The sequence below is a fragment of the Felis catus genome, chromosome B2, assembly GCF_018350175.1.
Source record: "Felis catus isolate Fca126 chromosome B2, F.catus_Fca126_mat1.0, whole genome shotgun sequence".
Taxonomy (NCBI): domain Eukaryota; kingdom Metazoa; phylum Chordata; class Mammalia; order Carnivora; family Felidae; genus Felis; species Felis catus.
In genome coordinates, this window is record NC_058372.1 from 119,482,828 (window position 1) to 119,554,664 (window position 71,837).

Below are 71,837 nucleotides of genomic sequence, written 5' to 3' on the forward strand. Positions count from 1 at the left end.
CAGGATTGGATAAATTTTAGGATAGAATATTTCCAGAAGGAAACAGAGTGTGGTCTGAAGGAGATCATTTTTTCTTTTTTATTTCTGTCCTAAGGATCTGATTTCCGTACAATTAGAACTTAAGAGTATAATAAACAGATAATAGAAGATTTTTTTTTAAATTTTTTTAACATTTATTTATTTTTGAGACAGAGAGAGACAGAGCATGAACGGGGGAGGGTCAGAGAGAGAGGGAGACACAGAATCCGAAACAAGCTCCAGGCTCTGAGCCATCAGCCCAGAGCCCGACACGGGGCTCGAACTCACAGACCGCAAGATCGTGACCTGGCTGAAGTCGGACGCTTAACCGACTGCGCCACCCACGCGCCCCTTTTTTTTTTTTAAATTTTTTTTAACATTTATTTATTTTTGTATAATAGAAGAATTTTAATCAGTTAACAAGTTACTCAAAAAGTTTTGAAAAGTTGCTCATAATTACTTTAGGAGATGCCCTTGTTTTTTTTACTTCCTATATCGTAATCAAAGAGGATCAAAAGCCCTCTGCATACTTAAGGTGCCCCCTGTGTATTTACAAATGATAGACAAACATTCACATATATCAGAGTAGTTAACACAAAAGGAGTTTTCTAAGTCCCCCTCCATTTAACTGCATGTTCTGCTACACACACATATACTCACATATACTTACATCGCACCTACACGGTTCCCACATGCAGCTCCCATAAATGAGTTGGTGCTATTATATCAAATGCGGAAAATGGAAAACATATAAAACCCATCCACTGCTTTTCACGTTTTAAGTTTGTTGTTCCGGCCAATTTGCGACATCTCTTCTACACAGACATGCAGCTTTTTTTTTTTTTTCCCCCTCTCCCTTTCTTTGCCAGGGTAATCCTGAAAGTGTGCCAGTGGAAAGGGATCATTCAAATCTCCGGGGTCCTTGCCCCAAGCGCGGAGGGTCTTTGTCAAACACTCTTCCGTACAGGGCCAAAACTAAGACAGGCAGAGGGGTTCTGCTTCGGCTCCTCAGACGTCCGTCTCTCAAGACCTAATCAAAGAGAGCAAAGGATTAACTCCAATGCAGAGCCTTGGTTTCCAGCCCAGAGGCCTTCTCTGACAGCATCATTCTAAAATAGTAACAGACAGGCACACGGGACTTGGTGTCAGAAGACCCGTGTGTCAGATCTAAAGGTCGAAGGGTAGAGAGATTTGGGTGAAAGTGCAGCAAATAAACTACCGCCCAGGTGGTTAAAAAAGATGTATAAAAAAAATTCTTTTAACTCATGAAGCACCGCCATTATTACTCTCATTATTGCTATCATTAGAACAACTTCTCAAAATAACATACCCATGAAATAAGCTGTAGGTGCATTGTTTAATGTGTTTAACTTGGGCCTTCCACACCATTAAAAAAAATTTATTTATTTATGCAAATAAAGAGAACATTAGCTGCCGTCGTCCATAACCCTACTGTTGCCTTGGATCTCAGCATCACATTCATGTAGAAAAAGTGAACCCCAAATTCTCTGTCACAGCCTAAAGACATCTAGAACCACAATTTCTCTTCCATATTAAAGCTTCCCGTGCCTTTAAAGCTCTACCTGTATAATGTGAACCACAGCACTGCAACACTGTGTCACAATCTCAAAGATTTCCAAGGTGCTAGTCTACCCCATCTGTTCAAAGAAATTGATCATCCTGAATTCCTCCTACCTCATAATGCCTTTCAGGAGCAAGCTGACTTCCACTGAGAATGATCTGTGGGAAAACATAACGTGTTGCAAATGTGCCGCTGAGGGAGAATTCTTCCAACTTGGTGAAAGCTGACCCCACGGGCTCCCCACAAGTTCTCAGGTCACTGATTTGACACTTCAGTAATGTGCATATCTGTGTAGGCAAAGGAGAGAGAAGTAGTCAGAGATCTTGGACATAGTTTCTCCATGAAAGACACAATCTCAAGGAATAGAGGAAGATTTGTTAAGTCGCATCTGTCAGGGAGGAAGAATTTCCTGTCCCCGTCAAGGTCCTTCTGGCCAGACTAAGAATTGAATGGACTCGAGACAGATTAACAGGAGAACGTCAAATTGAATTTTGTACATTTGGGAATCCACACAGACATGGCAATTCCCAAGACAGGCAAAATGAAGTGCGCATGTCGTTCTGGAATAAGGAGGAGGGCGTAGGGGTCTGGGACTTCAAAGGGAAGGAATGCAATTTACAGTAAGATGAGAAAGAATAAACATTTGGTACACAAATATTTGCCGGGCCTCTTAGAAACGCTGGAATGTGGAGGCCTTTGATCCAACAGGCCTTGTGAGGCTCCTCCCTGTTCGCCACACCTGGTTCCTGTCCTCACATCCTTACCCTGATAGCTCCCTTTCTGAAGCAGATCCTCTACCTAAATTCTTGTAGGCAGTTGTGAGGGAGGTAAAGAGCTTTTTCTGAATCTTCTGCCTTTTAATTGCTTTTTTAATTCACAATAATCTTCATGCCCAAATGGCTCCTCTTGGGATGGCCTGCCTTTATCCCCTACACCTCTTAAGCAGTCTTTTCAAACTGGAGGTCAGAGGCTATTAGTGAATCCGAAAATCAATTCAACAGGTCAGGACTAACTCCCTCCCTCTCTCTCTCCCTCTCTCTCTCTCTCTGTCTCTTTTAAATAAAGTGAAATGCAATAAATTGGATTTTAAAAGTCAGACTGCTATTGCTCATAATTATGGCTACTTCTAACTCTAATTGAAGTAATAAATAAAATATTTGTTTCAATTACCATCACGCATCTTGACCGCACAGCATCGTAACATGAAACGGACTTGTGATTCTGGACTCCTGTTGAAGACAGTTCGAAAAGCACTGTTCTAAAGTAACCTGACACAAAACGAGAAGGCATGGAGGTTGCAGCCTTTCAACTTGAATCCAGCTGGCTGAGAGCTCATCAACTCGCTTTATGTTTTACCTTGCAGCCAAGAGAAGACATTCTGTTCTTGCTAAGACTAAACAAAGTGTTCTGGGGGAAAACTTCAGTGATGACTGTAACGGGCTACCAAGTAACTGAATCCAGCACGATTTTTAAAGAAATGCAGCGATGATCCAGAAGAAAAACTAATAAACAATCCATTCTAACTTACGTCACTATTGTTTACCTGTAGGTAATATTGACCTTCTACTGTGTGCAGTCCATCAAAAGCACCTAGTGCGTAAACCTCATCTGTTCGTTTCTCCGACATCTTGTAAGTTAAGTGACAGCACAGGTCTTTCTGGCAAACGGTGTAATTTCCTGTGTTTCTCTTAAGCTCAATGAAGGTGAGCTCATCAAAATAAATCATCCCCGGAAAATTTGACTGTTCAGACAAGAATGGCTTGACACTTCTGGCGTAAGCACTCCAGTCAACAGCTGCAGGATAGGTGGGTTCACTTCGCGGCCGGGACTTCAGTTCGGACAGCATCAGCTGGCCACTCTCTGTTTCCATGTCATAGTGATACACTTTGACTGCTTCCGGTGCATAGATTCCACTCCCTATGGCGACACAAGGCAACGCAAATATTGGTTCCAAATTTTGCATGGTTACAAACTCATAAAATCATCCCCCAGAGAAATTCGATATGGCTTTATGAAAGCATAAACACTTTCAGGATAGTTAAGGAGATAGCTTGTTAGCCTGGCATAGTTCCCATTTGCCTCTGTGTCCTCCATTAGGTTCTGCTTGCACTGAAATGATCAATTGACTTGGGTCAATTGACTTTTTTACTTAAACTACCTCTTATTTAACCAACTTAACAAACAACTAGAAAATTCCCCAACACGAAGAATAATTTTAGCTCTCTGCTGACCTGTCTAATTTATTTGTGTTTAAGTTTCTTCATCTGGATCAGTGAATAACCCAAGCAGTCAAGAGGGGAGCTTGTATTACCTCGAACATGGATGCAATGAAGGATAAACTCTGGTTAAGTCTAAAATGATTTTATCACCTTAACCACAAAGATTTATTTCACTATTACTGATGGATGCTGGCAGCAAAGTTCTTTAGATCTGGCTTTGTTTTTCTTTTTTTGCTTGTTTTTGTTTGTTTGTTGGTTCATGTGACTTGACTTCTCTTTAACTCCAATGTTCCCTCATGTGAAATTGAGATAATAGCGTTTACCTCCTTCCGTACTCATAGGGATAATGGTCCTTAAAACATATTGGCACTGAAAGCCAGGCTATTATTAATTTTGTGACATTAGAATTAATGAAAGAATTATGAAAGACAAGTGTGGCTTGGAAATCAATGAAGACTGTCTAAGGCTATCATGGCCAGTCGGTGCAGGACACGTGTGAGTTACCTGTCATGTGCATGCTGGTGTTGTGGGTATTCGCAGCAAGCAAGTTGACTCTCATGGCTCTGGCCCATGCAGAGTGGAAGGGAACAGCCGACAGAAGGGGCAGCGTGTTGTACCACGCCACCGGGTAGAGAACACTGTCCACTTGAAACTCATCCACCACCACCACAGCTGGGGTGTGAGAAAAAATGTCAAAGCAAGTGAAAATGCCAAACTTCCCAAAAGGAGTCTCAAAAGTCACAGATTCTGAATCCTTGGGGAAATCAAATTGAATTTCAGGCGCAAAAAGATTGTACTGTTAACAAAAAGCAAAGAAGGGGGAAATTCATGAGAAAACTACCAAGGAGAGGTGTTTCATACCCATCACATTTTTTTCCCCAGCCATGTTGACATGCATATTTAAAACTATTGCACATAAATTTGCATAAACCACACCCAGTATACCACTGTCTAGGAGTTTTATTACGACAGTGCTGGTCAGAAAACTCCACCTTTCCACAACTAACGAACGAAATCATATCTAAAAACGATATTTGAAAGGTGACTATTTCTCTTAACATCACAGGTTGAAAGTCTGAATCTTATAAACTTCAGAGTTTTTGTTACTGTATTCTTTAAATACCAACAACACTGCCAGTGTGAAACCTAGCACGTAGTAATAAAATTAACTTTGTCATATCTCCCTTTGATACTGCTGGGTTTACAGAAGTGAAATACATTTAAAGTAAAGTTAGGCTGGGGCGCCTGGGTGGCTTGGTCAGTTAAGCGTCCGACTTCGGCTCAAGTCGTGATCTCACAGTCCGTGAGTTCAAGCCCCGTGTTGGGCTCTGTGCTGACAGCTCAGAGCCTGGAGCCTGTTTCAGATTCTGTCTCCCTCTCTCTCTGCTCCTCCCCTGTTCATGCTCTGTCTCTCTCTGTCTCAAAAATAAATAAACGTTGAAAAAAATTAAAAAAAAAAATAAAGTAAAGTTAGGCAAGGTAATAGCTCACACTTGTTAATCAGTGAGCCATTGGTAATTTTTTTCCAGCTTGATTATTGCTCCCCAACTCCACTTTGCCCTGGGTCAAGAGTACTTGCTCAGATACTATGTACCATGAGGCTTGATGTGTACATATTTGTGCTCTGGCAATACCCCCTCCCCTTCAGTGAGGGTCACTTGCTCCTCTACCCTACACGCAGGTGGAAGCTTGTCCTTCGTCCCGCAGGGATCGGCTCAAGGAAGGCATGTAGCCTAACTGGAGTCAAGGCGCGATGACGAGGTCTACAAGGCAGGACAAAAATACACTCTTCCTCTGGATTTTGCTCCTACAGAATGTGAGCTTTATGTTGAGCACCATGGGGTCTCTAAAAGCACAGCTCGAGTAAAAGCTGTAACACAGGTTAAGAGAGCTAGAGGAATAGCTGACGTCTTTTGAGCCTCTGAGGGACAGACTACATCTGATAAAACTTAGTCATGCTATGAGTGTCAATGAATTGAGCCAAAACACTAACCAGGGTATAACAACATTTTTCCTTCTTTCTCAGAGACTATTAACATCTTTGTGAGGCTATGATCACATTCAATATTCTGCCAAATTCTACTTCATGCTTAATTCAAACTCAGAACCCTTATATGAGACCAGAGTAAATGAAACCCCCTTTTCAACTAAAGCGTAATAATCAAGAGACGCGTTCGTTCTTTCGGCCATGTTCAACAAATGAATGTACATATATACCACAAACAAACACAAGAAGATATTCTTACCTTATGGTAGCGTGCCACCAGCCTACCCTCAGAATCAAACACCACATCAGTGTTGTACTGGTAACGGCCATCGGGGGGACACTGAGGGTCACTGGCATTGCATGGCTTCTTGTCCCCAATATTTGCCACAACGTAGATGGAGTTGTCCTTGGCCAGGCAGCTGAGCCTTTGTTGCACTGGGGTGTAGCCAAACCTGATTTAATAGATATGGCCTTAAACTTACTGTACTTGAGTGATTTCTAATCTTCCAGAACATACTTTATTTGCCTGTTACTTAGAACACAAGCTCTAGGTTAAGAATCAAATCAGAAAAGATCTAAAATTCCACATGCAATATAGTCTTCATATTTATGAAAGCTAACCTAGTTTACCTTGCTTATTTTTTATTGAAGTATAGTTGACACATTGTTACATTAGTTCTAGGCGTACAGCCTAATGATTCGACAGTCCTCGACGTCGTGCTATGCTCACTACCAGTGTAGCTATCATCTGTCACCACACAACACTATGACAATACCATGGACTACATTTGCTATACTGTGCCTTTTAGTCCATGACTAATTCATTCCATAACGGGAACCCCATATCTCCCACTCCCCTTTGCCCATCTTGCCCATCCCCCCGCCCCCCCCCCCCCCGAAGGCTAACCTATTTTAATGTGTCAGACTCTCAGTTGCAGTGTGAGACTGAAACACTGGAAAGATGGTGGAGGAAGAGGAGAAAGAAGAGAAGGAAAGCTTTCTCTTATAAAGTGCTTCTAGGCAGGCAAATGAAGGGCTTGAAATTTAACACACTCTTTTAGTGGGGAGGAGCTTTTCTATAATTCTAGCCATACTCTTACTGGGAAGCAGTAAATAGTTGTTCCTATGTCAATCGTCTTCTATAGAGAACAAATGCATCATTATGTACTTGAAATATTTCAGGAAGGAAGGGAGGGAAGGAGGGAGGAAGGGAGGGAGGAAGGAAGGAAGGGAGGGAGGAAAGAGAAAGAAAAGAAAGGAAGAAAGAAAGAAAAGGAAAAAAGAGAGAGAGAAAGAAAGAAAGAAAGAAAGAAAGAAAGAAAGAAAGAAAGAAAGAAAGAAAGGAGGGAGAGAGGGAGGGAGGGAGGAAAGAAGGGACTTCACTGTGTTGCCTCAGTTTCCTTATCTGTCAGTAAAACATAATTACTTCCTGCCTGCCTGCGAGGGTGTTCATGAGAAACCCTGAGATAAATACAGACTATGAAATTGCTTCTCAAAGTATTGCCAAATCCATCTACATTGGGGACATTAACCAAGAAATAAGAAGAGATTGAGGTGACAAAATAGGTGAAATGATAGGTGGCTTCCTCTAATCTGAAGGAGGTGAGTCATATATATATACAATGATAACATATAAAGTAATAAAGGCAGTACAAAGACTAACGTTATAGAGAGACAGATATGCAGAAAAGAAAAAAAATTTGCAACCAGAACATTCTGTCAAAGGAGTGGGTTCACTGGTCACTGGTGATTTCAAATATAATATGGTGCATCCAGGTGCTCCAAGACTACCTACCAGTTATCAGGGCTCAGATGGAAATGGCTGGGTTTGATTTCCTGCCATGTTAATTACCAATATGAGACCGTAAGCCTCCTGTTTTCCCTGATATGAACAATGGAAATAGTTATACCTGTCACATAAAGTGAATGAGACAATATGTCTAGTGTACCAGGTACAATTCCTGGAACCACGTAGATGCTCCATGAAGAAATAATGGCCATTATGGACTTTGTAACTACAGGGGGACAACCCAGGAAACTGATGGATTTACTGCTTCTAGAAGCCATTTGGGTTCTCTCCATCATCTCTCAGCCTCTCTACAGTTGATGTGGAGCTAATCTTTGAAGAGAAAGGGCAAATTTATGACAGTGATTGATTTATGATTTATGACTACTGTTTCAGATCATTTCTTTTTTTTTTTTCCCTCAGGAAAAACAGGGCAACATTGTTAACATTGATACTCTTTAAAACTTTCAATAAAATTATCACCTATTTTCTTTTTTCTTTCTTTCTTTCTCTCTTTCTTTTTTTTCTTTCTTTCTGTTTCTTTCTCTCTCTCTCTTTTTCTTTCTTTCTTTCTTTCTTTCTTTCTTTCTTTCTTTCTTTCTGCTAAATAATTAGGGCATTTTAATATCTTCTATTACTCCTCATGGGTAATGTTCAAGGAAGCATGGGACAGGTCAGTATTGTAAATGATGGTATTTAAATACACAAGGATAACTAGGTGGCCCTCTATTATCCCCTTTAAGTATAAATATTACTAGGGAAGAAATGGTGGCTTTTTTTAAAACCAATATTACCGTCTTATTAAATATCGGACTTCTGTTTTTGTAAGTCAGGCTGAAAGCTTACATTTGAGTAAATGTCTGCAACCCTCAATAATGTTGAAGTTTCATCAGTCATCTACCTTCCCAACTTAAAATAATTCATCTGAGATTAATTATCAGGATTCAGGACCTCTTTCCCCTAGGAAAGTCAGTATTATCAGCCCAGGCAAATAAAGTGAATTTTAGAATCAGCCTCTTGGATTATTGCAGATAATGAGTCCTTCCTGCTCTGGGGGAAAAAAAACAAACCTCATGATCAAGTAAACATTGAGTTATAGTTAACATAGAGGATGCAACACTTAGATTATTTTTTCAAAGGTGAAACTCCTGGGCGAAACTAACCCACACAGTAGAAATCCTATGTTGCAACGTTGGACTTGACCCCCCCCCCCAGTCAATTTCAAATGTTAAAATTACTGAAGACATTCTTTTTCTTGTACAATAGATATAGTTCGGAACAGATGCCTGCAAGTTTAAAATTAGCAAATTAAAATTTTTTTAATGCATAGATTTTGCCTTTTAAAGGAATTACATATAAACTATTTTAAAAAGTAAATACATCTAAAATAATTTCATAAATCTGTCTTATGTTTTATACAGATGTTCCCTAAGAAAGTTATGCTTAAACAAAGTGCCTGGGTGGCTCAGTTGATTGAGTGTCTGACTTTAGCTCAGGTCACGATCTTGCAGTTTGTGAGGTCAAGCCCTGCATCAGGCTCTGTGCTGACAGCTCGGAGCCTGGAGCCTGCTTTGGATTCTGTGTCTCCCTCTCTCTCTGCCCCACCCCCCTCATGCTCTGTCTCTCTGTCTCTCAAAAATAAAATAAACATTGAAAAGTTATGCTTAAACTATAGCTATTAATAATTGCTTACATTTCTCAAAGACAAGAAAACAAAGAAGTTCAGATCCAATTATCCTTTATTTTTATTTTTTTTTAATCGTTATTTATTTTTGAGAGAGAGAGAGAGAGAGAGAGAGAGAGAGTGGGGGAGGAACAGAGAGAGGGAGACAGAATCCGAAGCAGGTTCCAGGCTCTGAGCTGTCAGCACAGAGCCTGATGTGGAGCTCGAACTCACAAACCGTGAGATCATGACCTGAGCCGAAGCAGGACGCTTAACCGACTGAGCCACCCAGGGGCCCCCAGATCCAATTATTTTTGTGAAAAAAAAAAAAAAGGAATCGTGACAGCTAACATTGGAGGCGGCACAACTGTGTTTAGATTCTACGTGTATCACTTCAGTTGACACTCTTGTCTACTCTGTAAAGGAAGTAGGACAGGAAATTTTATGATCTCTGTTTCGTGGATAAAGAAACGGAGATGAGAAGTATTTAGGTGATCTGCCGCCCATCACACAGCTAGGAGGTGGTATTGTCTTGGAAACGATGCTTCCTCTTTCAAGTCCTGTGCAGTTTCCACCTGCCATACTCATCACACGGCAAATGCGAGTGCTATCAGAGCTCTTTGGAAACATAAGTTCATTTATCTTTTTACCATTCCTGCAAAGGAGGCAGGTATTCATGGGTGAGCTTACTTTATTTGGGGACAGAAGTCCTAGCTAGTACAACTTTTTCACTTTGTTGAAACCCCATGGAGTGTATTTATTATAAAAACTATGTACACACAGGCCATTCATTAAAGAAAGCCACAATAAATAACCAACCAAGAATCATCATCTCAAGCCATGCCAGACGGCACACAGTATGAAGAGGCTTGTGGGTCCAGAGCCATAAATTGATTGCCAGAAAAGAGAACGAGTCAAGTTTAATGGATTTGTTATTTGTATTTTTGCAATATCACAATTTTTTTTTGTTTAAAAATCAAAGGGTAATGACATTACCTCTGGGGATCTGTACATGGAATCCAGTTCACCTCTGGGTCTGGGATATCTTCCAGATAGGGGTAAATGGTCTCTCTTGTGAAAACCCAGCCATAAATTCCATCTTCTGGGGTAACAATGATATGTGCACCCTGCTCAAAACAAGTACGAGCAAAACAGTCTTTCACAAATTCCAAATACCCACGCTCTTTCCAAGTTTCGAATTTCCTCTGCAATATCCCAGCCAGCGTAAGAAAGGACAATACCTGCCTGGCTGCCAGTTGAACTGCGTTCTCCAAAACATCTATGTTCTTGTTCATCAGGAGCAAAGCTTCTTCTTTGGAAACTGGGGTCTCTGTTCTGTTTGGTAATAGGACAGCGTGTTCATACACTGCAGCAATGAAAGTGTCCAATGCACCCACACATAGGACACAGATGGCCAATAGCGCCACACATTTGGGAAAATATGATGTAATCATAGCTAGAAGTTGGTGATCTTCGATAAACTCAGATTCTCGTATTTGGTATCACTGGAGAAAGTTTTAGGGTAAAACCCGGCTCGCTTCCGGGTATTTATATTTTCACAGAAATAACGTTACACAACACATTAAGAAAGAATGTGGCGCAAGAAAACTGACAGCCAGAAGTACAAAATCACATTGACTCAAGTGTGCAGTGTTCTTGTTGACAGTGGTTCAGAGGTTTATTCAGCTCTAGAAGTGAAATTAGTGAGTGAATCAGATGAGTTCGAGCCAATCCCCAAACCACTGGCTGTTGAACTCCTTTTTTTAAGTTTATTGATTAATTCTGGGATACAGAGAGCACATGCATGAGTGGGGGAAGGGAGAGAGACAGAGAGAGAGAGAGTCAGCACAGAGCCCAACGCAGGGCTCGAGCTCATGAGCCGTGAGATCATGACCTGAGTAGAAGTCTGATGCTTGGCCAACTGAGCTGCCCAGGCACCCCTGTTGAACTCTTTTTTTAAATAAAATGTATTTTCCTGGTAGCTCAATGGTTCCATTAATAAGGCCAATACTCAACTCTTCTAGAAGGCACCCAGCATAACAACAATGTGCTAAGAACTTACACGTGTGGCTGTAGCAGAAAAACAGAGCGTAAGACGAGCTCCAGTTTCAACAGAGCTCATAAAATGCCAAAGGAGAACAGATATACCTGCTTATGATTGGGTTCAGAACCCGTGGCCCTCAATGTTTGCATTATAAAAGGATTTCAGCAGGAACCACAGTTGCTGGCTTCCCTCCGAAAGACTGTAAAATAGTCTGAAATGTCGGAAGTTTCTCTGACCACTTTGCAAAACACAGATTATAACCTGGTCAATAAGTAAATGAGCGCCCGCCGAGTTGAGTCTCTGGGCGTCTCCAGAATCTGGCTACTGCTGTAGAGCTCATGTGCTGAAAACCAAGAAGTTAGGCTTCAGATCGTACAATTTCTTCATCTTTATAGAATTGGCCCATTTAAAACACAATTTTTTAATGTTTATTTATTTTTGAGAGCGACAGCGTGTGAGTGGGGGAGGGTCAGAGAGAGAGGCAGACACATATTCGAAGCAGGCTCCCGGCTCTGAGCTGTCAGCACAGAGCCCGACACGGGGCTTGAACTCATGAACCGCGAGATCATGACCTGAGCTGCAGTCAGACGCCCGACTGACCGAGGCACCCAGGCGCCCCAAATCTGCCCATTTTTTTTAAGTGAAGTCCTTTTCCCCAAATACTTGTACTATTACATCATCCAAAATCTCATTTTCAGGAAATGATTTCCTTGTGCCTCTAAAGAGCTGAACGTCTTTAAAATATTAGATATAGGTGTCATCCATTTAACTGGACTCTCAGACATTTTCCTCTCCCTTTGCTCCCACGTCTAATTCATTGTAAAGTTTCTTTTAAACATCTCTTCCTGTCCTGGGGCACCTGAGTGGCCCAGTCAATTGAGAATCCAACTTCGGCTCAGGTCATAATCTTGTGGTTTGTGGATTGGAGCCCTGCGTTGGGCCCTGTGCTGACAGCTCAGAGCCTGGAGCCTGCTTCAGATTCTGTGTCTCCCTCTCTCTCTGCCCCTCCCACACTCATGCTCTCTCTCTCTCTCAAATATAGACATTAAATAAATAAATAAATAAATAAATAAATAAATAAATAAAAAAAATATCTCTTCCTGTCCTGATTGTTTATGCTAAAGCAGGTTCTACTTTTTAATTGATCTTCCTACCTCCCACAATGGCCAAAGTTGTTCATTCGACACATAGCCACCAGATGAATTTTCTCCGAAATCCAGCTCCTGTTATGTCACTTAAATTCCATTATTTAAAGCGTGATTTTCCATTATTTAAAACGTTAATTCTCCAAACGTGGTCCATGCTCCGTGAGGGGAAAGCAGGTTGATTTTGCAAGATATACAGATAAATACTTTTAATAGTTACAGATTAACTATCATGTTTATTAGATAATTTAAGACTCATAAACCCATGGATAGTAGAGTTTAGGATGAGGCAACACAAAAGATGTCCATCCGTCTTAAAAGATTACCAAGTAAGTAAAATGGTATATGGCTAATACAAAAATCATAAAGATAATGGCATAATGACATGATTTCCTGAAATTTGGGAAAAGCTGACGTTGTTCAAGTTCTCCTACAACCTGGATTTATCTCTACAGCTGCCTTTATGAACACTTTATTCAGTGAAGTTGAATCATTCCCTGATCTCTGAACAAACACGCCATGCACTACTCCACCTAGATGATTCTCTGCCCAATTCTCCCTGAAATGTCCTGGCTCGCTGTCTAAACTCTAACTCCATGTACAGTTCTCTCAAACCTACCCCTAGTCCTAAGCAATATTTCTGAGCCATCAGAGCACATTTTTCTTGTCCTGGTGAATGCCACTCACCGCTTGCTGTTGTCTTGACCTTCAATTTAAATCCGATTCCGATATTTTGTTCTGTATATGTATGTCTTGTCTTCTTAAAAGATATTCAAAAAGAATCTTGTTGTATCTTTCCAGAACATCCATGTCAAATAATTATCTATAGATGATGCGTCCCAAGGTTGTGACTCCTGGAGGATAAGAAAGCGTCTTGCTGACTGATGAACCTCATCACTCCAGCCCACATGTGTAATGGGTGAGGAAGCCCGATACATGAATCATTGTTGAATGAAATCCGCTACCTGAAACTTCAGTCTGTTTCATGTTTGAACACTGCGAATTTTTAGAACACCCTTTCTTGCACTGAGATGCCAATTTACATCATGTACCTTCTACGGTTTAGAACAATAAATCCAATCCTGCTTCTTGCTTCCTACTTCCAGACTATTAGATAATTCAAAGAGAGTTCTAAATTGTCTCTTAATTCTTTCATTTTTCTGATGCATTATCCTTATAAATTCCTTAAGAATGGGGCCACATTTTGATTCTCTCTGCTGCTTCTGTGGAGGTTTGTACTGTGCTAAGCTCTGTAAATGTTTTCTGATTTGTTAAACTCAATTTCCTGTCCTAGTTTTGGAATGAATCCCCTTTTTTGAAAGTGAGTCCATGTAAAGGAATTTTTTTTAAGATTTACATCTCTGATTCTAGAATCATTAATACTGGTACTTGCTCTCTCTCCGGGATTCTTTGTAATCATCTGACATAGAGAAACCCATAGGTTTTGGAGATTAATGCCTCTCATTTGTTTGTTGGGTTGGTTCTAGAGTTCAAAATCTTTCCATTCCAGTAACCGTTTTCCATTATCTGAATACTCCTTTCTTCTCCCAGTTTCCCCAGTGAGTTTCCATGTGTCCTTATACGCTAAAATGATGTTCATTAGATGCAAATTTTCATTTTGCCAAAAAAAAAAATTGAAAGTGACATAGAAATTCTGTAAAACTAATGGATTGCTTTGTAATGAGAAAAAGGAAACTATTTTCATATTTCAAACTGAAATTCTATTGTCTTGGTTCACCTGACTGTGCGAATAGAACCAAAAGAAAACATACGAGAATTTCCCTTTACTCTCCAGTACCCAATTCCAGGAAATGTGCCAACTTTTATTATATTGAAATCAACAGAAACCCGGATTAAATGTTATCAAATGTGGTTAGCAATGGCTTTGCCTCATATGTGTATAAAGAATAGGGATTGTGGGTGTAAGTTATTTAAACAAGGTGTTTCTATGTAACCTGAATGACAGTTTGAAATTCTTGCAGGATTAGGGAGAGTTTTGTATTAAAATAAATATAATTCTGCTTTAAAATATGTAAAGCACAAATTTTAAAGGGGAAAAGCACCCTAGAATAAAATCTCTAAGAATTTGTTTGCCCTCCCCAAGTCTTTATTTCTAATATCCATTGTTAATCTTCCTCCCCATTCCCATTATCAGAGTCCTAACTCTGTGGCCAAGCATTCCTCTTACTTACAGGGTTGATCCCACCCCTGACACGTTAATCTTCAATCAGTATTGCAAACCATTTAAGTTCCCTTAACCATTGCTCCCACTAACTAAAATTCTTCCTATATGTATAGCAAATCAAGGCAGACAACCAGAACTTTCTCCCACTTGGTGCCATTTTCTCTCTCCTGTTCTTAGCTCAGACCACTCTTCTTATTATGCTTTTTTTTTTAATTTATTTTTCAACATTTATTTATTTTTGGGACAGAGAGAGACAGAGCATGAACGGGGGAGGGGCAGAGAGAGAGGGAGACACAGAATCGGAAACAGGCTCCAGGCTCTGAGCCATCAGCCCAGAGCCCGACGCGGGGCTCGAACTCACGGACCGCGAGATCGTGACCTGAGCTGAAGTCGGACACTTAACTGACTGCGCCACCCAGGCGCCCCTCATTATGCTTTTTAATACACTCGCTACTGCTCTGATCCTGGAATGATGTCTCGCTAAATCCTGCCCCTTTGACTCAAGTCTTGTCATTCTTTGTTGCTCATTTCTTCTCTGAACTTTTAATGTGCTTATGGTCAGAAGCCACATTTTGTTAATTGGTGTTTTCATGCCATATTCGACTGTCTCTTCCCCATAGCAGATCTTTTCTATTGCCTCCCTTCGACAACCTGTTATGCTGTCTCTACCTTTAGCTCAAACTTTTCTCCTGAACTCCAGACTTGTTTATCCAACTAGACAGAGACTTCCCTAAGTTCCTAGCAAGCATCAGCCCACTTGCCAGCATCTTAGGCTATCAACTCTGCCTCCCCTCCTGTCACTGTAAATGACTGCCCATGCCCCTTTCCGTCCGTGTGCAGCGGATCCCAAAGATATATCTTTAGGAATCCTTCTCGCTTACTCAGCATCAATTTCTGCCTATTGGGTGATTATAATCAGCATACAAATACCCCATTATATCACCTATCTTAAAAAGGAACTCTCCTGATCTGACATTCCCTTACGGTTCCTGCCCCATTTCCCCGCTCCATTTTACAACGAAACCCCTTTACGGGCTTGTGCCCATTCTGTTTTAATTCCTTTCCTCCCACCGAGATTTTGCCCCCCTGTTTCCACCATCTTATCAAGCTCATCGTTGATCATCACGTGACTAAAGCCATCGGTCAGTTTTCGGTCCCATCTGACTTGACTTATTAGCACACTTGCCATTACCTCATTCTCAATCTGCTTTCTCTCCCCACGCTCTTCTGGGTTTCCTTTTCCTTCCTCCTTCTCAGTTGCTGCACTTGTTTACTTTGGATGTTTTTGTGGATCTAGGTGCCTTTTTCTGGTTGCTTCTTACCGCCTCAGACCTCTTAACATTAGTGCGTCCTGATCCCAATTTTTGGAAATCTTCTGTTCCTATCTGCACTCGCTGCCTGGGTGATTACCTTTATTTCATGGCTTTCAACACCATAAATATATTTCAGTGATTCACGGATTTATAACTTTTTGCTCAGACTTCTCCCCTGGACTCCAGATGCCCATGGCCCGCAATGTCTGCTCAAAACCTGCATTTGGCTGCAGAGACACATCAAATCAACACAAACAAAATTGAGCTTTTGTTTGTCGGATCCTACAGTCTTTCGGATCTCAGTTAATGGCTTTTCGTCCTCTAGTTTTTCAGGCCAAAGCCTTTGGGGTTCTCCTTACTTCTCTCTTGGTCTCTCACTCTACACATGTTGCATCAGGAGACCTTTTGCTATTGCAACCCGGGTCCGAGCCGCCATCATCTCTGGCCTGGATTACCCCAATAACTTCCTACCTGGTTTTGGTGCCTCTGCTTCTACCTCTGCTCGATAGCAATCCTATTAAAATGTAAAAACAACTGTGTCGGTCCTCTGCTCAAAATGGCATCTCACTTCGCTCAGAGCAAAAAGCCAAGCTCTTGCCATGCTTACAAGCCCCACTACGATCCGGGCTCCTGTTACTCCTAACATCAACTCCTACTAACTTCCCCCAGGTTCCTGTGGCTCCAATTGTATTGGTCCCCTTGCTGCTCCTCAAGCATGTCACGATGGGCTGTTCTGCCGCCACTACCCTGAGAATTGTCTCCTACACGGCCACGCTGCATTTAGAATTTCTCTCTACTCCTTTCTACTCCACCCTGCAAACCACTATCAATGATTTAAAGACTCTTTAGCTCACCATAATATTAGACTCTAAAATCTTTCAATGGGTTTCCTCTTAGCCTCAGCATACAGTCTGCATTTTATTTGTGCTTCAGTGATGTGGTTCTTGGCTCATGTTCTTATTGTTTCCCCTCCCTCTTCCTCCTTTACCTGCCCACCCCACCCCTCCAAATCTATTGGACTCTTTTTGCAACATGCTATTCTCCCATGTCTTTGTATGCATGACTAAGTCTACCTGAATGCCCTTACTGACTTGCCCAGCTGGTCTCAGTCACCTTTCTTGTCTTCCAAGGTAAAACGGACTCCTTCCTGGCCCTGATATTGGTCACAGCATTATCATATTCTATGGCTTTTATTATAGCATTAAACGAGATGCTTGAAAACGCTTTAGCCCAGTGTGAAGCGTTTTCTAAGTGTTCAAATTTGATTATTACTCTGCTAAAGAAAGACAGTAATGATAGTGATGTTCTGTTTCCTCTTCCCGACTGTGATCCTTAAGAAAAGAACTTTTGTTCTATTCATTATCACCATCCAGCACAAGGCCTCCCTGACAGATAGTAGGCATCCAAAAAGCTCTTTGACTTAAGATCAAAGAGACACATACAAGGATGTTCAGAGAAACTACTTAAAATAGGAATTAATAGTGGTAATAACTATAATAAATAAATTAAAAAAATTTGAAAACCGAAGCATCTGTTGAACAAGCTAAACCACAGAAACAAGTTCAGGGACAAAGACTGTTGAAAAATGATGACTCAGGGGCGTCTGGGTGGTGCAGTCGGTTAAGCGTCCGACTTCAGCCAGGTCACGATCTCGCGGTCCGTGAGTTCAAGCCCCGAGTCAGGCTCTGGGCTGATGGCTCAGAGCCTGGAGCCTGTTTCCGATTCTGTGTCTCCCTCTCTCTCTGCCCCTCCCCCGTTCATGCTCTGTCTCTCTCTGTCCCAAAAATAAATAAACGTTGAAAACAAAGAAAAGAAAAATGATGACTCAGAGTGAGCTAAGGTTGCTTCTTGGTTCAGCTTGTTACTAAGAAATCACATAATCACTTGCTTGCATGTGGCCGCAAAGCCTGTGTTCTCACAGATGTGCACCCAAAGTTCATGGCTTCCACAGACCTTGTGAAGTGAAGAACACAGCAGATCAGAGGAAGCCAGACAATGGGCCTATTGCTTTTTTACTGGTGGCTGGGGGAGCGGTCCTGACAGCGTGCGTGGAACCACCACTGCCCCACTTCTGCACATTTTGTTTGTTGCTACATCATGGAGTTTACCCAAGATGTTAGTGCAGTCAGCCGGGCCGTGCTTGCCCTATTTATCAATAAGAGAAAGGACACATGAAGATTGTTTTCATCCAGGTACCAGACAAGGTGCAACTAGGGAAACAGAATCCACACCAGTTATTTTCGGAGAACATAAGGATTCGGTTAAAGAGGTATTTGATGATTGAAGCACATGAAAGGAACACCTAGGTAACAAAGCAACTGCAAAAAGCAGCTACCACTCGTGGTGTTGGGGGACAGAGGGAAGAGAAGGTGCCAGGGGCGGGAAGCTTTCCGGAGGAGCCTGTGTTGCCGAGGCTCCAACCCCTGAGAAGAGTGTGCTGTCTAGCTGGAGCAGAGGAACAGATCCTGAGAGGACTGTCCCCAGGGAGCTAGAACTCACCTCTCTTGAGGGGACAATGGCTGGTGCTGGTAGTTTGGAAGAAAGGCAATGACACTGGTTCGGAAAGAATGGGAACGAATTGAAAACTGGAAGCACCTGCTATCGGAACAAACTGCTGGTCTGCTGCCAGGCGGATGGGACAACACTGATTGGTGAGCAAACAGAAGGAGGTCCCATCGCCCCTCCTCCAACCTTCCGTATTCCTTTAGCGCCCCCTCTGGGCAGAATCTAATAGAGAGCCAGGCGGCCAAGGAGAAACATACTTGCCTAGTCCTAGCCCAGCATCACAAAGAAGAATACTGAAGGGTAGGTTTGGAGCTGAAAGACAACAGCTTAATAACGAACACATTCATATAACTGTACACCATACAGCAGTGAAAATGGGTGAAATTAGACTGATGCTTATTTACATGGATTAAGCTCACAATTTCTTATATAGAAATCAGAAATACGCAATATATTTGCATGCAATAAATCTGCATATGTACAAAGTTCAAAAAGATACAAAAAGTACCAAGTAGGAATAAGTACGTGTGTAATAAACAACCAGGATGTCCTGGGAATGATCTAGAAAAATCTTAAGGTAGTTATTTCCCAAGAAAGGACCAGAATGTGATTGGAAGGGAATACAAGGGGTGCCTTCTTCATGACACAAACTGAACAGCAGGTCCACAGGTGATTGCTATGCAATCCTTTATATACCTCTGTGTGTCACATTGTCGTAATACGTTCTTAAATAACTTGCAATATGCGTTTTTTTTTTTTTTAATAAGTGAATGTGTCCAGGGGCGCCTGGGTGGCTCAGTCAGTTAAGCTTCCGACTTCAGCTCAGGTCATGGTCTCACGGTTTGTGAGTTTGAGCCCCACGTCAGGTTCTGTGCTGACAGCTCAGAGCCTGGAGCCTGCTCAGATTCTGTGTCTCCCTCTCTCTCTGACCCTCCCCTGCTGGCGCGCATGCTCTCTCTCTCTCCCAAGAATAAATAAACATTAAAAATTTTTTTAAAAAGCTATGGCTTCCAAAAGGAAGATCTTTCCCAACTCTGCTCCCATATCATAATGGTAAACTGTGGGAGAGGATGGTGCATAGATACCACCGACTGTGAATAGAAATCTTCTAAAAACAAAAATGAAACCAACGTTGCCAGATTCCCCATCAGAACTGAGCATGTGATCACGTCACCATATTAGTTACATTGAGATAGCACACAGGCTTCTAGTGCTGAATACTCAAGCACTTTCCCTATGCTCTATTGGAGAAAATTACAAAGGTCTCATTTCAAGTGAACTTTGAATATAATGGAATTATTTGTTACCATTATGAATAATTAAACCAAATATAAAAATCTTTGTATTTGGTAGTTTCTGGAAGGTAGGCTGACATGACTTGTGTTGGTCACAAGAAAATGAATCCCCATCCCCACAGCCTAAGCCACATGGAATTCAATAGCTGTCCAATGGGACAAGACATTCATCCAAACTATGGGAAACAGTATGGTATCCGCATGAAAATCTTCCACCAGGGTCGCATCAGAATCATGGAAAACTATATTAAAGCATATGAAAATACCACCCTTCAAAGATGGTGTTGAAAGTCACTATCTCTGACATTTTAGGGGCACCAAACAGGCTCAGAATAGAGGTGGTACTGTTACAAAGGTAAAGGACAAAGTCAGAAAAACCTTGTTTCTTGAAGACATAATTCACAGAAACCCTCCAAAGTTAGTAATAAGTTTGGCTATAGTCAATGGTAGGTACCCTATAGGAAGTGTATGAATCTGGTGATTGGAAGTAAATTTCCAAGGAATACAGGGGAAAATGTAGTTTCTCTCTTTCTCTGTTTCTGTCCCATGCCCCCCACCTTATCCTTACTCCTTCCTCCCAGTTAGGAGACAAATACCTTCCTATGAATCCTGAAGATTATGAGTTTCTTGAAACCTGAAGAACCTCTTTTATGTTTCCAGGTATCAGGGATTCAAAGAAGAATAGTGCATGTTGTTGTCCTGAACAGTAAGTATCTGCTAATCAGATGAGGGATAACACCTCCCTCTTTACCTTATGTTCCATCCAAAGTAATTTTAGAGACTCTTATCCAGCTTTCAAAATTGCTGTTGAAACTAAACATTTTATTCAACTCTCTTTGATTCCTTCCAGGTAAACTTTAAAAACTAACCTAGTTTCACACAGTAGTCAGGGTCAACAGTTTAATAAAATGGTCTGCAACATAGGGAATGCCAAAGGTTAGGAATGAGACTATTAAAATGTCTCCCTACATTTATTTTCTATATAAAAAATATAAAAAGAAAGTGAAATTTACTAGCATTTTAAGAATTGATGGACAAAGGTACTCTTAATAGGTCCATGTGTCAGAGGTCATGGGTCACAAATGGTCTCCAAGGTACCCAGAGGGGAGAACGATCCTTAATTTACACAGGATGACTGCAGATTCCTCACTAGCTCGTCCACGTTCACTGCACTGTGCCATCCTGCAGTTTACATGGGCCTGGTTAAATGGCTTAACCAACTAGGCTACCATTTTAACTAAATCAACATTTACAGAATAGAAGAATAGCTTAAAATGATTCTTGCAAAGAAAGTGCGTTAAAAAAATGATACTAATAATGCGAACAGTCTCAAAAAAAGAACAGCTGACATTTCTATTCCTGGTATGAGACACATTTTTGAGGAGAATATGAAAGTTTACTTGCATATGAAAAGAAATTGTCAAAACCCACAAAGCTATGAGGAAAGGTTTTGGAAGTTTTGTGTTCTACGTATAAATGCAAAAATAAATAAATATGTACATACCGAGGACTCATTAAAATTTTTTTTCCAATAGGGATATATGATCAAAACATTTGAAAATCATTGGCTCAATATCATTCCTTTTGGCTGATATCTACATTTTAACTGGAACTTCCAGGAGACAATTTCTCTACTCAAAAGATTCTGAGGCTACAATTTAAGATGCTTAGAAAAAACATAGGGAGGAAGAAGGCCATTCACACTGATATGTACATCACATCGCCACTGAAGTATAAAATTTAGTATACTTCCCTACCCCCATTTAGTATGAAATTATGGCATAAGGTTATTTTAGTCTTGAAACTCAGACTTTAATGTAGAAATTTTAGGATTTGACCTTAAACCTGTAAAAGGGTAATTAAATGAACTGGTATAGAAAATAAAGAGAAAGATGATTTTTGTGATTTGAAAGATAATAAGGAATTTAACTTCTATGAAACTGATTCATACAGTTTGGAAACATCATTGTATCCTTTTGATATTAAGTTGTATCCAGATTATAGTCAACTTACTGTCTTTTGTATCAATATTAAAATGATTTGTTTTCTTATATGCCAAAAAATCTCAATCCTGGAATATTACACCTTTCTAACAGGTCTTTGCCTACATTTTGTCCCAGAGTACTTTTTTTCTAAAATGCTATTTTCTTTAATTGCTCGCTTAAAAAAAAAAATCTCTAGCATTGTCGTATTATAGAGGTAATGAAGATCAAACTTTTTTTAATGTTTATTTATTTTTGAGAGGAAGATTGAGAATGAGCAGGGGAGGGGCAGAGAGAGAGGGAGACATAGAATCCAAAGCAGGCTCCAGGCTCTGAGCTGTCAGCACAACGCCCGATGCAGGGTTCGAACTCAAGAACCACGAGATCATGACCTCAGTCGAAGTCAGATGCTTAACCGACTGAGCCACCCAGGTGCCCCAAGATCAAACTCAAACACAGCATTGACCACTCTCACAGCAGGGCTCCATTTTACGTATCCCCTCCCTATTACTTACGGTAATGTGCCACCAGGTCCCCCCTCAGGAGGACATGTGGAGTCATAGGAACTACATGACTTTTTGTTCCCAATATTTGCCAAGACATAGAATTGTTCTTGGCCAGGTCGATGAGTCTTGCTTGTATTGGTGTGTGACCAAGTCTAAATGAAATTTTAATTGAAACATTTCAATAAGTTAGACAGAGAGAGATAAATACTGTATGATAGCACTTATATGTGGAATCTAGAAAAGCTGAACTCATAAAAGAAGAATAAGAATAGTGATTACCGGGGGCTTGGGAGAAGGAGGAATTGGGGATATCATTTAAGGGTGCAGAGTTGCAGCTAGCAGATAAATATGTCCTGGAGATTCAACGCACTGCATAGTGATTAGAGTTAACAACATAACCTAAAAGCGCATTTTATTCAGTTCATCCAGAAACAAACAGTAGTGAGAATCTAAGTGTGAGTCAATTTACAAGCCAATGTAAAAACTATTCATGAAAAAGATCATCATTAAAAGCCATAAGTTAAACTTCATGTTTTTTTTTTTTTTTTTCACATCGGAGCTACTGCTCTGGTAATTCCATATTCACTCTCCCGGGTCATTGGCTGTCTCCTCTCTACTGGATCATTCCACTGGCATGCAAATGTGCTCTAGTACTTAAAAAAAAAATAATTAAAAACCTCTCCTGAATCCATATGTCCCTCTAAATACTGCTCCATTCCTCAGCTCCCTCTTCTAGCAAAGCTCATAGAAAGAGTTGTCCATCTGGCTGTTTCCAGCTTGTTCTCTCTCATTCTTTCTTGAGGCATTCAAATCAGCTTCCGTTTCTATCATCCCACCTGACAACTCTTTTTTTTTTTTTTAATTTTTTTTTTCAACATTTATTTATTTTGGGGACAGAGAGAGACAGAGCATGAACGGGGGAGGGGCAGAGAGAGAGGGAGACACAGAATCGGAAACAGGCTCCAGGCTCTGAGCCATCAGCCCAGAGCCCGACGCGGGGCTCGAACTCCCGGACCGCGAGATCGTGACCTGGCTGAAGTCGGACGCTCAACCGACTGCGCCACCCAGGCGCCCCCCCACCTGACAGCTCTTACCGATGCCAACGATGACCTCCACATCTTACTTGATGTCATCCTACTTGTCTGCAGCATTTGACACAGTTAATGACACCGTCTTCCCAGAAACACTTCACCCTGCTGATTGGACCCCGCTCTCTCCTTCGGCTCAATGGCTGCTCTTCTCATACTCCTTTGCTCGTTCCTCCTCACCCCTTCTGAGTCTATACATCGGAGTTTCCTGGATCTCAAGCCTTAGGTCTCTTCTCTTCTGGAACTCACTCCATAGGTGAACCATCATGGTGCTAAAAATCATCTGTGTGCTGACCCTGGGTTTTCTATCTCAGTCCTGACTTTGTCCTTCCATGCCAGACTTGTATATGCAACCGGCAGGCTTACATCTCCGCCTGGATGTTGAAAGGGCAGCTTGCACGTAAGGTGCACAAAATTGGCTTCCTAACTGGCATCCCAGACTTGCTGTTCCTTCAGTGCTCTGAATATCTGTAAAAGGCAATCCCGTGTCTCCATTTGCTCAGGCCGAAAATGGGAGTCACTCCTGACGCTTGTCTTTCTCTCATACCCCCACAGCAAATCCGGCAACAAATCCTGTCCCCTTGACATCTAAAATATATCTATTCTGATCACCACACAACATTCTAAATAATAATGAGTCTGTTTGCCTCTACCTTCTCTCACTAAATATTCATAAGTCATGGGGGGGGGGGCGCATAACCTTCATTTACTAAGCGCTGTATCTCCTATTTCTAGAATAATATCGGGCACATCGTAGATGCTCGATAAATAATGGCTGAATGAGTGAAAATTAAGTGAATTCAATGTGACTATTCTGGATGACGATGCAAACCCATTTTCTGTCAAAATTCATTCCTTCTACTGTAGGGCTGTGACAGAGCCCTTTACTAACCATACGTAACATCCTTTCCCCCAAACTTCACTAGTTTCCATAGCTATTGTGATCTTTGACTAGTCCATAACTTTACAACATGTGTTGTTGTTTTTAATTTTTTTTATGTTTATTTATTTTTGAGAGGGAGAGAGACAGAGCACAAGCAGGGGAGGGGCAGAGAGAATCTGAAGCAGGCTCCAGGCTCTGAGCTGTCAGCGCAGAGCCCTATGCGGGGCTCGAACTCATGCACCACGAGTTCGTGACCAGAGCTGAAGTCAGACGCTTAACTGACTGAGCCATCCAGATGCCCCAATGCATGTAGTTGTTGTTGTTGTTTTCAATTTTTTTTTAACATTTATTTATTCTTTTTTTTTTAATTTTTTTTCAACGTTTTTTATTTATTTTTAAGACAGAGAGAGACAGAGCATGAACGGGGGAGGGGCAGAGAGAGAGGGAGACAAAGAATCGGAAACAGGCTCCAGGCTCCGAGCCATCAGCCCAGAGCCCGACGCGGGGCTCGAACTCACGGACCGCGAGATCGTGACCTGGCTGAAGTCGGACGCTTAACCGACTGCGCCACCCAGGCGCCCCTAACATTTATTTATTCTTGAGAGACAGAGAGAGACAAAGCACGAGTGGGGGAGGGGCAGAGAGAGAGGGAGACAAAGAATCTAAAGCAGGATCAAAGCTCTGAGCTGGCAGCATGTAGCAGGATACTCCCAGGGAGTCGTGACATGCGACACGGAGGCTTTTCTTTCCAGGAAGCAACTTTATTCCGCCCCCCCTCCGGCATGACTCAGTGGGGTTCCCACGGAGAAACTGAGCCCTGAATGACACATGGCATAGTTTTCTATATATTTTTTGCTACTCTGTTTCCCATATATGGTAACACACAAACGTGCAGTTTGATCAGGTCTTGTTACAAGGTTGTGAGGAATGTTATGTATGAGGATAGCCAGGTTGCCTTGAGGTTTTTTTTTTTTTTTTCCTTTCCTTAGGGAGGGGACCCTACCACAAGCACAGAGCCCCATATGGGGCTTGAACCCAGGAACCATGAAATCATGACCTGAGCCGAAGTGGGATGCTTTAACCAACTGAGCCACCCAGGCACCCCCAACGTATGTTGTTATTAACAGGAAACCCAGAACTTAACCCTACCGTGAGTTGAAAAACAAATGAGTTGTCCCAATTTTCAAAACTTCCATGCAGAAAGACTGTCTAGCTAATGACCTCTTTTCTGGAACAAAAGAAAATTTACAAACACCATAGACAGCATCAACTCAGGGCAAGAAGGATGGAGAGATTAACTGTCTTATCATGTCACCCAATATTTTCTTCTTTGTGTCTCTTCAGAGCTAAGAAAAGCTGTTTTCTGGTAACCCTTATATAAATGTCAGAAGAGCCAGGCATCCTAAAAAAAAGTATGGTATTCATAATTCTCTAGTAAAACCAAAAAAAAAATGGCGGATAAATGTTTAATAAACTTAATCTGAGGTAAAAGAGGGAGAGAAAGTATGAGAGAGTAAGAGAGGATTTGACAGGAGAGAGAGAGTGCTAAAATAGAAATGTGTGGTCTGTACCTCAGTAATTTAATTTTCAAGCCTTCTTAGACAGTAAGATTTATACATTAAATATGCACTTATATATATTAAATATTTTATATTAGAAAGTCTCTAGATTATTTTTCCTCAAGAAAATTAGCTTTATGAGCCTAAGAAAACACTAAGTTTCAAAGCGTAAGGTCTTATGATTCACGAAAATGTACATAGTAAGCTCTTTCTGCCTGAGAAGTAGATTCTGGAACAGAAAGACTCCATAAGATTGAAGTTTCGTAATTTCTTTTTTAATGTTTATTCATTTTTTGAGAGAGAGAGAGAGAGAGAGAGGCAGAGAGAGGGAGACACAGAAACTGAAGCAGCCTCCAGGACCTGAACTCTCAGCACCGAGCTCAATGCGGGGCCCGAACTCAAACTATGAGATCGTGACCTGAGCCGAAGTGGGACGCTTAACCAACTGAGCCACCCAGATGCCCCCGAAGTATGGTACTTTCAATGGAGACCTTGGGCTACTTCCCAAATACAACCCACTGTCTACTTCAGAAATTAATTGATTACTTGACTCCATGAGATTCTCTTCCCCTTAGCTTCTAATCCTAGCAATAAATATCTTGTTTACATGTTTTCTCCAAATTTAATAAAGCTATCCATTTATAAATGATTATTAAATGGTATCTAAGCACACAAATTTAAGCAAATGCCAAGATAGAAATAACAATATCGTATGCCACATCTGTGATAATTCAGGATTTATCATGTCGCCGTGGTGAACATGTGCATGTTAGAGAATTGCAGCATTTTTGCACAAACAATGAGGATCTTTAAAATATCTTCCTGGGCACCTCGGTGGCTCAGTTGGTTAAGCGTCCCACTCTTGGTCTTGGCTCAGGTCATGATCTCAAGGTGGGTGGGATTAAGTGCTGCGGTGGGCTTTGTGCTGACCGCATGGACCCTCCTTGGGATTCCCTCTCCCTCTCTCTCTGGCCCTCCACTGTTCCCATGCACACGTGCTCATGCTCTCTCTCTCTCTCTCTCTCTCTCAAAATAAATAAATAAACTTTTTTTTTTAAGTTTAAGAAATATATACCTCTGGGTGTTTTGACATGTAATCCAATTCACCTGAGGGGCCGGGATATCCTTCAGATAAAGAGAAATGGTTTCTCTGGAAAATTTCCATCCATAAAGCGCATCTTCTGGAGTCACAGTCATTTGAGCATTCCGCTTAAAATAAGCGAAATCAAAATTATTTCTTCATATGTCACATAGTTCAACACTCCATTCTTCTACTCGCTCTCCCTACCTGCTTAGCTGAGTGCTTAATTGCTCTGTCTAGAAACCTGTATTCTCGTTCATAAGGAACGGGGCATTGTCCTGGGAAACAAGTGTTTCTGTCTTATTTGGCAATATAACAGCATGTTCGTATACCGCGACTGTAAGAGCATCCAAGGCACTGATGTGCAGCATGATTAGGGCAAAAATTGCCACGGAGATTTGAAGAGAAGAAGTGATCATAGCCAACATCTAGTGAGCTCTGAAAGTGAAAGCAACATTCATTCAGTACTTCTAGAGAGGGAAGCATTTATATCACATAAAACTAACTTCCCGCTAACAGACTTTTCTTTTATAATCTTAGGAATATTATACCTAACTACTTTTGTGGAAAAAAAAACCCATTTCAGTTCAATGAATACAATCAGAAACTATTACAAGGATTACACAATATGTACTATTGATAAGATTTGATATCGAATTTAAAAAAACACAAAATTCAAATGTAAGCCCTCTGTACCCTTTTACTGATAGAAAGAAAATAAATTAACTCTCGTGAAAAGTCATAATACAATAAACATTTCATTTATTAAATTACAAAACCTTTTTTTTCCTGCTCTATTAAATGATTTACATCATGTATATTTTTAGAAGAGGAGAACAATTTTAAAATATTTGCTACTAGGAAAATGCACTAAGGTACAACATCGGGAAGAAAATTCACCCAAATTGACACTCTGGCTTACTTATTAAAGACTAAGAATGTGTGCTCCATAAAAGCATGATTTCGTGTCTATTTTATTCACTGCCAAATCCTCAGTGCCCAAAGCATGAATTGTGCGGGTGAGGTTCTCTGGTGTTAGGCCAGAGGAGAAATCAAGGTCACTGCTTAGCTGGACCCAGCCCTAGGAGAACTAAACTTACTTCTTCCTTCCCTCCCTCTCTCCTTCCCTTCCTCCCTCCCTTCCTCCTCCCCCCCCCCCCCACCTTCTTTCCTTCACCTCCTTCCTCTCTCCTTTCCTCTTTCCCTCCCTTCCTCCCTCCCTTCCTTCCCTCCTTCCAAAGTACATACAAGGGAAGAAGTATCTCAGGCCAGTCATCATAAAGACAATCTGTTATAACTCAGAGAAGACATAACTTTCATTTTCTCAAAGACAAATTAATCACATAATAGAGTTTTAAGAATATGCTTTTCCTAGGACATCCATATTCTCACTCCCCTGCTCCCAATTCTACCATGCAAGAGGTTTTTCCAGTTGTTTTAGGGTTTTTTTTTTTTTATTGTTGTTGTTGTTGTTGTTTTAAAAAATCTGGCCCTCTTAGTAAAAGCCATTCAAATATTTTTGTAGAGTAGCAACAAATAAATTATTCTGTGCTTTCCCTCATACGGAGATAAAATTCTTGGTAAAGGAAAGGCCTAAGGGCTATAAACAAGTCTGCTCATATTTTCTGCTTTGAATAGAATTTTCTATTTAAGAAATAACTTCTTAAATAGAGCAATACAAATAATTTTGAGAAAAATGGTCAAGCCCTTTAGTGGACAATGTGAGGGGAGAGATATGTTTGTGAATTTTTAGCAGATTGTACAATAGATTACTAGTATGTGATTGTACTGTATATATAGTTTGTCCATAGTTATTATATTAATATAGGTAATTGGTATATACTCATCTCTATACAGTAGATTTTGAGTGCCTTTAGAGTTTAGAGAGCATATAAACCAAATGCCCACACTTTATAGGACAGGAATCTGAGGCACAGAGAAGCAGAGTAACTTAGAGACGGGTGTGCAACTTCTCATTCCCGATTCCAGAATCTTCTCCTTATATCCAAGAGATCATGCGTGGGACTGTGCTCTGATTTAATGTCTGCATCCCAGAGTCTGAGCCCCGGAGCCTTTTAAAGAACTCAATTCAAAGTGATCGCCTTAAGGAAACCTCACATGAATCTGCTTAGTGCTAGATGGGCACTTGATGTGGTCGATGCCTAGTGAAGACCCTTAAGCTTTTCCATCTCTCCAAGAACTATTGGGATCATGACCTACCTTCATGTGACTGAACTCACTAATAATATTTCATTATCTCCTTTGCTTAGAAGTAGTCAGGTAAGCTGGCAAAGATGAGCTACAACCTTTTCTTTTTGAGGCTAGGAGCAGAAACAGCCATATCCGTCCTTCACGTCTTAGCATCCCCCAGTTTCCTGGACGATGTTCTTCTTTGTGGCTATGCAAGAGAGAAAGGGTGTTAAATAGGGTTTTTGGCTGCAGGGAGAAAGGGGCAACGGCTTCTGATGTGAAGTCGAGAGGATGACCGAGTTGCCTCTTTTCTCTGCAGCCTTTCAAAATTGTCTCATTACCATTGAGGTGTAACAAAAGTAAAGGCATGGAAAACAGCAATTAAAACACAGAAAGATCTTTGAGATAGAAAGGAAAAGTGAATCATCTTTACAAACATTTGCTATCGAGACAGTTGCTATTGCCTGAAATCTTCAGAAGTAAAAGATTCAACTCAAGACATAGAACTTCCAGAGTTCCCATTGTCATGTTCATTAAAGTGATTGACTAAATAAAGCTTAACTTCTTTAGTTTAGCTCAGTTATAAAATAACGTTACCCGTCACAGGAGCACGGATGAATCATAATTTACTGCTAAGAGTGCCTACCTTCTGATTTACCATTTTGTGTTTAACGGACTTAGTTGCAAGGCTGAAAAGTTACAATCGATTCAAAGTTATTCGGTCAAGGAGTCACTCTGAAAAAACATACAAAAAATAATTGTGAATCTGGTTGTCTCTAAGAACGGTGCTCAGTTGGGGCTAGGTTTCGCATCTGTAATAAGGGAAAAGAATAGAAGCGTGGTTTCTGCTTTGCACTCCCCTTCTTTGAACCCTTGTCTCTCACCTAAGAGTTCAGGTCATCATACCTGCTCTATCGCCTTCACAAGGTTATTCGGAGAGCCAAAGACACAGGAAAGTCCTCCATAAGATTACGATGGGATCACAAGCATTACCAAAAAGGAACGCCAATGTAGCAATGCAACGATCCTGACTGCTCAATGTTCTTAAGTTCACAGAGCTACTGCTGTTCAGTTAAACGCATCTATGCCGTTCAGGGTGCTGCGCTGGGAAACAGCTGGGAACAGGTTGTGGACAGGATATCAAACCAAGGCAGGAACAGCAGATGCACAACGGGGTGGGGGGGGGGGGGGGGGGGGCGGGGGAGGGGGCGGGAGGGGGGGTCGTCAGAGGCACAGCAAAGGCACCAAGACAGGAAGGAGGGAGCAGCTCTGGGCTCTGACACGGGCTACAGGACTGGTCTGGCCTCTCTCCCAGATATGAGATGATAATAAGCAAGTTAAGAAATACAGGGTTGGAAACAGCATGTACAATTTTTGACAGCATTTCCTCCTAGGCAGCCAGGATGACACATCAAAATAAGAAGGAAGAAAAACAGAAAACTCGGGACCTTCTTGTAAAACGATTTTCTCTGGATAGCAGATGCCAAAAAAAAGAAGACAACAAAGATCCCGTACCCCAAAAAAGGAACATGGAGTTAAAGAACGTTTCTGTCCTGCCCCCCACCCCCACCCCACCCCCCTGGATTCTTGGCCCACGTCCTCTGCAAGACAGTTTGAATCAGCCTCCGTGGAAGGGAAGGTCTTTTTTGAGCAGAACCAGCCTGAACTTGACCAGAGCCGGTCTGAACTTCAACCGGTGCTCCTCTGGCCTGGCCTGGCCTGGCCTGGCCTGGCGTGGGCGTTCTCTTGAGACCCGCAATGCAACTGAAGCCAAGACAGGATCTGAGATCATAATGACGCACGATAGCCTCGTGCTCCCCGCAGGCCCGACTGGTTGGACAGAGCTAAACCACAGGAAGGTGCCACTAGCCAACTGGTTTTGGCCTACAACAGCAGCCTGCCCGGCTCCTTTCTGTTCTCGGAAGTTTAGGATGGAGGTGTGCTGAGCCGCAGAGAACAGGTAGCATGCTCCCATTCTGAGGGTCGCGACTTCCTCAGAAGAAAAACAGTACCGAGCTCTCTTATCGATGTCACTTGCAGATTGCTAACTTTTGCTCTGATCCAACACTGCCAAAAGTTCATCGCATTCACCAGCAGAGACCTGTAAAAACTCTTTCAGTTGGTGCTATAGACTGAATGTCTGTGTGCCCCCCCCACTCCCCCCTGCCTCCCACATTCATATGTGGAATCTTGATCCCCAGTACGATGGTGGTAGGGGGTGGAACCTTTGGGAGGTGATTGCATCATGAGGGTGAAGTCCTCACCAATGGGAGGTCTGCGGTTATAAAAGAGACCCCAGAGAGCTCCCTTGCCCTTCTGCCCTGTGAGGACACAGTGAGAAGTTGGCAGTTTGCAGCCAGGAAGCAGGTTCTCACCAAACCTGAAATCTGCGGGGGCCTTGGTCTTGGACTTCCCGGCCTCCGGAACTGTGAGAAATAAATTTCTGTTGCTTATAAGCCATCCAGTCTACCGTATTCTGTTACAGAAGCCTGAACTGACCAACACGGCTGGATTCAAGGTCAGGGTGACCGCTGCAACTAAAACAAATCCAAAGGAAATGGATCGAAGTCATTTGTTTAATTGATGAGGCAGGTGAAGAAGCATGCATTTAAAAGGATATGATATTTGGGGCTCCTGGGTGGCTCAGTTGGTTGAGCGCCCAACTTTGGCTCTGGTCGCGATCTCGATCTCGTGTTCATGGGCTTGAGCCCCTGCATCGGGCTCGGTGCTGACAGCTCAGAGCCTGGGGCCTGCTTTGGATTCTGCGTCCCCCACCTCTTTCTGCCCCTCCCCTGCTCAAGTACTCTCTCTCTCTGTCTCTCAAAAAATAAAATAAAATATTAAAAAAAAAATTTTTTTAAAGAAAGAAAGGATATGATACAAAAACAAAAGTGAAATCTCAGAAACTTACAGAGAAAAAAGATAGATGAAAAGAGAAAAGTGTCCATCAAGCTGCGGTGCATTTATCGTTTTGTTGAGTCATATGAAAGCACCACACTAATCTATCATAATTCGCCTTGTTCTTTTTCAGTGAGCAAAGACATAGAAAAGCATGTCGGAGGCCCAAGATAACTAGTTACAGGTTCTGTCGAAGTGAAGCCCTCTGTTCCCCTGGATCCCATCTGCTTCTTTTTTTCCAAAGCCGGTGGTTCCTCCAATCACCCCTTTCAGTTTTGTTTTACTTTCCAGAGGATTCTGCCCTCCTACTCAGGGACCAGGAAAGGGAGTATTTGTTTCATCTAGCCTGACAACTCTGATTCTGGGGTTTTCTTTGAAGCCACCGGAGGCCAGGTTTACACTGGCACAATGGGACTGCATGATTTCTACTGAACGAAGGCCAAATGGCCAGGAGAAGTAACAGGGCAACAGAAGCTGGGAATTTCTACCTCTGGGCCTAAGCTGACTCTTAAGTTCATGTCATATTCTTTCTTTTTTTAGCACATTATTCTTCTATTATAACACAGATCTACTCTAGAACCTTCCTCGGGGTGGAGATGACTACATTCTGTGTGGTCCTGCATCTAATTACTGCTAACTTAGGTGACGTGAATTTTCCTCACTACAGTTATGAGTCGTGATGGTATTGAGTAACGGTTAAGGAAGCCAGAGGCTTGAGTCACTTTCTAGCTGTGCAACCGTGAGCAAGTTATGTGCCACAGTTTTCTTCATCTGCAAAATAGTGATGGACAAAGTGATTTTTGCTGTTATTATTACTGCCTCAGGTCTACAAGACAGAGGCTTCATTCTGAGGGCAAGGCCCAGCACATCTTTGACCCACATCTTTAACTCTTGCTGATCAGTGGGCCACCCATCCCTGACTAATAACTGGTTACACTTGATCTTAGCCAAAAGGCCGAGAAGTGATTACTAATAACTGGTTAAAAGAACATGAACGAATCCACATTCTCTATTTTCTCATTGTTCCGTCTCTTTCCACAAAGTTCTTCTTTGTTCCATCTCTTCTGCGTCAGCCTGACCAGAATGGTTTCTCCTGAACTTATTCAAGTCTATTCCTACTAGATAATCTGGATGGCTTTCCTTCTAACACGACCAGAGACTCTCCCTCTGATCAATAGCCCTCTATCCTTATTTCTTGCCTCATTCTTTTGTTTAAACCTCACACACAGAGAGAAAAACAGCTTACCAACAAACTGGATTACTCAGGCGTCGCTCTGGGGAATGGAAAATGGCCCTGCCACTCTAGAAAACAGGTTGGCAGTTTCTTAAAAAAAAAAACTATCCACTGCCTGGCCCCCTCTGGGATGACAGGCAAATCAGGGAGGCGGGGCAGGGTCACTGTGCCTCCTCTATCCTCGTGTTCCCTGCTCTGGAAAAGGAGACGGGACAGCGTGGAGACTTTAGAGACCCCAATTTAGAAATGCTTTAGGAGATGTTTCTTCAGTTCCTTATGGGCCTCACCAGTAACGAAAGTGACCATGTGCCAAGACAGAGAAAAAAAAGCTGCAGGTTTGTGTTTGTCTGCTTTGAACACCCAGAATCCCAATCTTAGGTCATAGCCCTGCTACACGGAATTCATTTACATGGGTGATCAATTAATGTGCAATATCTGCTTGGGAGTTCTCGCTCTTCTGAACCCACTAAACGTGGTCTTGAAAGCCGTGTGAAGATAAATTCACTAGCTATAGGAATGAAGACGTTGTAAGCAGATCTTACTGTTTTAGGCAGGTTTTTTTTTTTTTTTCCAATTAATAATGCTGCTTTACCTCAAGAATATGTTTTCTTTAAAAAAATGTGCAGCGGCATGCATGTAATCCGATGTGGCAGCCACCTTACCATGAGATGACCGGGTTGCTTCCTCACAGACATCCTTGTTCCCTCCCCACCATGTTCTGGTTCCGGGGAACGGATCTCTTAGGAATGGACTCATCGACAACCAAGTGACTCTGATTTTTATCACACAAATAGAAGAGGCAAAAGCCAACCAGTAACAGTGATAGAACAGAAAACAATAGAGATGAGTATAGCCCAAAGTTCTCCAAGTGTACAAAGAAAAGGTATTACATTTCTCAGGATCCACATAAGAGTGAAAACATATGGTATCTGTCTTTCTCCGTATGACTTATTTCACTTAGCATAACACTCTTTCCAGTTCCATCCACGTTGCTACAAAAGGCCATATTTCATGGGGGAGGGGAAGGGAAAGAAAAGTTAGAGAGGGAGGGAGGCAAACCATAAGAGACTCTTAAAAACTGAGAACAAACTGAGGGTTGATGGGGGTGGGATGGAGGGGAGGGTGGGTTATGGGTACTGAGGAGGGCACCTTTTGGGATGAGCACTGGGTGTTGTATGGAAATCAATTTGATAATAAATTTCATATTAAAAAAAGAAAAGAAAAGGTATTAGTATTATCTTTAAATGAAGTATTTATCTACACTGGTTTTCTCTTAAAAGCAAAAAGAAAGCTCTATCTGAATTCATCCAACAACTGATCTTGTATCCGTCACTTTTAAAATATATACTAATGTGACAGCTAATTTGGTATTCAAATTTATCTTGAATGACAAAAACTTAAAACCGATTGTTTTTTGTATTTGTATTTGTCACACTATTGTTGAACCATTGTCAACAAGAAATACACTTTGTGTTACTACTGATGACGAAATCACACTAAACCATAAATCAAAAGTTATTATCATGCTTTCCTCGATCATTCCCTATAACTCAAACTATAAATAGGCTGGGATTAGAAGTGAAGCTGTGAATTTTCTGAAGGAAACTAGGGCAAATATTTCAAAGTTGCAAGTTTTCCTAATGAAGACTACATAAGCAGACTTCAGTTTTCATACCTTAGAAAGGTATTTTTTCAGCCTAACTATGTTGTTTCTGAGACTTACTCTTCTGTGCATGTATCTCATAAACTGAGGACATATGACAGTGATACCAAAGGAAAGGTAACTGTCCTAGTAGTCATTTTTGGATCATTCCCTTTTGATACGATTGTACGTAAATAGAGATATCTGCTTCTTTATTTCTCATTTATTAACTGTATTTAATGAAAATTAGTTGGCTGTGTAGTATTATTACTCACTTCTTTTGCCACCTAGATTTAAGAGGGTATATTTAACACATTGGATCTTGATAAATTAATAAACAAGTAAATAGAATATTACATTAAGGTATGACATTTAACATGTATTGTCTAAATCAAATTCCCTATGTAAATAAGTGGGTTATTTGGGGCAAACATGAAGCATCATACAACCTAGCAGTTGTATTCCTGGGCATTTATCCCAGAGAAGTAAAGATTTGTGTTCACAAAAAAGAACCCTGCAAGTGAATGTTCATAGCATAGTTTATTTGTGTTTATAATCATAAAATGGAAACAATCCAGATGTTCTTAAGTGGATGAGTAAACATACTGCATATCCATAGATTAACTACCAATATGTACACGATCTAAAGAGCATTTGGCTGAATGAGAAAAAACAATCCCAAAAGGTAACATACTATAGGATTCCATTTGAACACGTTCTTGAAATGATGAAATTATAGAACTGGGGAACAGAGCAGTGCTTGCCTAGGATTAAGGAGGGGGTGAGGGTGAGAAGGAAGTGGATATGCCTATAAAAGGACAACATGAAGGATGGGACTGTTCTGTATCTTGACTGCACCTTGGTTTTAATATTGTACCGTCCTGTTGCAAGATGTCACCACTGGGGGAGCCTGGGTATGGAGCAAACATGGTCTCCGTATTATTTCTGTGTATTATTTCAACCGCATGTGAACCAGCAATTATCAAGGCGAAAAAAAAAAAAAGTTTCAGAAAAACGATTTGTGAATTTTTATTTGCCCTTATTTTATTTTCCATTTGGATTAATTTGCATGTCTATATGTATATATGATACCTTTTATTTATTATTCTACATTCAGTCTCATTTAAAAAAAAAAGGTTTCTTTTAAGCTGGGTATCTTTGTTACATTTAGAGGCGTACAGATCTATAAAAATATAAACACACATACAGTGATTTCCCTGAGAGTTTTGACCCACCTTTTCATCAAAGTTCCTCTCTCTTTTCTCATAGTTTTAAATTTTTGTCATCTATTTTAGCATCTGCAAAATCATAAAATGAGGAAATAGCAAAGGTGGTTTTGCACAAAGTGTCTGTAAATACACAGGTAGACGGCGGCAGGTATTGGCAGCATCGTGTTTGGGAAGGGGGGCAGAAACCTCTCACCAGAAAGCCTGGAATCTTTGCGGTGACGGTCGACAGCGCTGGTGGTCCGGAGCTATGTGGCATGCGAGCCCCGCGAGCCCGGTCGCAGCGCCCCAGCTGGGAGCTGCAGGATCCATCGCCACAGTGATTTAATAGCGGCCCCGTGCGGCAGCGGCGGGAACTGCAGGTGTTCAGCGGCAAACTGGGCCGCTGGGCAGACGCTGGGGTGCAGCGGGTCAGGGGCACACTCCATCCAGGTTCCACTCCGGGAAGTGGGGCACAGGGGGCTGGGTGACCGGCCACTCCTTCTCACAGGCACTGGACCACCCTCTGGAGTGCCCACAACGGAGGGACTTCGGGGGAGAAGGGCAATGAAGATTCCCGCAGTTAAAGCCAATTTTCCAACACGTGGTTGCTCTCCATCATCCCCATCTCCATCATCCTTTTAATTTTCTTTTTTTGTCGCTCTGGTGGTGGTGTTACAGGGCATCCCACCCTGGGTTATTTTTCCCCTTCAGGATTTGATTTGCTCCTATTCTTCCCCATCTCACCAAGAGGCACTCTCATCCACCCACATACATCCTCAAGCCAAAACCTTGAGTCACCCCTAAATTCCTCTCTCCCCTCCTTCTACACGAGCAGGTCCTGTTGGCTCTCCTTCCAAACACATCTTTTATGCTCCATCTCCGCCACCACCTCCATGGTCCAAACTACTCATGTCTCTCTCTCTGTCTCCAAGCTCCCATGGACCTCCCTCCATCGTTGCTAGACAATGGCCCTCCTGAAACATGAATCAAATTCTGGCATCCCCTGTTGAGAAGCTGGTTCCTTCCTACCTCCCCAACATCCTCTGTTTACTAGATTTCAGCCACATGGGCCACGGTGTCATCTTTGACCATGACAAACCCTTTGGCACGGGCTAGGGAAGGCTCTCCCTCGGGATGACTGCCTTATTCTCATCCTTCGGGTCTCAGTTCAAACGTCTCACCTCCATGGAGAGGCCTTATCTAAATTAGAACCCCACACCTAATGACTCCAGCCACCTTCTCTTTCCTATCACCATGTTTTCCCCTGAATAGCAACTCTGTAAGATAACGGGAGAGTCTGGTATTTATTTATATGTTGTCCATCCACCAAGTTCCAAAAAGCAGAGATTGTGTTTATTTTGATCACAGCTCAATTCCTAGCACGTCACAGACTGTCAGTTTAGAGAAGTCATTCAATAAATATTTTTGAATTAATACACTTCTTCTATTTAAAAAATGGGGGGTGGGGGGATAAACGTGGCTACTACACCATGGAAACACAGCAGAAGGTATGAGAACTACACAGTAGGGATTCACCCACTTCAAGCAACAGCACAGATTTTACGTGAAGTCAGACAAACCCCTTCCCTGAAATATAGTAAGCAATCCTGTGGGCTTACTTGCTTGGGAATGGGATACATCTACCAGAAGTAGGTTTAAAAAAAAACAAAAAACAAAAAAAACAAAAAACAGATGACAGAACTGAAATACAGACATTAAGGGAAATGAGTAATGTTATACTAAGTATTGTTTATAAATCCAGATCATAATTCATAAAGTACGTTACAAAAGGGAAAATCTAAAGTAAAGGTTATTCTTGTAACTCTCACACAAACGAAACTTCTAGAAGAGCTGAGGGCCTGGGAATACTATGCAACTTTTGCATGGGAGGAAGGAATTTTGCCTTTTGAAAAGAACAAAACTCTTAGGACACAGATAAAGCATGCCTTTTAAAAACTGATTTCACAGTAACTATTCTATACATTTTGAGAAATCTTGGTACTACTTTGAGGCATATCAAATTAATTCATTTATTTCCCTGTTAATAAAGAAAAGGTACATTCACAGAATTAGTGCATTTAGAATAAAAAGTAAACAGAGGAATCAGGAGACCTGGAGTCAATAACCTCTTGACGGACAAATTCGATCACCTAAAAACACAAACTTGCTGATTCTCAACCGCTCTTCTCACACTTAATGTCTCACACATGGCTGGTTCAACAGGCCAGCTTTTCAGGAAAGCCCAACACAGGATTCTCCAAAAATATGTTGAGACTTTCAGGATGGTGGTGTAGGTAGGGTCTGTGGAGTTTTACGTGTAATCGTAAGAAAACCCCTTTCAACTTTGATGTTCAAGGCCAGGAGCCATCAGTCTCCCCACGGGTATCCATCCAGGATTCTTAAGGCTAGATTTCATCAGGTAAGAGAGCAGTTTGCTCTTCCTCTGTGCCGAGGATATTTTGGAGTTTAGATCTGCGTTGAAGGGAAAAAGAGGAGTACCTTACTATTTCTCATCTTAAAAAGACCCAGTACCTACACCTCTGCCTTTCCCCTTAAATGCCATCTACCAAGTGATGAGGCTTACAGTGCCCAGAAATCTTCTGCCTGAAGGAAGGGCGTAAAATGGCTATTTCTTTTCCACTGCCCTGGGCTGACTTTTCTTTTTTTAATGTTTACTTTTTTTTTTTTTTAATGTTTTTGTAATGTTTATGTTTGAGAGAGAGTCAGAGAGAGACAGAGCGTGCGAGGGGGAAGGGCAGAGTAAGAAGGAGTCACAGAATCCGAAGCAGGCTCCAGGCTCTGAGCTGCCAGCACAGAACCCGACGAGGGGCTCAAACCCATGGGCTGTGAGATCATGACCAGAGCTGAAGTTGGACGCCTAACCAACTGAGCCACCCAGGAGCCCCTAATGTTTACTTATTTTGAGAGAGAGAGAGAGCACATGATCAGGGGAGGGTCGGGGGGGAGGGGGATCCCAAATAGGCTCCACGAGTCAATGCAGAGCACATGAGGGGCTCCAACTCACGAACCCAACTGCGAGGTCATGACCTGAGCCGAGATCAAGATCTGATGGGTACCCAGCTGAGCCACCCAGGTGCTTCGAGGGCTGATTTTTAAAGGGAAAAAAATAAGCCCAAGAACGGACCATACCTTCTTCTCTGTGCGTGCTCCCACAGGTAAAACAAGCCCATCGCCAATCCCTTTGACACAATGAAAGGGGCAGTTAATGCCAATGCTCCAAATCACACTTCTCTGCAAATGCCAGGAAGATGAAAACAAAAGGCTACTCACACTTGTCAGAGCCCAAAGACCTTGCACAGCAGCTGCCCATTCAAAACCAATTTTCTCATAAAGAAATCCACCCAGTGTGGGTCCTATAAAAGCACTAAGAAAAGAAGAAAGTGTATTGAATAGTGTTAAAAAAAAAAAAAAGAATTATTTCCTAAAGGCCGCATGATCCCTCAATCATAGATCTTCATTAAATTGGAACTGTAAGTACTGAAGACTGAAGCCAATTCCTGGACGGAGCACTGGGTGCGACAAAACCAATTCTACCCGATAAGGATGATGTTTAACGCTTTCTAAACAATTCTAAAATTATAACTGCTTCTAAAAAGTTGGTGCCTTACATAAAAATTTTAAAAACGTGACATGCACGCAAAAGAACCCTTATATGATTCTCTCTATTGTTCTCAATAATTGTATTTAAAATAACTCAAGTCTGCACATATTTATTGAGATATTCTACAGTTCCAGCATACATTTATTCCTCAGGAATAGCAAAGAATAAAAACGAAACAAATGAATGAAGAATACTGAGACATGACCTGTTAAAGGAACTTAGAAAGGTCACTTAAGACAAAGTATATGGGGACCATTTTGATTAGGTATTAAACTGCTGGTATAAACCAGTGATCTTGGAGTCAGAGGGTGTGGGGTTAGGACTCCAACTCTGCCCTAAATGAATTAAGTGCCTTTGGGCACCTCATCAGACCTCTCGGTGTCAGTTTCTTCAGGCAAATGCAGATAGTATTTTCCATCTTGCAGGTGTGAACGAAATGGCTACTCACCCAACTGACCACATGGCACTGAAGAGCCCCGACACAAGTCCCAAGGTACTTAATCCTTCTTCAAATCCATTTTCGCTGCAAAGACACAAGAGTAGATCTGTTATGGACAGGGAAACCTGCGTGAAAGCAAAGAACAGTATGTGACAAATAAATTCAGAGACTGGGAATAATCTGGGGGCACCTGGGTGACTCACTGGGGTAAGCGTTCGACTTTGGCTCAGGTCACGATCTCCTGGATAGTGGGTTAAACCCCTGTGCTGGGCTCTGTGCGGACAGCTCGGAGCCTGGAGCCTGCTTCGGATTCTGTGTCTCCCTCTCTCTGCCCCTCCCCTGTTCACACTCTATCTCTCAAAAATGAATAAACGTTAAAAAAACATTTTTTTTTTAAAGAGACTGGGAATAATCTGAACAAAACCAACAGACAGAACACTCCGTCTCTAAGACAAAAGCTAATCTAATCTGAAGGAATTTTCATAGTTACCTCCATGGTTTTCTAAAAATAATTTTACTGCATATCTAAAACATGATATTAAGAATCATGACCCATTTGCATGAAGTCTCATAAAAATACATAGTTAAGAAATTCTTTTTTTTTTTATGTTCTATTTATTTTTGAGAGAGAGAGGGTGAGCAGGGGAGGGCCAGAGAGAGGGGGACAGAGGCTCAGAGGTGGGCCCCCTGCTGACAGCAGCAAGCCCACGTGCAGCTCGAACCCGCGAACCCGTGAGATCATGACCGGAGCAAAAGTTGGACGCTCAACCGACTGAGCCACCCAGGCGCCCCTAAGAAATTCTTAAAGTGAGATGAACATGTAAAGAGAATAATGGGCAACTTTTAGAAAACACGAAGGCAACTCATTATTCCTCAGAGAATACTGAGTCAACCCAGTGGATCTCCTCCCTGCTCTAGTTCACATGGTGTTCTTTACCATCATGCCTAGTAAACAACACCGATGGCCAAGTGACAAATACCCAGCACGAGACTGTGATTCATAATAAGAAATATATATCTGGTCTCCCTCCTGTTTGCAGCATAGAACCCATAACACCCTTGGAATTTCCTAAGTGATTAAAACAATTTCAAGTACCTTTTTTGTTATGTTCATGTGGTGGCTTTTAGGGGGCTGGTTGCCCAGAGAGTCAACCATGTGATTAGAGGGGTTAGAACTTCCAACCCCAAGACCAGAACCCCCCCACCTCTGAGGAGGGGCCAGGCTGGAGATGGAATCAATGGCCAATGGTGAGTGATTTAACCAATCAGCAGTACGTAAGCGTCCACAAAAATCCCAAAAGGACAGGGCGAGAGAGCTGCTGAGTCGGTAAACCAGACCCTTTCCACATGCCAATGTGCCAGGGCTCCAAAACCCACAAGGACAGAAGTTCCTTTGTTCAGGTTACTCTTTGTGTCTTTTCGTCTGGTTGTTGATTCGTATCCTTTAATCTCTTTTGTAACAAATCACTGAATCTAACGAGTACGCTGGATTCCTGAGTTCTGTGAGTCACTCTAGCAGATTAATTGAATCTAAGGAGGTCGTCAAGGGAACCTCTGATGCACGGGCCAGTCAGTCGGAAGCACATGTGAACTTGTAACTAGCACCTGAAGCAGAGGGCAATCTGTGGGACGGAGTCCCTCACCTGTGGGATCTGATCATATCACCAGATGGATAGTCTCAGAACGGAGTTGCATTGTAGGACACCTAGCTGGTTTGGGAGAATTGCTTGGTGGTGTGGGAGCTGCCCCCTCTCCCGACCCCGCACTGGAAAAGGGACTAGAATCATTTTACCTGGTCATTGTGTGCCCATGTATGGACCTTCTCCGTGAGAAGGAAACAATGCTGAGGACTTTCCGTTGTGCTTGAGCTTTTCAAAAGTGTTTCTGTTCCTAGGCATCAACCAAGCCAAGCCTCCATCCACAACTCATTTTACCCATCATTGTATAATATTACCATATACGGTAAAACCTTGCATTGCGAGTAACTTGTTCTACGAGTGTTCTGTAAGACGGGCAAACATTTCTCACAAATTTTAACTTGATAAATGAGCGACTGTCTTGCAACAAGAGTAGCACGTGACCATGAATGGGACAGGATCACAACTGAGGCAATGATTCTTCTCTCTCACTGCAAGACTGTGGGTGATCATCAATGCAATGTCACATTTCCTCAAAAAGAGGCAAAGGCAAGTGTCATTGGATAGGTTCCTTGTTAAAGTTGCAACAAAAAAACACAAAAAACAAGATTCCATTGAGCCAGTAGATAGCAGTGATTCCATTAGTGATAGTGAAAGTCATTCTACACAATAACCTTCCTCTCTCGTCTCCCTCACACCAGCCATGAAGGTTTTCAAAGGTACGTGCAGGTTAATTTGTTTATCTTTCTTTATATTTTGTGCTTTATTATTTTGTATTATATTATAGTATTATAATCATTTTTATATGAATATTTTTGGGTTGTGGAGCGAATCATCTGAGTTTCCATCATTTCTTAAGGGGAAATTCGATTTGATATACAAGTGCTTTGGATTATAAGCATGTTTTTGGTCACAAACCAAGGTTTTACTGTATTTTCATTTCAATTACAGTATTATTGCATGCAGTATTTATATCAGAATATTGGGTGACATAAAATCATGAAGATTTGGCCTTGTGGAAAAAAAAATCCAACATCCTACAAAATTGAGAAATTCAAGAAAGCCTGTGATGCTCACTGCTATTTGCAACACAGCTCCACAAGCACAGAGGTAACTTACTATGCACAACTGAGAATCTCCGGGAAGGTTGGAATGATACTCATTCCAGCAGAGACGCCATTCAAGACTAATATCAGCACCAGCAGCCAGAGCTGACTGCAAAAGAATTTTGGAAAAAGAAACAAAACAAAACAACATGAGCATGTTGATAGACACAGGGCTCAAGTTAAGGAGGGCAGGCCGAATCCCAGAGAAGCGTGCTTCCGAGATGGCATCACTAGTCGGCCTCATTCCCATCTGATCCCACTTCATTCAGAGACAGCACCCTCTGGCTCCTCCCACTTTGAGGGGGGTGGCGAATCAATTCACCACGATACCTCAATTTCTTTGGTCACATATATCACATGCCCTCTTATCACCATACGGAATCTTTTCAAAATTGGTTAAATGTTAACGCCGCTCCTTCAATCACTTGGCTTTGAAATTCAATGGACAGAAAAAAAAAAATGGCATAGAAGGGAACTGGTAAAGAAGGGGCAGGAAACTAATTTGCTCGGCTTCCTGCACTGTGCCAATGGCTTAACATCCATTACCCCCATTGAATCCTTGCAGCAATATTCTGCCAAGTAAGCACCATCATCAGCTCCTTTTTGGAGATAAGAACATTAAGGCTCTCGGAAGCTAAATGATTTGCCGGAGTTCACATACCTCGTAAGTGGCAAAGCAAAATGCAAACCCAAATGTGAAGGACTCTGAAATCCTTGCCACACTTGATCCCAGAACCAGCTGAAAAGCTCTAAGCTTCCTTTATTTTAGCAAATACATTACCCTTAACAAGCTCCAATGAGCCGGTACCACATGCTAAGAATGATACAGAAACAAACAAACAAAAAAAAGACTTGATCCCAGACTCAAGGATTGAGAAAGAGTAGGAAAAAAAAAAAAACACGTTTTAACAGCTATCAACCAAAGGGAGGCGGCAACAAATGCTATTTTCAAAATAAAGTACAAATAAGCATGCAATTGAAACACAAAGGGAGAAGCGGTTTTCGCATTTGATCCAGACGTGATGATGCATTTTCTATCTGCTTGTAGCAGTGCCACCTTCTGGTAAGGTAGAATACTGCCAGTCCAACCCAACAATTCAATAGAGTCCTAAATCAAGGTAGTTATTTAAATAATAAGGTTCAAAATACGAAACCATACCAGCAGCACACAAAAAATTTCTGTAGTAATTCTTAATGTTATTCAGCCAAAAATACAGAAGAAGGAATAAACATTACCTTTGAATGTGCAAGACCGGGATAGGTCCCAAGAGCATGTAGCATCCGGCTGTGATTATGTTTCCCAAAACCAGAAACCATTTCCTGAGATGCTGGTAAAGAGAAGGAGAGCCCGAAAAACCCCTGAGAGGTAAAGCCCCTCCACAATCAAAGCATATACACAAAATCACTGAAGAACACAAGCCCTGACATTTAAAAATCCAAATGCATTGAAGAAAATGAAACTTTACATTTGAGAGAAAATGGGTAGATGGTAAACAGAAAAGCGAGACAATATACCCCAAGATAGGGAGTTTCTAAGGACAAGGATTCCTTGGGAAGGGAGTGTACTGTAGATTTTACACATGATGAACTATCCTCAAAGTAACAATTTAAAAAGCAGCCATCCTGGGGCGCCTAGACGGCTCAGTCGGTTAGGCATCTGACTTAGGCTCAGGTTCATGAGTCCAAGCTCCATGTTGGGCTCTGTGCTGACAGCTCAGAGTCTGGTACCTGTTTTGGATTCTCTGTCTCCCTCTCTCCCTCTGCCCCTCTCTTACTCGCTCTCTCTCTGTCTCTCTCTCTCTCTCAAAAAATGAATAAGCATTTAAAAAAATAAATACAATTGGGGCGCCTGGGTGGCTCAGCCGGTTGAGCGTCCAACTTCGGTTCAGGTCATGATCTCACAGTTGACGAGCTTGAGCCCCGCCTTGGGCTCTGTGCTGACAGCTCAGAGCCTGGATGGAGCCTGCTTTGGATTCTGTGTCTCCCTCTTTCGCTGCCCCTCCCCTGCTCATGCTCTGTCCCTGTCTCAAAAATAAATATAAACATTTAAAAACATTTTTTTAAATAAGTAGAATACATAAAAATAAAAAAACAGTCAGCACAGGGAACCACCTGGTAGATACAGTACCTGAAAAATTCACACTATTTAAAAAGCACCCAATAAAATTACTCCTTTTAAACTACTTGAATGCAGGCTGAAAATTCTAGGGGTAAAATAGCTGCTCAGTTAAATAAGACTGTCTTAAAACAAGCTCCAATCACTGTTTAAGACACTTGCTTTTTGTCACCTGGGTTACTAAGTAAACTCTATGTAATTTAGGTTGTGATAAATATTTATGCAAGTTTAACAAAGAGAGGAAATGCAAACAAGTGAAAAGCACTAAAGCCACAGAAGCTTGGTATTTGGTTAACAGTACTTACTAGTACTGTTTACCAGCATCTGGAGCGAATGGTTTAGACCTAAGCAAAGGAGAACAGAAGGGAATTTCTATCAGGATAGCTACAGGATAAGCAATGTGCATTTATGTAGCCACCCCTTTCATTCCCACAGAAAAGAAACTAAATTATCTCCTCTCAGTCTGACCGAGTCCTAATTAGGGACTCTGCCCTAATTATTTTATTTTTTTAAATGCTTATTTATTTTTGAGAGAGAGCGTGAGTGGGGCAAGGGCAGAGAGAGAATCCCAAGCAGGCTCCGCACTGTCAGTGCAGAGCCCGATGTGGGGCTTGAACTCACCATCCGCGAGATCATGACCTGAGCTGAAATCAAGAATCGAACGTTCCACTGACTGAGCCACCCAGGCGCCCCCTGCCCTAATTATTAAGGCCAATCCGTGTATTTTGCATCAAGTGAGTTTCATCCTTTAGAGAGTCTAATCCAATAGTTTTCAACAGCCTTGTTAGCACAGACCCCTTTCCCCCAGAAGAAGCAATTAAAAGTGAATGTTCTCTGAGTGATGGCAGGTTGCAAGACATGGGAACCTCTCCATCAACTCCAAAAATTGAATATAGTACAATTTAAGTGTTCTCACCACCTCAAGTAAAAAAACAAAACAAGGGGCGCCTGGGTGGCGCAGTTGGTTAAGCGTCCGACTTCAGCCAGGTCACGATCTCACGGTCCGGGAGTTCGAGCCCTGCATCGGGCTCTGGGCTGATGGCTCAGAGCCTGGAGCCTGTTTCTGATTCTGTGTCTCCCTCTCTCTCTGCCCCTCCCCCGTTCATGCTCTGTCTCTCTCTGTCCCAAAAAATAAATAAAAACGTTGAAAAAAAATTAAAAAAAATAAAAACAAACAAACAAACAAACAAAAAACAGATAATACAGAGGTGATGGCTGTGTTAATTAACCTGACAGAGGACATACTTTCACAACGTATTCAGATCCCGAATCACCATGATGCACACTTTAAATATCTTACAATTTTATTTCTCAATTAAATAGTAATAAGCTAATTTTTTTAAAAAAAATTGAATGTCAATTCTAATCAATGGACCTCTAGAGTTCCAGAAGTACAGCTGGAAAGCTCACCAATCTAAATACACAGGGGTGTTTCTCAAACGTAGGTTAAGTGTACGTACTGGTATTTTATCACTCAGTAAACCAAACAGCGGTGAAGAAATGGCGTAGGATAGTGCCAAACCCAGGAATACCAGTCCCACGTAGCCAGCTGGTAAATTAAACTGTAAAAGAAATTTTTTATTAGAGTTACACCATTAAGTCATTTTTTTACATAAACAAAAATCTTTTCTTTTTTTAAAAAAAAAAGTTGATTTATTAATTTTGAGACAGAGAGAGAGAATGAATGGGCAGGGAAGGGCAGAGAGGGAGAGGGAGAATCTCAAGGAGGCTCCGTGCTATCAGTGCAGAGCCCGATGCAGAGCTCAAACTCATGAACCGTGAGATCATGACCTGAGCCAAAATCAAGAGCTGGACACTTAACTGACTGAGCCACCCAAGTGCCCCGCACATGAATCTTTTCTACACACTTCTTCAGCTCTTGTTATCTACCATGAGCCCACTATTAATACTTAGCATCGTTCCTAATTTTGGTCTTACTTTTTTAAATGGATTACTTTTTCTTTATGAGGGGGAAAAATCTAATCGGAGGTCAAAAGTCCTAGATATCTTGTTTTGCAGCATTTGATATTGTACGTATAAATTTGTTTCTATGAACCATAGTATTTTTACATATACTTTTACGTTTAAACCAGTGCTGCATAAACTTTATGTGCATGAGAATTACCCAGAGAACTTTTTTTTTTAATGTTTGTTTACTTATTTTGAGAGAGCGAGCATGAGAGCAGGGGAGGGACAGAGAGAGAGGGAGAGAGAGAGAGAGAGAGAGAATCCCAAGTAGCACAGAGCCAGACACAGGGCTTGAACCTTGAGATCATGACCTGAACAGAAATCAACAGTCGGTCCCTTAACTGACTAAGCCACCGAGGCACCTCCCAGAGAACTTGTTAAATGGGTTTCTTAGTTGGATCCAAGTGCTAACATGCCTTGGTTCAAGGGATGGAAAAAAACAAAAAGGTTCTTAGGCTTCAGACCTAGAATTTCTGATTCAAAAGGTATGAGATGGGGCCAGAGAATCTGACTTCTAATAAGCAACAAGGCGATGCTTACCGTCCATGGACTGCAGTATACTGATGTGAAAAACCCGGAGGATAATATCTATTTTATCCATTTCAAAGGGATGTTAATATCTAATTTAAAGAATTACATGGTATGACACTTTACAAAAGGCTTTTAAAACAGTAAGTTAACCACATCACTCTGTGATATTGTTACTATTACCAGCATGATACAAACACCTTTCTTTGGTTAACTGAGTTGTTTTCGTTTCCTTAATTTCCTTAACTGATTTTGTTAAGTAAGCACGTGAGATTTATATAGGAGTCCATGTACATTTCAACAACTTTATGACAAATTAGTCCCTTAAAGATACGAGGAGGAAGAAAAAAGTCAGAGATGTCTTCTTCCAGTTTTATAACTGGTCAAGACAGCATGGAGCCCTCGCAGCCTAAAAGGCTGGGTCACCAGTGACTGGACAGTGAACTGTCAATTCAAACAATGATGTAAAGTCAGAAGTATGGCAATAGGATAAAAAAACTTTCTATAAAAAAACAGGAAAACTCAAAGATGTATTTTTTTTTATTTTTTTTTAATGTTTTATTTATTTTTGAGACAGAGAGAGACAGAGCATGAGCAGCACAGGGGAAGAGAGAGAGGGAGACACAGAATCTGAAGCAGGCTCCAGGCTCTGAGCCATCAGCACAGAGCCCGAGGCGGGGCTCAAACCCACGAACCGTGAGATCATGACCTGAGCCGAAATCGGACGCTCAATCGACTGAGCCACCCAGGTGCCCCTCAAAGATGTATTTCTAAGTGTATTTAGAAAATGACACTTGTAAAGATTTCTTATGAAATAGACATGCACAACTGGGATTTACCAGACGTTGGCTAAGATATTTTTTCCTCATGTGGGCAGAAATTCTTGAGAATATACAAAAATGACTCCTGGAGAGATACACTGTTGATGTGACTGGAATGTGTCCTCATAAATATGTTTCTTGTTACCTTATGGATGCTCACTGCTTAAACAAGATATTATATTATTTTCTAAGTCTTGGGCAAGGCACCAAAATGACAGTGTCCACGTTTATCTTTTTGGATATTTCACAAACACAAAACCGTCCCTAGTGCCGTTGAGGAATTGTGTTTCTGGTAACTGCTTTTTTAATTCCAGTACCTCACATAAAGCCAGCATGGGCCGCAATTAGATTTCTACCTTGATAAACACATGTTAATCCTTCATTATAATTAACTACCAGAGTTGGTCATGTACTTTATCACATCATTGATAATCCTTTTTTCAGAAATATCTAAGAGTGGGGCGCCTGGATGGCTCAGCCGGTTAAGCCTCCGACTCTTTAGCTCAGATCATTAACCCAGGGTCATGGGATCGAACCCCACACTGGGCCCCACTTCAGGCTATGCACTGAGGACAGAAACTGCTAAAGATTCTCTCCCTCCCTCAGCCCTTCTCCCTCACTCGTGCTCTAACCTCTCTCTCTAAATTAAAAAAAGAAGAAAAGGAAAAGAAATATCTAAGAGCAAATCTCTACAACAACCCTTTACATTCAGAATTTATTTTCCAGCACTAAAAAAGAAGAAGAAGAAGAAGAAGAAGAAGAAGAAGAAGAAGAAGAAGAAGAAGAAGTCGTCGTCGTCTTGGTTCCTTTCTACCATCCCAGATTAATATATTTCATAGTCATTCAATTATATGTAACAGCCTAAAAAGTAAGTGGACCCACAGGGGACCTGTTAGTGAAGAACATTAAATGAGCTATGGAGTACCCCAAATGCTTCACTGGAGTTCAAACAAGTAGAGGAAAAGTGTCCTTGTTAAGCACTCAGGATAATTCCCAAGCCAGACATGTGATGACTCAAGCAAGACCTTGAAAAGGAGACCAATGTTTGGGCCACTTGGTGAAAAGCTTCTTTCACTTGCCCTGAATCAGACCCCTGGTGAAAGGGATGTCACAGAGGGAGGGGACAGGCTGTGTTGGGGTGTAGATCTCATTCTGTCTCCTCACAGCCACTCGGACTCTTTCTACAGAGGGGGCCCCAGAGCAAGCAAGTGCACCCACCTTCTACAATGCAGAGCTCTCTGACAAGCAGGCTACTCACCTTCTCCAGAACAAAGAGAGACAGAGTAGGATCAAGGAAGCCAAAACACGAGCTGAGGGAGTTGATGACGAAGGCTATAAGTGCAATCTTGGGTAACGTGATGAGTTTCCAGAATGAGTGTTCACCTGGATCAGAGTCTAAGGGTAAAAAATCCAAAAAAGAGTAATTAAAATTCTAACCTATTTGGAAAAATGAAATTGGTAAGGCCATCTTTTATCTGGTAATCAAAATAACTGCACCTCTGAGTTTGCCTAAAATTGCATATTGTCTGCATTTGCGTATAAATTATTCACACCTAGCAGCCACATTCAGTCTTCTTAAAGACAATTTCTCAAATTGATAAAGAATCCACTGGAATCAGAGTGTGAGGAGAAGAGGGGGTCTTAGGTTATAGGTTATAACTTTGAAGCAAGTTGAGGCCTTCCCCCCAATGAGATAGAGACTATATGAAGTTAGATTTGGTGCATGGGGAGAGCCAGAAGCTTTATCAAGGAAGGGAGAAATCTGAGTTCATCAAAGGGCACAGACAAATTTTTTTTTTCCTGATGGCAAAGAAAGCACCAGATTGAGAAGGGTGTTACTGAATCATGCATAAATCACATGGGCGTTCAAGGTCAACTGAGCACGGACCTCACTTCTAGCATCCCCCTTGCAGTAACCCAGATTCTTTACTGTTCCCAGCAACAGGAACTGTTGTATCCAAGCCTCCAGTCACATGCTATGATTCCTTTCTTTTTTCTCCTGCTAATTTTTCAAATTCTATTCACTCTGTGAGGTCTGGCTCTGGACCTAATGATTCCACAAATCTTACCTTCCTCTGTTTCCTACTGCACTTCTGCTCTGTACCATACCTTTTAGCAACTAAACCACATTTCATTTTACATTGTTTACTATTGTTTGGTGATTTTCCTGTCTTCCCATTAATTTACTGAGCCGTATCTTTGCTGAGTCAGGTACCATGCAAAATGCTGGGCAGACAAAGACAAAGAAGACAAGCTCAGACCCTGTTCTCACAGAGAAGTTACAGTAAAGAGTGGAGAGAAAAAGGATGGAACTAGGAGGGAATCTTTCAAAGCACAGCAGATAGTTGGCTAAAACAAAACAAAAACAAAAACAAACAACAACAACAAAAACAGAGAAAGCCATATAGAGACGGCTTTCCTCAAGTAGTAATATCTAAGTTGGTGCCCAAAGCATGAGCTTAAGATGAGCAAGCAAAGAAGGAGGAAAGAATAATCCAGGCATATTATTCCAGGAATGGTACATTCCAAGACTCAGCAGTGAGGAAAACTATTCTGAGTTTGAAGGAAATGAAAGAAGAGAAGCAAAGCTAGAGGATGGAGATTAGAGTAGGGGACACCAGCACGGTGGAGAGAGAGATCATACTGCAGAAGCATGGTATGCAAGACTTTGTAAAACATGCTAACAGGCCTGAGAAATCACTACGGATTCTAACCGAGGGGTAGGAATGAGATCTGTGGTTTAAAGAGACCTCTCTGTGGCCTTGTGGAGAATGGAGACAAGAGGACCAGTTAGCAGGCTGTTGGAGTGCCAGGCCAGAGATGATACTGGCCAGGTCTGGGTAAGGAAGATCTTTGAGGATGAGGATTAGCCCCTGTTATGCTCTCATTTCTCCACCATGCTTCATTACTTAATTCTTGGTGAATAATGACCTAGCATGGAACAAATTCAAAGAAACACAAAGATCGGTTCAAGTATTTTAAGTGCTACATTTAGACTTTGTCAGGATACAAGGGATAACGGTTAAACCATGATGTCAGTTTCTTAATTATTAGCCAAATATTCAATGCTAAACAGTCCACGACGCTCAACCACAGAAAGTGCACAGACTTAGAAAGCGGACAAGCACTAGCATGTGGCTCGCTGCAGTAGGGCCAGCAAGGAGACTCCATTTGGCGAGTATTTTGAATTGTTTATTAAAGATGTTCATTAGTCACCTTTAAGATATAAATTATAAAAGATCAACTTGAATTGGTTACATTTACTTGCATATAAAAGGTATTACGGATTTATGCTAGAAGATAAATTATTATGGCAGAAATGGCCCCCTTCTCTAAATCCAAAGCAGGAAAGATGAGAAATCATAATGAGAGTATGTAAGAACGTCCATAGCAACAAATACATAATGAGTTTAATTAAACTGTTGCAGAAGCCCAACTAATGAAAACCTAGGCTGATTATCTGCTTTAAGAGACAGATGAGGAGCTTTTCCAAGCTACTCAATTACTCTCTCTGCTCCCCACAATTCTGACATATTCTTTGAGAGAGACATGACCCTCTGGTTGACCTGGCCTGCCACAGGAAGCTACTGGTAGAGGCGAGGAAGCAGGGGAGGGAAACAGGGACCCCCTCAGGTGTGAAGGGGCAGGAAGCATGCTGATCACCGCAGCACTACTTACTGAGCACTTATTCCAATGACCGAGAAGCTTCAGAAGGATTTCCCAGAAGAGGCAATACAAGTTAAGTTTTGAAGGATGAGGAGGGATTAGAGTGGATGCGAAAGGGACAGGTTTCAGATCATGTGACTCCTCTACTGGGATCTCACAACAGCTTCCTCACAGCTTTCAGGATAGGGCTCACATTTCACAGATTTACAGATTTTTAATAAGAGGATCGGCACGTCCATGACTGTGCTTTAGAAATATTTCTTTAGAGCAGTACAGGAGAGGGGACTTGATGCCCAGATACAAAGGATGAGAGAGAGGGAGGGACCAAAGTTGACTCTAGAACGATGTTGGCTATGAGTCTAGAATGGGGTAAAGGAGTGGAGTAGAACTTGTAGGACACAAAATTCTGCCAATATCATCAAAATAAAAGACGATTTAATTGTCAGGCTTCTCTCCATAAGCTCTCCCAAAACACTAATTTTATTTAACTTTTTTATTTTTTTAATGAACCATTTTTTAAAATATTTATGTATTCATTTTTGAGAGAGAGAAAGAGAGTGCATGTGTGAATCGGGGAGGGGCAGAGAAAGAAAGGGAGACAGAATCCGAAGCAAGCTCTGCGCTCAGAGTGGAGCCCGATGTAGGGCTCGATCCCACACCCTGGGATCATGACCTGAGCCGACATCAAGAGTTGGGCTCTCAACTAACTGAGCCACCCAGGTGCCTCCCAAAACACTAATTTTAAAAAGTACTCCTTAATGAGAACACCTAAACCTATACTTACAGGCTTTACATTATCAATCTCAGAGATCTTTTTATTAATACCAGGTTTTTCCATTCAATCTAAATAGAAGGTCCTTCCATAGATAACCAGTGTTTGCCAAAAAGTTTGTTCATAGAAATATAGCTAACTGGGACTTTGTTGAGTTCAATGAAAATGCCGGGAGATTTTAGTTGAGGATTAACAGAAATGAAGAGAAATGACCATCAAGTAACTAGGCTGGTGGCAACCAGAGGGGACCGCAAAAGATTGTCGGGGGAGGGAGGAGGCGAGGGGAGCAGGCCAGGACTCCAGGAGAAACAGATATTGGGGCCGGTCCAGTGCCTAATCACACATGTTCTAAACACCCTGCCCTACCATTAATTAATAAACACAGTCTTTCCCCCATACAGTGTGGTAAAGGGCGAACGTGACTCTTTTCCCTGCTCCATGACAATGTGACCTGGTGTCAGTGTCTTGATTATCGGTCCATTGTTCATCTGTGAACCAAGCAACCAGGACGCTTAACCACAGAAACCACAGTAGAAGAAGTAGTTGTACTTCTCACAAGTAGAAACCACTGTCTTACATGTTTCAGCATGGTGGTGCCTCTCTAGAAACATTCTCTGGCTCTCTCCTCTCTAGCCTTCAAGTTAGCTCTCTAGCTCTGTTCCCTTCGTCATCGGATAAGTGTAAAATGCCAGCTATGTCACTTGGCAATCTTGCTTACAGTGAGAATAACCCTTGCCTGGTACAGAAGAAACTGTACATGAACCTGCACACCATGATTTGTGCCTCCCTGAGTGTTCTGACTCTTGTACCCGGCGCGTCCCTCATGGTGATCCTGAGAGCTATGTCCAGGGAGTTGCTACAGGATAGGTTGACTCTTATGGGGTGTGAAGGTTTGAAGCCAGAGTGACCCCCATTACTGCCTGATGTGGCCCTGTGTCCTTGTACTTGGGCTGTGCATCACAGGCAGCTGGGAGGACCACTGGGGAGAAGGTCAGGCCTTGCCCTCCCGTGTGGTGGCCTTCCAGGAAGACAGTGCCATGTGTGGCCCTTGGTAACTCGTCATTCTGAAACAATTAAGTCCAAGAACACCTCTGGTGGACACTTTGTATGGTGATGTTTTATGACAAGGAATTAAGTATTCGTTAGTTCTAAAGGTCAGAAAAAAATTGTAATATATAGAAATTCAATAAACTGCCTACAGCAACATTTCTCAAAAGAGAATCAGCTCTTTCAGGGTACTCTAGAAATCTACCATGGAGCATACAAGATGAAAGTGAGTACTGTTAACTTGGTCCCGTATACATGTATAAAAATACTTCAATTTAAGATTCTTAAAGTGAGTAATAAATGCAGTCTTACCATAATTAGGTAAAATGTACATGTTGAGTGGTACCATCAGCAGAACTATGCATCCCAGAAAGATAAAAGGCACCTCATAGCCAAAGGATTGATACAAGAAGCCACCTAAAGGGGGCCCTAACACTAGTCCCAGGCCAGAAAAAATCTCAAGACTTCCCTAAAAATGGGGGAAAAAAAGAGAATTGAGTCAATACAGTTGGTTTGAAGAATTCACAAATAAAGATTTAATGGACGCTAATTGAGAAAAAGGCTATCCACTTCACAATTTACACACCCAAACCCACACAAACCCAAGATGAACCAAAACTTTAAACATGCATATTGAAACCACAGAAGTACTAGAAAAATGAAATATGGGAGGAGGTTTTTTTTTTTTTATGGTGGGGAAGTTTTTCTAATTATGACATAGAACTCAGAAGACACAGAAGAATCATAAATCTAATTACATGAAAATGTGAAAAAACTATGGATGTTAAGCACATAAAAAAGACAAATGAAGAATAGTAAAAAAAAAAAAAAAAACACTGACAAAGGACTAATTTCCCCAAATATATCAAAAGAGCTAATACTAATCAATGGGGGAAAAATGAACAACCCAATAGGAAAATGAGCAAATGCTACAAACAGACTATTGACACGTGAAAGAAAATGCAAATACGTCTCAGGCATGTAAAAGAAAGCTCACCCTCACTTTAAAAAAAAAAAGTAAACGGTTAAACCACAAGATAACAATTTTTACCCATCACCCATCAAACGCTCCGCGGGGGCAGCAAAGTGAGGAAAGAGGCACGTTTGGACACGGCTGGTGAGTGAACACAGGAGGGTAATTTGGCAAATCTATCAATATTACAAACGCACATACTCTCTGGCCCAGAATGCCATTCTGGGAATTGAATTTATATGGGGAACCGTAAAGATGAGACATGGTGTATGCACAAGCTTGTGTGTTATAGCACTGTTTGCACCAGGAAAATACGTAGACAATCTAAATATTCATTGATAATTTGAAGAAACTATGGATGTATGTTACCTCCATCTAGTGAAGTACCGTATACTGCTACTAAAGGGAGGTAAAGAGTAAGAAACTCTTCACCCATAGGCATAGAAAGATCTCCAAGATGGTTTCATTGTTAGCATATCAGCCAGGTTCTGAACAGCGTGGAGAGTATGCAACCACGAGTATAAAGAAAACAAAGGGGGAAGGAATCATGCCCTGCGTGTGTGTGTGCACTTGTGTGAGCGTGTACATACATGTTCATACACACATGGAATCACTCTAGAAGGAACCGATAATCCCTGTTGCCTTCTGGGAGAACGATGTTGGACTGGATGCCTGGACAACAGGTGGGTCTATGAAGCTTGAGGAAAAGTAACATATAGAATACATTCACTCTATCCTCTATTTCCTTTTATAACTTTTGAATTTTGTACCATGTAGAAGGTGTTTATTAAAATTAAAATAAACAAAACGGTGTTACGGGAAATATTTTACCATTAAAAAACTCTTACAGAAATTGCGCCATTTTAAATCAATGTAGTCTTTAGGGGTGTGAAACAGAGACTGTGGTTTACAACCTCACATCCTCCCTCAGACCTCAGAGAGGACACGAAAGTACTCCATTGGTAACTTTCAATTTCCTAAAGAATACAGGAATTCTCCACTTAAGCACCACGAAGCCATCCAGAACAACCACCGTGTTAGGGTGTCAGTTTTTGGCCACAGTTTTTATACAGAAACTCAGTACGGCAACATTAATTTCCCCTGTCGATCAGAAAATCAAATGGACTCCTGTCGTCGTCACAGGAGTTTCTTGGGCAGCACCTTCCAGAGTGTTCCACAGAACGGCAGCTCTTTAAGAGTTAAAAAGTGTGGCCATAGTCAAATTGAGTTGGGGAAAATATCTTTACTACAGGATTTCTCGGAGTCTTAATACACTCCCGTGAACTGGATGTCTCTAAGTTGGAAGGGACATGTGCTCCAAACATTTTACCCACAAAACCTTATTTTACAAAGCACGTCAATGGGCTCATGTTCTCCAAAACCGTTTCTGGGAAATGTAAGCAGTACGCCTATCACAGTGGCCACCACTGCGTGCCACATGGCTGTACAACCCAAAATAAACCTAAGCAGCTAGCTAGCCGGCTGTAGATATAGATATTTAATTAAAATGGGAGTAAATAACGATCTCCACAGCAAATAGTGTACTTAATGGCCAAAGCTATAGTATTAATATGGGCAAAGGAGGAAATTCTTGGTACTAAGCTGATGAGGCCCTGAAGTCTCAAGGACAATTATTTGTTGGGAGGGCTGCATTTGGTCTACTATGCAAACCACACATCCTTCAGAAACGCATGGGTCCAGAGGAGACAGGCAGGAGAGAGCCTGCTTGGGGTGAAGGAGGCAGTAGCCAAGAGCTGGGACAGAAATCTGGTACATCACCAGGGCCAGGCATCCAGGCACCTAGCCAATATATTATGTTAATACAATGTTACCAAGTTCTGGGTTTGGGGGAAAACAAGAAAGCACTCGGCATATGGCACAGAGGCAGGGAAAGGCTTTAAGATCTCTAAGATTCCTTCTACGAATCTAGGAAGAGTAGAGGAAGGACATTAGTATATACTCAAGTGGCCACTAGGGATGACTTTTCTAAAGCAAAGGAATGCCTCCGGCAGCTCAGCCACAATCTGTGCTACAGAGAGACAACAAAATACTACTGGGCAGGTGTTGTTCTTTTAAGTGGTAGACTCAAAACCCAGGAAGAGACCTAAATAAGACTAATGGTATGTTCAGTGACAGCCCACTGCTAGAAGCAGTAATTGGGGTAAAAGGTAACCAAAACACAGAAAATAGAAAAGAAAAAAAAAGGGCAGGTCTAGAAGAAGGGATTTCAGCTTTAACTTAGAAGGGCAAACAAATACTTGAGCCTACGCTAAAAGGAAAACAGGAAAAACGCGTAAAATACATACCAACACCGTGGCCACACTGTTTGGAAAAGCCTTTGCAAGAATAGAAAAAGACGCAGTTATTGCCGCCGCAAAGCTGACTGCGTCTGCTATTCTCACTAGAAAACACATAGCGGTAAATACCGGTCCTTCTGGAACTTGGTCCAACACACTAAAAAAGAACAAGACAATTCTCAAATGCCAAGTTGGTTTGTCGTCGTCGTCGTCGTTGTTGTTGTTTTCCTTTTTACCGCTACTCACTGAAAAGAGTAGCATCTAACACAGTTATTATAATAAATCTCTTCAGAATGTGAATGTTTTCAATTGCTTTATTATACAAAGGGAAGTCTCTTTTTGGGGGGGAGATGGGTAACCATTCGATTCATAATGACGGTTTAGTCGCCCTTTTCTGTTGATGCAATTGGCCGTTTAAATGATAACACTAAATTAGTTTCTCTGAGATATGTAGAATCACTCTGACCAGAACATATACAAAAGAAAGACTTCTTAGTTTCAGGTATCCCTCAGTGGTAGGACTCAAACCTTGGGGGGGAAAAGGGGGGTGGGGCAGAAAATAGAAGACCATGCCCCTTCCCCTGCCAAAAAATAGAAAAAGGAAAAGGAAAAAAAAAAAAAACAACACTTAGTTTGACACGAAGGCTTCCTAGCTTACTTCACCATAATCTTACAGCACTCTTCCTTCTCCTATGTTCCCCAAGAAGCTGTGTAGGCTCATCCATATTATTTGCCACTAGGCTGCTGATTTAAGGATTCTTAAGCTTAAGAACTTCCACAGCTATTTTGCCTCTATTTTCCCTTTTCCTGGAAATAGCAATGGAGGGAACCATTCTGAAGTGAGCATATGACTCAAGCCCGGCCAATCAGAGTACCCCCTCCCCTGCATTAACCTTGATGCAGGGATAGGTCACCAACAAAGATCAAGCCAGGGGCTCCATCCTGTGAATCTCCTGGAATTCCAGGAAAAGTGGCATTCTCTTCCTCTGGGAGCTGCTGGAGAATTCTTGCCACCACAAGCAGACAGCTTGTCCATGAACAAAGCACAAGAAGAGGAAAGCAAAACTGGGAGCTGGAGATAGATTTCCGATGGCAGTATTTTAATATGTGTGTCCTGATGTGCTCCAGCTCATTCTTTATTGCACTTTCTCTGCTCGAGGCAAAATGTATCTGTGACTCCGAAAAGTGGGTTAAGTTTCTGTCACTCCCACTCATAGCAGTGCTAATGAACAGATTCAGAAGCCACTTCATGCTCAGCCCTTAGAAGACTCTGTCCTTCACTAATCCCATCCTCTAAATCACCCAATAGCTACACGCTGAGCCCTCAACAGACAATCAATGGGACGGACTGATTTAAAGAATTCATTAACATTTTAAACTGAAGATAAATTATGAAATCTGTTCAAGCTCCCAAACAGATCAGAGCACGACTTACCCAAAGAGAACTGTAACTCCTCCTGAGACAAACATTCCTGCCACAAACATAAATTTTGCTCCAATATGTACAAGCTATAATAAATGTCAGAGAAGAGTCGGTAAATCGACGACTGTTACAAGTCTACATCCAGATAAACACAAACCCACTGTATCAGGAAATATACAAGATTTGGGAAACATATGTTTGGGAAATATAGTTAATGTAATATTATAATAATTCTTTAGTTCAATGGCAACACACATTGCTTAAAAACATGGAAGAAGCAAACAAGATCAATCAACCCATTATGATAAGCAAAATAAGTCAGTCAGAGAAAGATAAATACCATATGATTTCACCCATCTGTGGAATTTAAGAAACAAAACAAATGAGCAAAGAGAAAAAAAAGAAAAGAAAGAAGCAAACCACACAACAGACTCTTACTATAGAGAACAAATTGATGGTTACCACAACGAGGTGGGGGCAGTGGGGGGGGGGGGAATGGGTGAAATAGGTGAAGGGGACTAAGGAGGGCACTTGTTGTGATGAGCCCAAGGGGTTATATAGAAGTGTTGAATCACCACACTGCACACCTGAAACTAATATTACACTGATGTCAACTGAAATTAAAATAAAAACAAAAAAAAATCAATCAACCCTATGAACGGAGTTATCAACAGGAGCATATTTCATAAAATATAATGGTGGTTATTTCTGAATCAATGGAAATTCGAGGCTTATAGATTAGAATAGGTCATTACACAACTTTCAAAACTTAAAATGTTCCCATGAACTTTAATACTCACGTATTTTCCAAATACCAAAGATGCCAGCAAGTCAAATAAAGCATAACATCCAAAGATCATACCGGTAACTGTATTGCTGGCTCCTTTCTTTTCAGCCTTTAAAGAAACGAAAAAGGAAACAAAGTTTGACAGACAAATTAGCATCAGTGAGGAAAAATGGAGCTATCAGGTCAGAGCGTTGTTTTCTTATACCTTTATCTGTGTAGCAATTTTCGAAGATTCTTATTTTATTTTTTTTAATTTTTTTTTTCAACGTTTATTTATTTTTGGGACAGAGAGAGACAGAGCATGAACGGGGGAGGGGCAGAGAGAGAGGGAGACACAGAATGGGAAACAGGCTCCAGGCTCTGAGCCATCAGCCCAGAGCCTGACGCGGGGCTCGAACTCCCGGACCGCGAGATCGTGACCTGGCTGAAGTCGGACGCTTAACCGACTGCGCCACCCAGGCGCCCCTAAAAGATTCTTATTTTAAAATAAGCTGGATGGGAAAGGAAGGGAAACTATGGTAAAACCTAGTCTCTGACATGGAAACTATTCACTCAACACACCCCTAAAGAACTGTTAGCTTTACAGTCTTGAGAAAGGAAAACAAAGCTGGCAGCAACGTACTTTGTGATTTCAAAAATAAATTGCAAAGCTGAATTAAAACAGCATAAATACAAACATATGAAACAGATTAGAGACCTTAGAAATAAACCCACACATATATGATCATTGATCTTCCACAGGGTGTCAAGGACACACAACGAAGAAAGGGTAGTCTCTTTGACAAATGGCGTTGGGGAAACGAGACATGCACCAACAAAAGAATGAAGTCAGACCCCCATCTTACACCACTCACAAAATCAACTCAAAAAGACTTAAACGTAAGACCTGAAACTGTCAAACCCCCCAGAGAAAATATGGGGGAGGAGGGGCTTCTTGACATTGGTCTTGGTGATGATTTCTTGGATTGGACACCAAGAGCTCGGGCAATAAAACCAAAAGTAGACAGATGGGATGAGAAGTCAGCTATCCATAAGCCAAGGAGGGAAGCAGGAACAGACTCTTCCCTCACAGTCCTCAGGAGGAACTAACCCCGTGAACACCTTCATCTCAGACTGGTGGCTCCAGAAGCCACCCAGTTTGTGGTACTTTGTTATGGCAGCACCAGCAAACTAAAACAGGTACCTCAGAGGGAAGGTATCATCGAAGGAGTCAATAAAGATGTAGAAAGAACACTCATGGGTCAAGCCACATTATCCACGTTTTTTGCTTAATAGATCTGAGAAGTATTCTAGAGTTTGGCATTACTTATATAATGGCCTCACAACTAACATTTACTGGCCCCCCACTATGAGCCAGGATCTCTATTATTAAGCACTGTTTTACACGGTTTCTAGCAACAATGAAATAAAGGATATATTTTTAGTGGGCCCCGTTTTATAGATGAGGGTACAGACTTGCAAAGTTTATAGGGTCACAGACGCCATGACAGTTTCCATCTTGAGCAGGTTCCCACGTTCACCGTAGAGACGGGATGGTGACTTCAGATATCCTAGAATCACATTCCACGGCAGCAGCTAAATATGACTTTTGGAATGTGGACTCTGCTTCACATCAGTAAGCAAGAAGAGCTATTAAAAGCAATTTCTGGTTCACATGTTATCCTGTGACAACAAAAGAGGATGCCAGAAAAAGGAGGACTAGAAATAGGAATCTTACTCTAGAATTTAAGAAGGGCCCTGTTTTTCCTTTGCCTAATTAGCTCTGGCTAGAAGGAAGGAAAACAGAGCATGCAGGAGGAAGGGTGAGTTTTTCCAGTGCATTTGTCAACCACAGGGTTCTAATAAGAAACAAAAAGGAAGAGCCCACTCTTTGTATCTAGACCTTCTAAAATTAGAGCGCTCTCTCCCTGCCTCTGTTTTCTTTCCTTCAGCCTTCCCTCTTGTAAGCACAAAAACTAAATCAAAAACTTAAAAGTATAGCATGGGGAATATAGTCAATAATACTGTAATAACTTTGAGGATACCTGGGTGGCTTAGTTAAGCATCCGACTTTGGCTCAGGTCGTGATCTCGCTGTTCCGGAGTTCCAGCCCTGCATCGGGCACCCCACTGAAAGTGTGGAGCCTGCCTGTCATTCTCTCTCTCTCTGTCTCTCTCTCTGCACCCCCCCCCCCCGGCTCGCTCATTCTCTCTCTCTCTCTCAAAATACATAACTAAACTTAAAAGATACTGTAATAACTTTGTATGTTGACAGATGGTAACTACACTTACCGTGGTGAGCACTGCATAATACACAGAATTGAGTATTTGCTATGTTGTAGACGTGAAACTAACATGGTACGTCAACATTTTGTCAATTTTTTTTTAAAAGGGATTGGAAAAATTATTAACAAAATCAAAAGACACACATCTGTAGTCTGGTGTTCCTTTGTGTGCATTCCACTAAGCAGAAGCTAACATTAGTTGCTCTAGTGCCCTGAAGGTTGAGCCAGCTGCCCAGTTTTCAGCCAGGAAATGCCCTGCTAACTGGGCATCATTCTACTTCCTCCAGTTCCTCTCTGCCCTAACTCTGCAGGCTCCACCCATCATTATATTTTCCAAATCCCAAAACTGATCAGTCTAGTCTGTCTTGTTCTGATAACTTCTCACCGACTAATGTCTCCGGCATACGCGTAAGGACCCCTGCATTCTAGCTCTGTCTCCTCCCCAGACCTGCTGCCTCTTGGACCTCACTCCACCTCAGGCTCAAGCCACATCAAGTTGTCTGCTTTCCCGGAGAACGTGCTATTTCCTGTGCTAATCCCATGACTATCTCAAGTGATTTCTTTCCTAGAACACCCTTGCCTCTGTGGTTCACCTTGAGAGCTACCTTTCCGAAGACCAATGTTTTTTCATATCGTCTCACTCCCAACTGGTAGACAAGAGAGGGACATTTTCCTGATCTTTTTTCTGTCCTAATGCATCCAGTGCCTGCACACTCTAGAGTGGGAGACGGTTACCCCTCCCGCTCCCACTCAGTAAATAGAATCGAACTGAGCCAGTCGCTGAACTTCTGAGTCTTCATTGACAACATGACGGATGGCGTTCTCACTACGCTGCCTTAGGGAGTCGCTGCAAAGACCAAATGGGATAAATGCGTGGGAAATCACACTGAAAACTAAAAAGCACTGTATGGGTACAGAGTCACATTGTTCCTTTGGCAGAGAAACCATATCCATTCTCCTTGGTAACACGCAGAATGGCGGATGGGGCACCTGGGTGGTTCAGTCCGTTAAGTGTCTGACTCTTGATTTCGGCTCAGGTCATGATCTCACATTTGGGGGATCAAGCCACTTGTTGAGCTCTGTGCTGAGCATGGAGCCTGCTCGGGATTCTCTCTCCCTTTCTCTCTGCCTCTCCCCTGCTCGCTCTCTCCAAATAAATAAACAAACATTCTAAACAATAAAAAATAAACACATGGGTATATCATCTCCATGCAAACAAGCCAGTTGCAAGCCATAGTTTCATGCTATGTCCCACTCACCTCCAGATTCCAGGTGGATTCCCTAGGGGTTAATTCCCTGTGAGTCTGTGCCATGAACTATAAACCCTAACACTACATAAAAGGCAATGATTACAAAGAGCTAATCAGTATTAACCAGAATTCTTCCTTGGGACAAACCATTGCCATTAGATACCATCAGAAATTCAAGTCAGAAAAAGGGAATTTAGTGGATCCTGTCTTCCTAATTGCAAAAATATCAATAAGCGAAAAACTCCAGGAGACAGACTTCCTGTCTCAGCACAGACCTTTTGCAGTAACACTCAAATCTCAGTTACTCAAAGCACCCCCTTTGTTTCAGTTGCAGAAACCAAACAAAGATTTATAAAACTACATGGTAAGCAAAGCAATCCTCAGAAGGTCAGTTATATTTAGGTGAGTTATTTCCCGAGAGGATATTCTTTCTGACTGGATTGTTTTTATATCTGGCGTCAAATATTCTGTTAGAAGTCTTTCTGTTTACTGAAGTTCTATGCATCATCTTTACTAAATGCAGAGTTTCACATTTCACATACTGTAAAATGAAATAATGCAAAGGGCTTTTTTTTTTAATTAGAGTTCATAACAATATTAAAACGTCTCACCTCCTTGGGGAAAAAGGGTCCAAGGATAGAATAGCACATCATAGAACCCAAGTTAATGGAAGCTGCCGATATCAGCACAAAAAGCTGTTCTCTTGAAAGCTGTCTGGATGTCTCTCTTGTACCTCCTGGAGGGCCATCACCTTAAATGCAAACATGCTACAGTCACAGGCATGTAATTGGGACTGCTGATTGAAGTTGACACATGTCACTTCTGTGCAATGTGAAGATAACATATGCTGAGCTAAGGGCTATTTTGAATATACCACATTTGATAAAATGTCACACAAAATCTGGTACAACACTGTCATTTTGAAAACACCTCATTTTCAGGGCAGAATTTATCAAACCATCTGAAACCTGTTTTGCCTTCACTATGTCTTCCACCTTTGGTAAATTCCTTCAAGAAGGATGAGGCAACCAGGTGATCTCCAAAGGGTGCTACTCTCTAAAGTATAAGGTAACTATAATGAAGTTACCAGCCTCATACATTCCATGGACTTAACAGTGTTCTAAACATGTCACCTTAGCTGTGGGTTAAGCATTCTGGAGTGGTGTAGAAGTCAAGTGAAGTGTAAGTGGGAGAAAACAAGCTAAAATATTCAATTGGCAAATGACATCTTACAATGGTAATGCTCCTGGAGAGACAAGCCCCATAAATCGGTAAATCAATACACATTTTACACTAATAACTGGCCTTTTGCACCGATCATTTTCATACTGATTCCCAAGGCTAAATCTTCATCTAACTTAAAGACAACAGGTCAATTACTCAGTTTCAAATATTCAGCGAATCTATCAGTCATTTTTAAGGTCAATGGTTTGGAAAAAAAAGAAATTTAAGGAAGAAGACTGTACTTGGTTTGCTCTACTTTTCAGAGGTTGTCATTGCGGTCCAGGAAAAAAAAAGAAAGAAGAAAAGAAAGGAAATCTGTGCAAGATGAGGAAGTCTCAAGAATCTTTGTAAAACTTCTGGAGTAGATGAGGAAGGGAAGTGAAAGTTAAAAGGGGAGGAACAACAATGGAATGTTTTACCTTTGTCTAATGGCATACTAATTTGAATGCATTTCCAATCACATGGTAATTTATAAGAGCAGCGCTACAGAGGAGAAAAGTCTTGAGAGAACTCTCTCTCCTGGGCCCTGAACTTTAACCCCTTGCAGAGAGAGAAGCTCTAACCCGAACCCCACCCTCAGGCCCGAATCTCTCCGAAACAAACCAAGCTAAAGCTAATTCAATCGTGGGTAAAGGGAACAGGACCCACGCCACCGAGAGGTGTCCGTCCGTGCCGCTATCGGTCACCTCCGGGGAGGCGTGGGCCCTCGCAGTCCCCCGGCGCGTCCATGCGCGGTGCGCGATGCGCGGTGCACGGTGCGCGGACTCCGGCGCCGGGGCTCCTGGGTCCAAGCCCGCTCCTCGGACTCGACCTCGCACGGGCAGACGAGCCGGCGGCGCCTGTTCAGCCCGACCCAGGCATCGTCGCTTCCCAACGGGCAGCGCTGGGCCGAAAGCTGCAGGCAGCCGGGGCGGACACCTAGGGGCTCCAGGAGGCGGGGCGGGGGCGGGGCGGGGCGCGGGGGCGGGGGCGGGGCGGGGTGGAGCACCGCCTTTTTTTTTTTTTTTTTTTTTCCCCTAAAAACTCAGGCTACCATAGTAATTCACGACCTTGGATATGCTTGGGGTGGGGTGGGTAAGGGCTAATCTACATTCCAGGTAGCTGAACCCCCAAGTTTAAAATGAGTAAAATGTATTTCTACTAGCAGTAAGAAAGGAAGCGTATATAGGCACAGAAGAGCTACAGTGCCTGAACTGAAAGGTGCTAATGTGAATTAAGAAAATTAGTCCTCATGGGGCGCCTGAGTGGCTCAGTGGGTTAAGCTTCCGACATGGGCTCAGGTCAGTCCGACGTGGGCTCAGGCCATGATCTCACAAGTTTGTGAGCTCGAGCCCCGCGTGGGACTCTGTGCTGACAGCTCAAGAGCTTGGATCCTGCTTCAGATTCTGTGTCTCCTTCTCTCTCTGCCCCTCCCCCTGCTTGCGTTCGTTCTCTCTCTCTCTCTCTCTCTCTCTCTCTCTCTCTCTCTCTCAGAAATAGGTAACCATTAAGAGAAAAAAAGAAAATTAGTCCTCATCAACCCCAAACACACGGTATTTATAAAAGCAGTGCTACAGAGGAGAAAAGTCTTGAGAGAACTCTCCCAGGCCCTGAACTTGAACCCCTTGCAGAGGGAGAAGAAGCTCTAACCCGAACCCCACCCTCAGGCCCCAGCCGTTTTGAATCTCTCTGAAACAAACCAAGCTAAAGTCAATTCAATCGTGGGTAAAGGGGACAGGACGCACGCCACCGAGAGGTGTCCGTCCGCACTGCTCTTGGTCACTTCCGGGTGAGTAAACGACGTAGTGGTTGTAATCCCTTAAATCATACGCGAGTAAACTTGAAATGAATTGACTGGATTAACTGATGTGAAGCACCCAGAGTAGAAAAATATTTGCAAGAATTATGGTGAATGTCGAGGAAGCATAGCTGGGAGTATACCTGTCGAGGCAGATGGCCTGAGTTCCAAGACAAGGCACTTACTTTCTGTTGGTGACTTTGGAGGACAAGGTCAATTTCTCCATGTGCACAATTGGGGTACTGATGCCTGGCTTGTGGGTGGCTGTGAGCACTGGTGATAAGGTCTGTAAAGTGCTTGGAGCTGGACCACAAAAGCCGCCACCTTACTGTCACCAGCACAACACTCCCTGCTCGCACCATACCCCACCTACACACACACTGAGGCTTCACTTATCTTCACCTTATTTACTACTTGGGAAGAGCTAACTATTCTAGAAATTCTTGATTTGGGGCCAAGATAAAATTTAAAAGACTATCCAATGACCACCTTGTTCCAGGCATGGTAAATTTAAAGATGAGTAAGCCCCAACCAGCCTCAAGTAGCATACTTCCATCTAGCAGGTAAAACAGACATCTATTTCTTATGATATAATGAACTCTGTAATAAAAGCATATTGGCAGAACTATTTACTTTGGCTCAACCAGTCCAGGGTGGCTTCCTGAGGAAGAGAGGTTACCTTGGGTCTTGAAGTTTGTGCAAAAATTCCTGGGTAGGTAAGGAGAGCCTCAGAGCCATACTAAACAGAAGGATTAGCATTAGCAAGGTTCCTTCCAGTGGCTTTCTAGAATCTTTATGATCTAACCCCTGCTGGCTTCTCCAGTCTATGTTCCGTCTCCAATCTAACACCAAACTGTAAAGGAGATTTTTTTTTTTTTTGCATTATTTTTTTGATGATTACATTTCCTTTTTTGTTCTCTTTCCAGACTGGCCCTCTTATTTATTTATTTTTTTTCTCTTCTACTTTTGATCTCTTACTGTTCTTGGTCCATCTGATAGGAGTTTCCCCCTACTTTATCTTCCAGTCTTTCAGCTGGATTTTTCATTTCTGTTGCCATTTATTTCTATCTCCATTCCTTTTCCTCTCCCCTCCATCAGCAATCATTTTTGCATCCTTTAAGATTTTATTTTTAAGTAATTTCTACACCCTACATGGAGATTGAATTTACAACCTGAGATTGAGAGTCCCATGCTCTACCGACTGAGCCAGCCAGGTACCCCATTCTTGTATGTTTAATACAGCTCTTTTTTTGTTGGTATGTATTTTCACAAAATGTGTATTCTTTTTTTAAAATTTTTAAAAATGTTTATTTATTTTTGAGAGAGACAGAGTGGGAGCGGGGGAGGGGCAGAGAGCAGGGAGACACAGAATTTGAAGCAGGCTCCAGGCTCCGAGCTGTCAGCACCGAGCCCGACGCAGGGCTCGAACCCATAAACCGTGAGATCATGACCTGAACCAAAGTCAGACACCCAACCGACTGAGCCACCCAAGCACCCCCCATAAAATGTGTATTCTTATTTTGCATCCATCTACCTTTCATTTATATAAAGTGTATTGTTGCATATATTCATATTCCTAACTTTCTCCCCACTTCTAATCTCTACTTCCTACCTTCCCTCCACACGGTCAGTATTACAGGTTAACATATTATCATATTAGTGTTCCGTGGTTGCTGTCACAAATTACTACAAACTTGGTGGCTTAAAACAACAACACAGTCCTGTAGGCCAGAAGTTCAACACTAATTTTGCTGAGCCAAAGTCCAAAATGCTCTCATCTCAATACCTTTAACTGAATCACATCTGCATGTTTTTTTTTTTGTTTTTTTTTTGTTTTTGTTTTTTTTTTTACAAATGCGGTAACATTTACAAGTTCCAGAGATTAAGATGTGGACACATCTTTGGGAGCCATTTATTAGTCTACCACAAGTATCCACTCACATTTTTTTTATACTCGTCATAAACATATGGACACATATGGAACCTTTTTTTTTTTTTTTTTTTTTACAAACTAAAATGGAGTATTTTATTCCATTGGAATGCTATTCCCCCAGATAAATTCACTCTTCGAGGATCTTTTTATTGGATATAGAAATATGAGGAGAAAGTTGTTATCTTTTAGCCTCTTCAGGGCATGTTTCTACTGCTTTCGGTCCCCATAATTTCTCAAGAGAAATCGGTATAATTTTGCATGTTACGTACCTTTTTTTTTCCTGGCTGCTTTTTGGAATTTTCTCTTTGAGTTTCAGTAGTTCCCCTATATGTGTCTAGATATGTGTCTATTTATATTTATACTTCTTGGGGTTCACTGAGCTTCTTGAATCTGTAAATGTGTGTGTTTCATAAAATTTGGGAAGGTTTGGGTCATTAATTTTTCAAATGTTTTTGTCTGTCTCATTCTTTTGCCTCCTGGAACTCCAATTGCATATGTGTTAGAAATATGCATTTAGTTATATATATGTTAGCCTTTCAGATTGTGTCCCACAGATCATTACAGCTGTATTTAGTTTTTCTCTCTGTTCTTCAAGTTGGATGATTTCAGACTGATCTAGCTGAAAACTCATTGAGTCCTGCTTTTGTCATCTTCAGTCGACTGCTAGCCCTTCCAGTAAATGTCTCACATGCTATTTTTCAATTCTCAAATTTCTATTTGATCCTCTTTTGTAGTTTATACTTTTCCTATTTGCTCATTCACTGTGAAAATTATTATGTTTTACATTCTGGAGCACCTTTTTAATAGATGCTTTAAAATGCTTGTCTGATATTTTAACATTTGGGTTATTTTGTTTGGTTGGTTGTTTTTGCTCTGTGCCAGCACAAAGCCCAACGTGGGATGTGAACTCTCAACCCTGAGATCAAGACCTGAGCTGATATCAAGAGTCAGACACATAACTGACCGAGCCACCCAGGTGCCCTGGCATTTTGATTATTTTGGATTCAGTCTCCATATTGCCTTTTTTCTTATGTATGAGTCATATTTTCCTGTTTCTTAGTATATATAATAACTTTGTATCATAGCAAGGACATCATGAGTAATATGTCACAGGGACTCTGGATTCTGTTGTATTCTTTCCAATAATATTGATGTTTTAAAAAATTTCACTAAGAGTTCACCTGCCTTGACTCAAACCTTGTATCTGTTTCCCTAGTGGGAAGCAGCTGAAATTGTCATGCATTTTGTTTGTCCCTGGCTGCGATGCTAGGAGTCTGCCCCAGGCATGTGTAGTTCAAAAGCCAGCCAGAGATTTAGGCAGAATATTGGCCTCCACCTTTCTGAGTCTCTCTGGGATTTTCCCCTCCTCTCCATTTCCAGTAGCTGTGGTTGTTCTAAACTCTGCCCTCTGGGTTTTCAGGAAGTAAAACTGACAAATCTGGGCTATTAGTTGCCCCATAGGGCACTGACTGGGTCTGCCCTTATACTAGAAGCCATAAAAAATGGAATTTAGCCACTACTATTCTTTTTTTCAAGTGTTGATCACCACGATCCTCACCACCCCCCCACCCCCACCCCCAGTTCTGTCTACCTTTGGTTACTGTTCAGTGTCTTTAGGTAGCTGTTTAAAAAAATTTTAGGCTTATGTTTGTTATCTGCAAGATGGTTAGTCTTGCAGAACCTCCTAGTAGTTATGCTGTATTTTATTAAGCTAATAACCTGTGATGTATTGGGTGAAAAATCTCCCATACAGTCAGTTTGTTTGAAAAGCACTGCCTTTGAGACTTTTCATGAGTTCCTAGAACCAAGATCCTTAGAACCACCCTGTGTCTGGCATTCCTCAAATCTGATTGCTCAGCAAACCCTTTAATTCTCTGAGCCATCCAAAAGCTTACCAGTAAATTCATTTTTTTTTTAAATGTTGGCCATAGGTCATTCGGTTGTACCCAAATTACCATAATTGGTACAGTATTATCCAAATTTTCTACAATGAACATGCTTTCTTGTCCTAATACAGAAACAACAACAACCAATAACCGTCATTTACAAATAAAGACATCATCTATAACTTGGATACAGAGGAGGGAAGTTGGCATCAGCTATAGCTCAGTGTCATGTCATGAAGTCATATGATTTCAGAAAATGAATACAGCAGACCACATAAACGTTCAACATTTGTTCGAAGTTAAATTATTGTTTCAAGATGATGACATAGAATGTCCAAACCAAAAGTCTTAAGAACATCTCATTCTATTACATTTTGCAGCTGAGGTACTTGAGGATCAGAGGCTAAAAGTATTTTGATCAAAGCTACAGACTCAGAAAATGATAGAGAGGAGAATCAGGGTCTGCTCTCTCGGCCACTACTCCTTTTCATTTATAAATTACCGGTGTTGCTGGGTACATAATTAGATTATTCATAAACTTTAAGTATTATCTCTATTTATCTTCCTCAGTATGTTTAGTTTCCACAATCCTGCATCAGCCCTGTAGCAAGCAGCTATAGCACCCAAACAACTCTGGGGAACAATCAAAATAAGGACTGAGAAAACATTCTTAGTAACACTTAGGAAAAGTTCGATGAGAATCACACAAAACCTTCCAAATATACAACCTAGTGACATAGGCTTCCTAGTTAGCGTTTCAATCACCTCACCCCCTTCTCCCCTATCACCATTTTCCCCCTTAATAAACTAGGTTTTCCAATTAAAACAGATTAACTTTACAAGCTACTACCTACAGTCTTTATGAATTCATTCCATTCTTACTCGTCTAGTTCCTTATTTTCTTTCTTATTCTCTTCCCTCTTGCCAACCTTTCTTTCTCCTTTGATTTTACCCTTGATATGCTGGGATTGTATCTTCTTTGGCCCAAACCTCTCTTCAGCTACAACTAATTTTCTGCAGTATGTTTAAAACCATATGCTATGTAAGCCAAGACTAGACCTATATGTTCCCGAGCTGCAGCGGGATGATGGTTCCTGAGTTTTCTCCAATTTCTTAGCTCCTATTTCCATCCTTTGGGCTTTTTTTCTAGCCCCAAAGGTGGGGACATTTTTAAAATTGTCAAATTAATAGTGGTTTCCTGGGATGCCCTAAGCCTCCAGCTAAGTCCTAAGAGATGTTAATTTACGCCTGCAGTTCTCCACGTGGCTTTCTTTTAGGTGTGTCGTCTACACAGTTGCTTCTTGAAACTTATTTCATTCGATGTGTTCATTTCAGGACACATTAGTTTAGTGATTCCAACACGCAAATCATTCTACTAAGCGCTGTGTGGTTTAGGACAGGAGAAAGTAATAGTTAAGAACCTTTCCATACACAGTTATTTTCATACGAAGTTCTCTATAATAACTATAGGGGTAAACACTTTAAGCAACCATTCCATGTAATCCTCGTAACAGTATCACAGTATTATCACAATTTGGCTGGCTCAGAAAAGTAAGTAATTTGCCCAAGGCTACAAAGTGAGCTGAAATTTGGACTGTCCCCACCTCTCCAAGATGTAAAATGTGCCCTGGCCCAGCTTCTCTTCCCAGCTCTGGTTTTCCAAGTAAGCTTGTTGAAGTTCAACTCCAAGATCTTTTCTAGCATTTAATCTGTCCTACATCTCTTCCTTCTTTGACATCTGTTACAGGCTGAATTGTGTTCCCTCAGAAGACACATGTTCAAGTCCTGATCACGTCAACACCCTATTTGGAAATAGGGCTGTTCTAGATGTAATTTGTTAAGATGAGGTCATACTAGAATAGGGTGGGCCCTTAATTCAAGATAACTAGTAGCCTTAAAAAATGAAAAATTGGGGGGTCACCCAGGTGGCTCAGTCGGTTAAGCATCTGACTCTTAATCTCGGTCCAGGTCTTGGTCCCAGGGTCATGAGTTCAAGCCGTGCATTGGGCTCCACACTAGGTATGAAACCTACTTTGAAAAACAAAAGAAAAATTTGGACACAGACATAGATAAGGAGACCATCACGTGAATACTGGTGTTTCATACTGCCATAGCAGAACACCAAGATTTCTGGCAAGCCTCCAGAACCCAGGAGAAAGGCATGAACAGATTCCCCCTCACAGCTTTAGAAGGAGGCAACCCTGGAGACACCCGATTTCAGACTGCTTGCCTTCAGAACTGTGCGATAATAGCTTTCTGTTAAGTCACCCAGCTTTTAATATTTTGTTA

At 41.7% G+C, this 71,837-nt stretch overlaps 2 protein-coding genes across 9 annotated transcripts; both read right to left on the bottom strand.

The window, feature by feature from the left end:
* Positions 1–382: 382 nt before the first annotated feature.
* Positions 383–30,188, bottom strand: LOC101097240 (vascular non-inflammatory molecule 3). Of its 7 annotated transcripts, none has more exons than XM_045058055.1 (10): positions 29,938–30,187; positions 29,678–29,766; positions 29,062–29,239; positions 27,049–27,279; positions 26,836–26,969; positions 6,066–6,258; positions 4,324–4,615; positions 3,144–3,517; positions 1,714–1,887; positions 383–1,048 (listed from the first exon to the last, which is right to left on the bottom strand). In XM_045058055.1, the coding sequence occupies exons 5-10, from the start codon at positions 26,955–26,957 to the stop codon at positions 920–922; spliced, it is 1,284 nt and encodes a 427-aa protein (XP_044913990.1). In that variant the 5' UTR covers positions 26,958–26,969; positions 27,049–27,279; positions 29,062–29,239; positions 29,678–29,766; positions 29,938–30,187; the 3' UTR covers positions 383–919. The 7 variants fall into 7 exon arrangements, with proteins under 7 accessions (XP_044913990.1, XP_044913988.1, XP_044913989.1 ...); XM_045058053.1 differs by lacking the exons at positions 27,049–27,279; positions 29,062–29,239; positions 29,678–29,766; positions 29,938–30,187 and adding exons at positions 10,252–10,382; positions 10,497–10,590; positions 13,132–13,298; positions 23,325–23,786; XM_045058054.1 differs by lacking the exon at positions 27,049–27,279 and having other exon boundaries at positions 29,938–30,188.
* Positions 30,189–37,298: 7,110 nt separating this feature from the next.
* Positions 37,299–64,878, bottom strand: SLC18B1 (solute carrier family 18 member B1). 2 transcript variants are annotated; one of them, XM_003986571.6, is made up of 14 exons: positions 64,639–64,878; positions 63,340–63,479; positions 59,229–59,324; positions 58,441–58,514; positions 57,015–57,162; positions 54,048–54,204; positions 49,509–49,645; positions 46,394–46,495; positions 44,054–44,145; positions 42,831–42,926; positions 40,084–40,158; positions 39,305–39,398; positions 39,164–39,213; positions 37,299–38,485 (listed from the first exon to the last, which is right to left on the bottom strand). In XM_003986571.6, the coding sequence occupies exons 1-14, from the start codon at positions 64,679–64,681 to the stop codon at positions 38,419–38,421; spliced, it is 1,371 nt and encodes a 456-aa protein (XP_003986620.1). In that variant the 5' UTR covers positions 64,682–64,878; the 3' UTR covers positions 37,299–38,418. The 2 variants fall into 2 exon arrangements, with proteins under 2 accessions (XP_003986620.1, XP_019686808.1); XM_019831249.3 differs by lacking the exon at positions 64,639–64,878 and adding an exon at positions 64,372–64,524.
* Positions 64,879–71,837: the final 6,959 nt, after the last annotated feature.

Bases quoted from the DNA above. Each gene is read 5' to 3' on its own strand.
- LOC101097240 (XM_023254389.2), bottom strand. From the start codon at position 10,709: ATGATTACATCATATTTTCCCAAATGTGTGGCGCTATTGGCCATCTGT. The intron at 1,888-3,143 runs GTAAACAATAGT...TTGCCTACACAG, and splicing joins AAGGTCAATATTACCTACAG to ATATGCACATTACTGAAGTG. The intron at 1,049-1,713 runs GTAGGAGGAATT...CTCTTTGATTAG, and splicing joins CTCCTGAAAGGCATTATGAG to GTCTTGAGAGACGGACGTCT.
- SLC18B1 (XM_003986571.6), bottom strand. From the start codon at position 64,681: ATGGACGCGCCGGGGGACTGCGAGGGCCCACGCCTCCCCGGAG. The intron at 49,646-54,047 runs GTAAGACTGCAT...TTTTACCCTTAG, and splicing joins GTACATTTTACCTAATTATG to ACTCTGATCCAGGTGAACAC. The intron at 39,399-40,083 runs GTGAGTAGCCAT...TTCTTTTCTTAG, and splicing joins AGTGCCATGTGGTCAGTTGG to TGCTTTTATAGGACCCACAC.